Raw genomic sequence first — 72,089 nt, forward strand, 5'->3', positions numbered from 1 at the left:
AACACAAGCTATGTATTTCAATGTAATCATTTTCTTTATTCATGACTAACAAATTATTGATAAAAGAGGGTAAGTGTTGTAATCAAAAGAACGCACTTTACTTACGATATAATTGATAATTGAGCGCATATTATTTCTAAATCTAAAAGGATTTAGTGTCATTTACGCTTTTAACAGGAGTTAAGAATTGCATGCACCTCCTTCACTTGTGTACTTCCCTACCAACATGAACAACCTAAAAATCACATTAGTCCAAACCGACAATAATCAGCCTATCCTTGAAGAACCTAACTGCTACTCATTGGCAACAAAAAAAATAAAAATAAATAAAAGGTTCAAATAAGAAGAAATTATTATTATTCATGGTTTTAGAGCAATACTAGAAACTATGGACAGACATTTGACTACTTGTTGGCCAAAATATAGCAAAAAATATTAAGTGATACAAGTTTCAACCAAAACGAACACAATTCAGCCAATAGCAACGTCGTGAAGTTAATATTAAATTTCCTCAATAGTAGGTGACAAGAATTAAATATAGAAATAGAAACACCTTATAATAATATAACATAGAGAATGAAAGCAAGCCCACCATAAGAAATTCCACAATCCAATCTACTAGTCTACACCATTATAGTTGTCAAACATACACCATTACAATTGTCAAACATTGATCACTATTCAAAAAGCACCTTCATTGAGACTGGCACAATTGCTTAAACAAATCAAAAGATGTTGACAAATACATTAATACATAAACTTTGTAAAAAATCATGCAAATTCAATCAGATATTAGTCCTTCACAACCGTGACTTCAGTTCATAGTGATAGATGAACCTATTCTACAAGCTCGTAACCCAGTTCATATATGGATAGCACAGATAATTGGGGGTTAGGACCTATAGTGTCCAAACCAAGTTGTTGGTCCAATTAGGGGGCTTAGATAGTCCAGTCTGAATATGTAGAATAGGTAACAGTTAGAAGCTTATGTTGCTTGGGGTTCTTCTAATACTGAGGGCAGTCAAGTTGAAATACAATCTCAAACCGGGAATGTGAATGAGTCACCCGCTAATATGTGGAGTTCTAATAAAAAAAAGTGAGTCCAATGGTAGCAAGGAGTGGGATGTTCCCAAAAAATAGAATTTGGGAGATGACACGACGTCAAAGGAAATGGTTGGGTTTCCAGTAGAGGGAGATGGGGTCCTTCAACTGAAAAGAGCCAGAGTAAATGTAATAACCCTCACGCTATCCTAACCATCCTCATATGCATTCATGTGATTCTGTCTTGTAAGCTTGCATTTCAAGTCTTGTCCTTGTTCGTTTAAGTGTTTCAGCATGTTTTGTACCTTGCTTGGTGTGAGTTTAGCCGAGGTCGTCTTCATGTTTAGAATTATCGTGGAACTACTTTGTTTGACCTCCACCTTTGCCCCGACATATTGGCCGAGATGTCCTTATCTAGGTCGAGGTGTTCATCACCAAGGCCGAGATGTGAATCATCTAGGCCGAGATGTTACCTTTGCACCCAAGTGATCTTGTCCCGGAATGGTATGACCTAGACCGAGGTGTGGCACGTCTAGGCCAAGGTGTGGCACAGCTTAGTCAAGTGTTGTCCTTCCTAGCCGAGGTCATTATTTCCTACTTGCCGATGTCTTGTTATTAGCCGAGATCATTACTCACCAGAGTGCCCATGCCGTCTTGCTTGTTGAACACACTTTGTCATAGTTTCGTCTTGTCACTCAGCCACCTTTCTGTGTAGCACCAACCAGCCGCTGCCACGTGCCTCTGTAGAGGGTTAAGTCAGCCAGCAGACTTAGAAATGTATCATTTTGCTGTATGTCTTTGTTTGTGAGGAGAGAGAAACTCTAGAAGAAGAAGAAGAAGTTTAGAGTGAAAGAGTGGGTTTTCGAGCTTGATTCCTAGAGATCAAACCATTAGATTCGCGTATTGAGGTTAGATTCTTGATTTACTCATGTCATTCTTATTGATCATCTAGCTGCATTGCACGATCGAACCTGTTTTGCATGTCATGCATCGATTTAAAATTTGGTTTTGGAAAGAGAAAATAGTGTTCATGTGTTTTTGAAGGAAAAGTCGTGTTTGATCTGAAAGTTTACATTAAGATTCACATTTTTGTGTTTGTTCTCACGAGATCCTTGAATATGGGTACCCAGGTCCATGTTTTTGAACTCATAGCATGAAATCTCAGATTTTGTAATGGCAAATCACGATCTTTGCATTCATCTTCCCATGTTCTTGTTCTTCATGTCCATCATGTTCTTCAGAAAAGGAAAACCCAGATTTTTTCCCGACTTCATTCCTTTGAATGTGGCCATCGAGGTCACACCTCGGCCAGGGGATGTGGAACCTCGGCCTAGACCTGGTAGTTGCCCAGCATGTTTTCCCGAGATCATCTGCATGCATGTGAAACTTGTTTGAAAGCACATTCAACAGACTTTGCCATGTGTTTGTAGGATTTGGACTTGCCTTGACCCCAACGTTTGAAGAACTAAGTGAGTGGTATTTTAAATAAAGCTATGTTATAATGCTTTGATAAAGTCTTGTTTTGTTTCGTTTTGGAAAGTATTTGTAAGCATGAATGGTTATTCCTAATCGGAAAATATATATATATATATATATATCTTGTTTTGATGACATTCTTGGAAAGTCCATACGTGCTAAGGGACTATAAGCAATTGTAGCACAAAGTTTGAAAGTCCGTACGTGCTAAGGGACTATAAGCAATTGTAGCACAAAGTTTGAAAGTCCGTACGTGCTAAGGGACTATAAGCATTTTTAGCACAAAGTTTGGAAGTCCGTACGTGCTAGGGGACTCTAAGCATTAGTAGCACAAGTCCTTAGTGTCCGGGGACTATAATGCAACGACACCATTGAATTGAGATATCTCCCTTGTCTTGCCTTGTCTTGTCTTGGTTGCCACTGACGGTTTACCGCGTGGGTTTTGTTTGCCGAGATGTCATCACTTGTATTATAATGATGTTAGTAAGCATCCTTCAAAACTTGACAGATTCGGAAGATGGACTTGGTTCATCCCTTGACTTGTACTAATTATGTTATGTATTGTTTGATAAAGATCTTGAATACCAGTCATGCAAACTCCTTTATTTCTTATACCATTCACTGAGTATCCAAGCTCACCCTCTCTATATATATGTAGGTGATGAGCAGGAAGGCGGTGACGCCTACGTGTGACTCGCAAGCTTGTTTTGGGTTTTTGTTATGTCGGCCTAACTTGTATTCACGTCGGCAGTCTTGAAAATCATGCTTCTCGGCTTATAATGCTTGTAATTTACACACGTCGGCTGGAGAAGCCTTTTGATCAAGATGTAAAATGTATTTTGTACTCTATTGTATTTGTATTCAAGTTGTAATATTATGTAAAGTTGTGTGCCATTCCATGTAACTTACGCATTGCTCTTATGGACCACTTGTATTTTTAAATTATTGCTTCCGCATTTATGAGCCCTATATATATATATACTCTGTCTGTGTGTGAATTTAGAAAGTTGGCCTTTGGTAATCTCGGATTACTGGCCGTCACGGCACCAAACTACTAGGGGCTGTTTGGGGTCGTGACAGTAAAGTTGAATTACAGTAACAGATAGGATGGCAGGAATATTCACCAGGCGATTCCTAGAAGAAGTTGAGTGTGAATGATGACCACACTGATGGAAAGGAATGGGTGGTTGGCATAAAACATAATTTGGGAGCTGATGAGACAATCTCAAAGCCAAGTGGTTGGTCCAATTAGAGGGGTAATGCAGTTTAGACAGATGATGTGCCCTCTTTAATGGCATAGAAAACAAAACAGGTAGCCCAATCAAGAGCTTTCCTTAACTAGGCTTCTTCAAATAGTGATGGTCTGGGTGAAGAATTTCAATCTCTGAAACTCAAGAAGATAAAGTCACCATTCAATTCTGGGAAGTCCAATGAAGATGAGGACTTTGGTATGGAATGGGGGGGTTGACATAAACCTAAACTTGGGGGCTAGAGAAACAAGCTCAAAGGCAAGTGGTTGGTCCAGTTAGGGGGACTAATAAAGTTCAGATAGACGAAGTGCCTAGCATAAAGGCACAATAAACAGAATGGGCAGCTCCGTCAAAAACTTCCCTTCACTAAGCCTCTCCACCAGGATAGCAATAAGAGTCACCATTCAATTCCTGGAAGTCCAGTCAAAATGAGGACCACACTGATGGGAAGGCAAGCAATGGGGGGTTCACAAGAAACAACATTTGGGGGTTGAAAAAACAATCTTAAAGGCAAGTGGATGTTTCGTTGACACCGCAGTTCTGGGAAGGAATGGGTGCTTCACAAAAATCAAAATTTGGAGGCTAAAATAAAAAGGAAAGTCAGTCATTCGGTAGAGGGGCCAATACAGCACATACACAGGATAAACTCTCTACTCGACCATAACAAGCATAACACCTATCTCAGTCCAAAACAACCGTTGCTTGGGGTTCAAGGGATGAGGGCTAGGGTACAGTACAACTACAATCTCAGACATGACAACATAAAGAATTTGTTGTCAATGTCTGGAGTCCCAAACAAACCTAATTTTGAACTTCAAAATCCCCAATCAAAAATCAAAACCCTAATCTATCCAAAACAAACCTCGGTGTGGATGATGGAAGGGAGAGGTGAGAGGATGTTTTCAGGTTTTCGTCTTCTTCGTTCTTGCTACAGCTCTCGAAGTGGCCTTTGTCTTCTTCGCCTCCTCTGCAGTGCTCTTCGCATCTCTCTCTTCGTCGTTGTTTGTTGAACTGCAGAGTGTGTGTGTGTGTGTTTCGGACTGTTGAAGCAGATCACTTTTAACCTCCCAAAAAAAAATAAATAAATAAAAAATAGTTAATGAAAACGGTTTTCGTAAAGCTATATTAGAAAATGGCTTTTCTAAAACTGCTTTATGTATTAAAAATATTTTTGGCAAACAATATTTATGTTGAAAATACAAATTGGAAAAAAAAATACTAAAAAATGGTTTTACCAAAACCGTTTTTAATTAACTCAGAATTAATTACACGTTAAGTAAAAATGGCTTTTGAAAAGCCGATTTTGTGTAGGGCAATTTTATTATTTTTTTATTCACAAAAAACAGCATTGGTAAAGCTGTTTTCTAGAAACCGGCATTGGTAAAGCCGTTTTACCCTATAATGGGAATAAAGAAAAAAAACCCACCCTAGAGTGGAAATAAAGTTGTGAGAATGGCATAGTCAGGGAAATATGCTGGGGTGATCTGGAAATGGGGGTTGGAAATAAACGGAAGTCATGGTAGAATATATATATGTGGGTATTTTGGTCATTTTGTATAAGCATGCCCTTATGGCTACAGTATTTTAGCGGGAAATTCTATTTACACACACCTAATTATCTCAGTGTACACACTTAATGAAATATTATTTTAGTTGCAATTATACCCTAAATTAAAATGACCATAATGGATATCCATTAGCACCCATAATATTATATAAAAATATTCTCTATACACATCTTTTAAAAATTAAAAAAAAAATCTTAATGTACACCTTTTGAGTAAAAAATAAATAAATTAAACCTTACTTTTTCCATTGTTGTCATTTTGCTTGCTACACACTTTATACTCCTCTATTGCTTGCAAAGCAATACTCTCATAACAACTCTCATATTGTTTTAATCTCAAAATTTATACTCTATTAGTGATGAAAATGTTAGCTTTTTCGTGCAGATTTTATTTTTTTATTTTTTTTCCTTTTGCGGTTTTCAGTCGGATAACCAGTGCTGGATTATTTTATTATATTTAGACATCAACTGCCGAATTATTTTATTATATTCGGACATCAATTGTTGAATTATTTCATTATGTTCGAATATCAATTGCTAAAAGTTTTTTTTTTTTTTGGAACAAATTTGTTGAACTAATCACTTTTATTAGAAAGTTAAGTTTCGAATTAAATGTATAATTTCAAAAAACCAGTGCCGAAATCCCCAAACCGAAAAACATAAAATAAAATAAAAAATGAGGGTTTTATAGCAATGGAGTGCACAGAGATCTAAAAATGGTAAATGCAATAACAAAATAAAAAGATGCCTCATCTTCAACAATATTTTGGAGGGTTTTTAATGGAGGTTCAATAGAGTTTTCAATGAAATAATTTGTCTTCACTTTACTTCATTTCACACTGTGGTCTTGAATGGTTTTCACGCAGATTCACAATGAGTCTATAAATTTGAAAGCAAGGTCACTAAACAAGTGTGTGGAAAGAGAGTTGAGTAATATGTGTATAATGATTATGAGTGAAGGGTATAATTGTAATATTTAGTGTGTGGATTGACAAAATTAATTAATAATCAAATTAATAAATATGCGTACTGAGAGAAGATGTGTACGGAGGTAATTAAATGTGTGGAAATAGAATTTTCCTATTTTAGCTAGTAGATTTTTGGCCAAAGAAAATTTAAAATTGAATTTATAGATTGAGTGCCGTTAAAAAGAATATTATATATTGCACATATATTAAAATAATATAATATATATATATATATATAACATAATAAAAACTTAATAATACATTGTATAGATATTATATACAAAAAATTAATAATATATTATACACATTATATATGTAATATTATTATTTATTTATTATTACAATTGTGGGTCAGGTAGAGTTCGGATGAAAAATACTCTCCCTTAACTCAATTGGGTTTTTAATTTTTTTTTTCATAAAATCAATTCTACCCTATTTAATCATTCCAGAACCCATCTTATTACTAGTGAGAGGGCCGCGTGCAAGGCACGCTAACTAATGCCCAACAGTGCCCCTTACGTTTTTGTTTTGAACTGAAATTTATAAACATATCTAGTCTAGAGTAGAAAATTATATGGAGAGAAAAACGTTATGTAGATATAAACCAACTTTGAAATGAGCCATTTGATTAGTGGAAAACAATTGCAAGAGAATTTGTCGCAAGAGATAAACATAATCGGTAATACTCAAAAATAATCTCCCTCTTGTAGCAAAGAACTACAGCAGCAGAAAATATATGGTAACCACATGACAAGTAGTACCCTGCTTCAAACAAGCAACATTAGTATATCAATCAGTATATTAACATATGTTATGAAATTATTACTTTAAAATTATAACTCCATCCATTATACAAATTATAAATACCCAAAATCTCTATAATTATGTCATATCATCTATTAGTACACTAATTAATATATCAATTGGTGCATATAGAATTATTCAACAAATAAACATAACAAACATGTACCTTGCCTAGCCTTTTCATGGGTAGCTACCTCGCAAACATAAAATAAACTCCCAAAAAAGTTGAAGTAAGACTTCAGATACAATTATGATTTATTGGCTAATGTGAGGTTCTAAATTTAAAGAAATCAATCAAATACAAATTGGAAAAACAAAAGAAAACTGTAACAAAAACTGGAAAATAGCTTTGAAAGCTGCTGTATACAAAGCAGCTAAGGCTCTTTATTTTATTTTATTTTTGGATAAATAAAACCTAAGGCACTTTATTTTCCAAGTGCAAAGAATACAAATGAAGGATATAGAGTAAGATTTTGTAAAGAGAGTAAAACATATCACTCTAGTCTCTGAAATGTAAATCATGTGTAAATATATCAGTCACGAGAGCTAAATTGTATTTAAGGGGAAATCGTAAGAAATAGTTAGAAGTATATTTTATTACTCTAAAGACAACACACATATTACACGGACTACCTAAAACTTGGATCTCTTTTTGAAGCAATTAATTTAGTCAGAGGCAGGGAAAATCTATTGATAAACTTCACAACCAATAACCACTCCACTTCAAGTAAACACATGAAAGGTAAAGCACCCAAATCAGTTAGCAAAATACCAATCTTTGCAAAGAAAGGAATGAAACCTCCTTTTTTTTCCTTTTCATAGACCTCAAACAGGTAAAAGCTTAGCGAAAAACATGTTATTAACCCTCAAACTCAGCACTAAAACCATTAGTGAAATTAGAAGCCAATAGTTGTCAAATCCATGCAAACATAGGCTTAAAGCAAAGGAATACAAATCCATGAAAGTAGAAGATACCAAAATAGCAAATGAAACAGACAAATAGACAACATGGTAAAGGTCAACCATAAGTGGGGGAAAAAAGACAAAAAAATGGAATTTTTAAATAACATAGATAGGAATTCATGGAAGTAAACACCCAAAAAGAACAAAGACTACAAACTTTCTGACAGCTAGTTCATGCTCAAAAGCAGAGATAAACTGCTAGTTCTAAAATGCGAGCTCCTAAATTCAAGAACCACTTTTCAAACACACAACTTGTTATCATTGAATGAAATTTGGAAGACATATTCTATAAGGACAAGCAAAAAGTAGCAGCAGTTTTTTTAATTTAACATCTGAATTGAAAAAGAAGAATGTGAAGAAAAATGAGTACCACCACTGACACCAAACAAAGAAGAAATACCAAGGGTTTTGATGCATTATAAAACATACAGATATATATAGAACCAGCATCTTTCAGTTCCTTTATTGCAGATATGTACAAATTACAAATAAAGAATAAGTCTAATTTTAAATATATTAAAAACATAAAAGCAAGGAAAATTCAAGAACAAGAATGAGAAAGAAATGTGCAATTAAAAGGTAAAAGAACTTAAAATAACAGGTTCATGAATGATTTGCAACATTGTCCTAATCTATACCCTCATATTGCTTTTTATTTTGATGAGTAGCTTCTAGTTTCTAACTATAATATTCTTTTCTTTCAAATACCTTAACAAAAAATGACTGAAATCTAGTTATGCTTCCTTCTGTTTTATAGTATGATTTTTTTTTTTTTGGGATAAATTCCTTCTGTTTTATAGTATGATTACCTAGCATAATAATGCGCGGACTTTGTTAATTTCAATTCGGAAATAATATTCACCTTCTTTAGGTTGGTACCATTTGAAGAATTGTTTTCAAAATGAATTTAAGCAGGCCCATAACTCACAGGATCATTCCTTTTAGTATCATAACACATCATGAATTGCCATTGAAGAGGTTTATTCTACTGCCACTCAAGTAGAATTCATACCATTCAAATTATACACCCATCGTAATAGCATAACCCTCCTTTTGTGCTCCAACCATACCACAATCTGACCCCAATATCAGATGATTAGAAGTTGATAGCAATCTCAAACTACATATAACAATTCAGATACCATAGCTCATTGTCAATTGTATTATATATACTGCTAGGAGACTTCACAATTGTTAACAAAAAGAAAAGAAAAGAAAATTAATCGCACGAAGAATTGGGATAACCAAACATGCTTACGATGTTCTAATGTAAGGAATTTGTGTTGGTCAATCATGTAGGGAAATAGCTATGTCTACAAAACTTTCTTGCGGCCATATGTAGCAAAGCACAAGCTGGACATTGACAGGAATTTGCAGCAACTGAGGACCAGGGCATGGGACTTGGTGTTTTACTATTAGTGAAAGTGCACAAAGCTGGGGCAAACAACATTCTTCCAAATTATTTAGTACTTGGTTGCTTAGTCTAGAAATATCACAAAAACTAAGAATGAGGTATGGTTTTCCCATGTTAGCTCTCTCTCTATCATTTTTAGCTTGCAAGTAACTCAAGTGTGCTGGTCCATAGTGGCATGACATGCAGTCACATACTTGTAAATGACAAATTTGAATTTTAGAAATACTTTTGGTATATATGAATTTGATGGCTTGAAAATCTAGGCCATATAAGTATTTTTTTACGACATTATTAAACTGAGCCTTGTTTTTTGGTTGTAATTTTTGTCAATCCTTTCAAAAAGTACCACTTGGTTAAACAAATTTCAATTGCAGAGTTTTGTTACTAAATGTTTATGGGAAGATAATTTGTGATACCTAAACATAAATCACTTGTGTGAAGGTGGTCTTGTTTTTGTTCTTCATGATTTCAAAGGCAAATATAATGAAAATTTTGAAACACCTATCATTTTCATTTTTATGCAAAAAAAAAAAAAAAAAAAAACAGTTTTAAAATGTCAAAAACAACTTTTTGATATTTCCTAAAAGTGAGTTGTTTTCAGAAATTTTTTCCCAAAACAATTTTTACTTGTGTTTTTGCACCAAAAAAAAATGAAATATGAAACAAAAAATCAAAACACAACCAAACAGACAACCATATTGCTTGAGCCCAATGTTAAGAAAATAAGTACATACCATAACTTAATGTTAAGAAAACAAGCACATACCGTTAGCTTATGTAATGACTGTCCTCATTAACACATTGAACAACCCACCTTAATGTAGCTAACAATTCATAATGTTTTTGACTTCAAGGTAGTTGCAACAGTGTTGTGGCAATATCTTCAATCCACAAGGCAGATTGAAGGACTACATTATCTTGATGTTTTTGTTCTGCTTTGTTTCTAATTGATATTTTGAAGTCATATTAGATTTAACTATTAATGAATCTTTGTGTGGTTTCTCTGAAGTGTTTCAAAAAGAGCGTTTTCTTCACTTGGCTTTGATTTTTTTTTTTTTTTTTTGATTGGCCACTTGACTTTCATGTTAAAGGCAGGAATCCTCCATAAGGTGATGTTGTAATGTGCTGTTGTAAATCTTTATATAAGTGAATGATTGACGAGATAATGTGTATCTTTTGTTGTTGCTACATTTTTTAGCTAGAGTATTTGGATCTTTGTATAAAGGGAACACAGGCAAATATTGTCCCCTTTTTTTTACCTATTATGATTATTATTGTTATTTTTCTATTTTCTTTCATTTCATAATTCTCATGAATGATTTGGTTTTGAATAAGATTGAGGCTAATTGGAATCATGTTATTGAACTTGCTAATGTAACGCCCTCAAAATAATAACATTAAACACATCAAATAAGACATGCGTTGACGTATAAACAAATCCACCTTCTATTATTCAATAGCGTCGCATTACATAAGTATTACATGTTAACATCATAACAAAATGCCCTACGGGCTTACAGCTTTCCAAGTTAACACTTGGTTACAACAAAGAGTACTAATTCGATACACATTAAGCCCTTGGCTTGAAGTTACATGTAATACATCAAAAGTAAAACAACAAAACATGTCCGCCTCTAGCCTCCCAGCTATGTCCTTGGAGGTGGCATGCTTCCTGTACCTGAAAATGATATTCCCATATAGGGTGAGCCACAGCCCAGTAGAAATACACTAAACCAACCATGGACAATGACTAAAACATTAGCAATTGACAGTTGGTCAACACTGATACAATCACATAAATTACATATTTATGTCAACGACTTACCAGTCCCATTTACTTCTCATTTTCCCTTTTCAACAGATAAGCATGCTAGCTCTATCATCATTTCCACAGATATGTATAAAAACTATATCTCACATTCAGATAAGCATAAAAGCTATATCCACATTCTCAACAGATATGTATATCAACAATATCCACAGATAAGCATACAAGCTGTATCCACATTCTACAACAGATATGTATATCAACAATATCCACAGATAAGCATACAAGCTGTATCCACACTTCACAAAGATAAGCATATGAGCTCTATCTTCACTTCTCTAGACAAGCATATGAGCTCTGTCTACGGAGTTCATCCCCTATCTCCTCCCAATACCTATCCGGTTTAGAGGTACATCCCCTATCTTCCCCTAAACCGCGGAGTACATCCCCTATCTCCTCCTCTACACGTAACGTATACAAACACAAAGGTTCTATATACAATCACACAATACATATAATTAATGTATTCTATCAACCGCCAAGTTCCATGACACATTTCATTGATTAGTTTCAGTTTACTTAATCATCAAGCATTGTCTACAACAATCACGACTATCCTCCACCGATAGCCCAAAGCAGTTATTTCTAAACAGAAAATAAATGCACAAATGGATATTCAATCAACATTTCATTCCCCATTTCTCACAATTAATTATCTCAATTAATTAAACAATGTAATTAGGCCATTTTCCATAATTACCATTTCAACCCTTAGGTCCCATTTTCATCAATGATTCAACATCAATTCCATTCTTCTATGCCAAACATGCATCTAGATTTGTTATGAATAAAACCCCAACTTTTGTAAAATTACACAAAAGCCCCAAACTTTCACAAAATTACCAAACCAAGCCCAACATCTCAAAATACCAAAATTTAAAGACAAAACCCATAGAGAGGAGTAGGATATCCCTACCTCAAATTCGGAGTCCCAAAGGAGAAGACGACAAAACCCAACGTGCTCCAAAACCCGAGATTTTCAGATTAAAATGAAGCCCTCGACGATCAACAACCTTTTTGTAAAGGCCAAAGGTGAGCAAATCACTCCTACTAGATCAAAACCTAGAGAGAAGGTAGAGTCTAGAGTGAGAGGCTCAACAATGGTGATTTTGGAAAAGTAAGAGAGAGAAGAGAAAGTGAAAAAGTGGTTTGAAAAGTCACAATTTCGGGACTTTAACCCAGGTCTATGCTCGAGCGTAAAACACCCCGCTCGAGCGTCCACTCACAGACTTCCGCTCGAGCGGCCACCCTCCCGCTCGAGCGCAGAATGCACTCGCCCAGCACTTTCGCAGAACCAGGCCTCCGCTCGAGCTCCCAACTCCCCGCTCGAGCGGCACTCACACAACCCCGCTCGAGCGGACAATCCCACGCTCGAGCGTACAACACTGCACAGGAAATACTGGATGGATGTGTTCCCCGCTCGAGCGCCAACACCTCCGCTCGAGCGGACAGGCCAAAAATCTGGGCAACTAGTTTTGGTCTCTAAACTCAACCAACCTGAAACAAATCCGCCCAACACATCCTATAACTCAAATATGAAGAAAAGGAATGCAAACACAATAATAACCAACTACCAACATCCACGGATACATGTCCGGATCACGGTATAACAAGGGTAAACCCGGGATCGTTATAACCTCCCCCCCTTAAAGAATTTCGTCCCCGAAATTAAGCACAAGTTTTCAAAACAAGTTTTTTTCTCCATTTAAACAATGTTACACTTGAACATTCAACAATTCGACCCATTACCAGTCATCCCATCCCTTTAACAAGAGATATATCACAATGTGTAAACAACATATGTATTTTCAACATGCATTAACATTATGCACTATCTTTCCAATTTCAACAATATATTCAACACATATAGTGTCACATTCAACTTCCATATGAGGCAAGTTCCAAACATACTTCCAATAATCAAAACATTCTCAATGTTTCACAACTTAAGACATATATAAAAGCTCTTAAGTTCAACAACATGCAAACTTTAAATACAAGATCACATATCAACAAACAAGTCCGGATATTTCTCTCGGACTTCCAACTCACGTTCCCAAGTGGCTTCCTCCACTCCGTGATGTTTCCACAAGACTTTCACCAAAGGAATGGTCTTGCCACGCAGGACCTGATCCCGCCTATCCAAGACCCGAACCGGTCTCTCCTCATACGAGGCATCCTCATCTACCTCTAAATCGCTCCAATCCAGCACATGTGATGGATCTGGCTCATACTTCCGAAGCATACTCACATGAAACACGTCATGTACTCCGGACAACTGCGGCGGTAAGGCTAAGCGATAAGCAACCTCACCAATCCTCTCAAGGATCTCAAAAGGACCAATAAACCGAGGGGATAACTTCCCACTCTTCCCAAACCTCATCAGACCTCGTCTAGGTGATATCTTCAGAAAGACATGATCACCTACCTCAAACGCCAAAGGTCTCCTCCTACGGTCAGCATAAGATTTCTGCCGACTCTGGGCTGTAACAAGCCTCCTACGGATAAGCTCAACTTTCTCCGTCGTCTCCCTAACCAACTCCGGACCCAACAAAGGTGCATCACCCACCTCGGCCCAACAAACTGGAGACCTACACGGTCGACCATACAAGGCCTCAAACGGTGCCATACCGATGCTAGACTGAAAACTGTTGTTGTAGGCAAACTCTACCAAGGGCAAGTGCCTCTCCCACGTCCCACTGAAATCAAGGACACAACCCCGAAGCATATCCTCGAGGATCTGAATAGTACGCTCGGACTGCCCGTCAGTCTGAGGATGATAAGCCGTACTAAAGGTCAACTTAGTGCCCAAGGCACTCTGCAAACTCTGCCACAACCTAGCAGTAAAACGAGGATCTCTATCTGAGATGATCGTCACTGGGACCCCGTGCAATCTCACTACGTCCCGAATATACAAATCGGCAAGATGATCTGCCGAATCTCTCACGCGCATAGGAATAAAGTGCGCCGACTTAGTCAACCGGTCTACAACCACCCAAATAGCATCACTACCCCGCTGAGTCCTCGGAAGACCTACAACGAAGTCCATAGTGACATGCTCCCACTTCCACTCGGCAATAGGCAAGGGTTGCAACAAACCCGCTGGCCTCTGATGCTCGGCCTTCACTTGCTGGCAAGTAAGGCACTTCGATACGAAAACAGCCACATCTCTCTTCATACCCCGCCACCAAAACTGGCGACCCAAATCCTGATACATCTTAGTACCTCCCGGATGCACCGCAAGGCGCGAATGGTGAAACTCTCGGAGTACTTCCTCACGGCAAGACTCCGGTACAAACAAACGGTCTCGGTATCTCACACTCAGGTCGGGATACACCGTCAAACCCTTCTCAACTGTCCCACTGGAGATCTTCTCTCGGAGGGATTCTACCTCAAGGTCACCTCTCTGTGCCTCTAACACTCTAGTCACAAGTGTAGGCTGCGCAACAACAGAAAACAAGGCCGCAGCCTCAACAGATTCGCCCAGTAGCAAATCAAACTCGCCAAGTGCTCCCAACATCTCCCATTCCCGGATGGCTATACAAGCTACATCACTAATGGTTTTCCTACTAAGGGCATCGGCCACAACATTGGCCTTTCCCGGATGATAATGCAACTCAAAATCATAATCCTCGATGAACTCCATCCATCTCCTCTGCCTCAGATTCAAGTCTCTCTGTGTAAACAGATACTTCAAACTCTTATGATCCGAGAATACCTCGAACCTCTCACCATAAAGGTAGTGCCTCCAGATTTTCAAGGCAAAGATCACTGCTGCTAGTTCTAGGTCGTGTGTGGGGTAATTCTTCTCGTGTATTTTCAACTGACGTGAGCTATAAGCTACCACTTTTCCCTCTTGCATCAACACACAACCTAAACCCTCTCGTGAAGCATCACAATAAACCGCATAACCCAACCCTCTCTCCGGAATAATCAACACCGGAGCGGTGGTCAATCTAACCTTCAACTCTTGGAACGACTTTTCACAAGTCTCACTCCACACAAACTTGACTCCCTTCCGAGTCAGTCTAGTCAACGGTGACGCTAACCTGGAGAAATCTTTCACAAACCGACGGTAATACCCAGCTAATCCCAGAAAACTGCGGATCTCAAACACACTCTTAGGCTGTGCCCAATCTTGCACTGCCTCAACCTTGGATGTATCAACAGACACCCCTTCCCCGGATACCACGTGGCCTAAGAATTTGACTTCCCTCAGCCAGAACTCACACTTCCCAAACTTGGCATACAGCCTATGGGCTCTAAGTAACTCAAGCACCACTCTCAAGTGTGCCTCATGCTCCTCCTCAGTAGGCGAATAGATAAGAATGTCGTCCACGAAGACAACCACAAATCGGTCTAAGAACTCCCGGAAAATCCGGTTCATCAAGTCCATAAAGACTGCCGGTGCATTGGTAAGCCCAAATGGCATCACCAGAAACTCATAATGGCCATACCGCGTACGGAATGCCGTTTTCGGAATATCCTCATCCCTGACCCTCAACTGGTGGTAACCCGATCTCAAGTCTATCTTAGAGAAACAACGGGAACCCTTCAACTGGTCAAACAAATCATCTATACGGGGCATAGGGTACTTATTCTTAACCGTAGCCCGATTCAACTTCCGATAGTCAATACACAATCTCAAGGCACCATCTTTCTTTTTAACAAAGAGTGCCGGTGCTCCCCACGGCGAAACACTAGGGCGAACAAAACCCTTCTCTAGCAATTCCTGGAGCTGAACTTTCAACTCAACCAACTCTGCTGGAGCAAAACGGTAAGGTGCCATAGAAATCGGCGCCGTACCCGACACTAAATCAATAGAGAATTCTATCTCTCGGTGAGGTGGCAAACTAACAAGATCTTCGGGAAAGACATCCGAATACTCACAAACCACCCTCGGCAACACAATCCGAGTCTCAACACACTCGCCACTCTCAAAGCTAGCAAGTAAACCACTAAGCTCACTTCGCCCTCGCGAATCATACCCCGGTGGCAAAACACTACCAACCCGGTCTCCCAAGAAATGGAACCACTCCCCGCTCAAGGTACATAACGTGACCCTCTGGCGGTAGCAATCAATAACAGCCCGGTATGACGATAGCCAGTCCATACCCAAAATAACATCAAAACCCTTCATGGGCATGACAACAAACGGAAAAGGAAGCCTATAGTCGGCGACCTCTATATCACATCCTCTAACACCCTGTTTCAGGATCAACTCACCACCGATGGAGCTGGTACTAAATCCTGCGCGGTAACAGCATACACGCGCCCCGTAGGCCCCTGGTCTACCTGCTCACCTCTCGGAGCATAAGACTGCTGCACAGACTGGGATGACGAAGCTCCCGGATTGGCCCTCGAGGCCTGCACAGACTGAGCTAGCTGATAACCCTGCGTCTGCCTAGAACCAGACGCTCCCGAAGTGGCACACAACTGTGGGCAAAACCTCTTCATGTGCCCAGGTTGTCCACACTGATAACAAGTCAAGAGCTGCCCCCTGCCCAAACTCTGACTCTGCGGTCTAGCTGAAGAAGAAGCAGCTTTCTGACCTCCACCCTTCTGCGGGCAAACAGAAACCTTGTGACCCAACTGGCCACACTTGTAACAAGTGAAATCCCCCTGACCACCTCTCCCTGAGCCCACACTCGGCACTGGGAAGGTCGATCTAGCGACACCACCCTGCGACTGCTGAGGGTTAGAACCCCTCTGCCTCCTGCCATCACTCTGACTATCTTGACTCCTCTTGGAGCCTCTCTGCCCCTCATCCTCCTCCTACATCATGAGCTCCATATGAGTTGCAGCATCTACCAGGTGTCTATACTCTCGGATGTAAGACCCACCAACCCTCAACTTGAGGCCCCGCCTCAACTTCCGCTCAAACTCATAGCAACGGCGTTCCTCAGACGCCACCAGTTCAGGTGCAAACCTGGACAAACTGGTAAAAGTAGCCTCAAACTCGGCCACTGACAAGCCCTGCTGATTAAGCCGGCTAAACTGATCCCTCAGCTTCTCTCTAGCTACTGCAGACAAAAACCTCTCCTGAAAAGCATTCACAAATGCCTCCCAAGTCCCACCAACACGAGCCTTCTCGTATTTCCACCATTGACCCGCATCTCCCTTCAGCTGGAAGGATGCCAAGGTCACTTTCAGTGCTCCGTCCTCGATGCCAAGCATCTCAAACGTCTTCGTTGTCTGTTCGAGCCATTCATCTGCCTTAAGCGGCTCTTTAGGATCCCCGATAAACTCGTCTGGATTACACCGAAAGAACTCCCTCTTCAAGAAGGAAGGCCCTGCCTCAACTGTCTGATTCTCAGCCCTAAGAATACCCAAAGCTCCTGCTAACTCTCTGGCCAAGGCACCCATAGCCTGCTGACCCACTGGCTCGGCCACATTGGCCTGACCAACTCCCTCCTGCACTGCCGGAATCTCACCCGGTAACGGTACTTCCTGCCTCGCAGGTCTACCACGCCTAGCACCTCTTCCTCGTCCTGACATCCTAATAAAGGCAACACAGAACGTTAGCACATTCACAAATGTGCCGAAACTAGACACTCACGTCCTAATACATGGACAATTGTAATTCACTCCACATAAGCACATAAACACATAAGCACTTACGAATTTCATTTCCGGATAATGATAGTCCCGAGACGTTACTAGAGTTCCGGCTAGAAATAGCATTGATCAAGTGCTTTTCCAACAAGACTCCCAGAAACTCAAGGATCCACTCAACATCCTAGAAATTAAATCCCATACCCACATAGTCACATAAGCATGTTATCAAATAAACACATAGCATATGGTACTACATCTACGTCTCTATCAAGCGAGACAAACCCAATGTGATCCTAATCACTTCCCACGTACCCAAAGTATTCGAACCCGGTACGCTCTGATACCAAGTTGTAACGCCCTCAAAATAATAACATTAAACACATCAAATAAGACATGCGTTGACGTATAAACAAATCCACCTTCTATTATTCAATAGCGTCGCATTACATAAGTATTACACGTTAACATCATAACAAAATGCCCTACGGGCTTACAGCTTTCCAAGTTAACACTTGGTTACAACAAAGAGTACTAACTCGATACACATTAAGCCCTTGGCTTGAAGTTACATGTAATACATCAAAAGTAAAACAACAAAACATGTCCGCCTCTAGCCTCCCAGCTATGTCCTTGGAGGTGGCATGCTTCCTGTACCTGAAAATGATATTCCCATATAGGGTGAGCCACAGCCCAGTAGAAATACACTAAACCAACCATGGACAATGACTAAAACATTAGCAATTGACAGTTGGTCAACACTGATACAATCACATAAATTACATATTTATGTCAACGACTTACCAGTCCCATTTACTTCTCATTTTCCCTTTTCAACAGATAAGCATGCTAGCTCTATCATCATTTCCACAGATATGTATAAAAACTATATCTCACATTCAGATAAGCATAAAAGCTATATCCACATTCTCAACAGATATGTATATCAACAATATCCACAGATAAGCATACAAGCTGTATCCACATTCTACAACAGATATGTATATCAACAATATCCACAGATAAGCATACAAGCTGTATCCACACTTCACAAAGATAAGCATATGAGCTCTATCTTCACTTCTCTAGACAAGCATATGAGCTCTGTGTACGGAGTTCATCCCCTATCTCCTCCCAATACCTATCCGGTTTAGAGGTACATCCCCTATCTTCCCCTAAACCGCGGAGTACATCCCCTATCTCCTCCTCTACACATAACGTATACAAACACAAAGGTTCTATATACAATCACACAATACATATAATTAATGTATTCTATCAACCGCCAAGTTCCATGACACATTTCATTGATTAGTTTCAGTTTACTTAATCATCAAGCATTGTCTACAACAATCACGACTATCCTCCACCGATAGCCCAAAGCAGTTATTTCTAAACAGAAAATAAATGCACAAATGGATATTCAATCAACATTTCATTCCCCATTTCTCACAATTAATTATCTCAATTAATTAAACAATGTAATTAGGCCATTTTCCATAATTACCATTTCAACCCTTAGGTCCCATTTTCATCAATGATTCAACATCAATTCCATTCTTCTATGCCAAACATGCATCTAGATTTGTTATGAATAAAACCCCAACTTTTGTAAAATTACACAAAAGCCCCAAACTTTCACAAAATTACCAAACCAAGCCCAACATCTCAAAATACCAAAATTTAAAGACAAAACCCATAGAGAGGAGTAGGATATCCCTACCTCAAATTCGGAGTCCCAAAGGAGAAGACGACAAAACCCAACGTGCTCCAAAACTCGAGATTTTCAAATTAAAATGAAGCCCTCGACGATCAACAACCTTTTTGTAAAGGCCAAAGGTGAGCAAATCACTCCTAGTAGATCAAAACCTAGAGAGAAGGTAGAGTCTAGAGTGAGAGGCTCAACAATGGTGATTTTGGAAAAGTAAGAGAGAGAAGAGAAAGTGAAAAAGTGGTTTGAAAAGTCACAATTTCGGGACTTTAACCCAGGTCTACGCTCAAGCGTAAAACACCCCGCTCGAGCGTCCACTCACAGACTTCCGCTCGAGCGGCCACCCTCCCGCTCGAGCGCAAAATGCACTCGCCCAGCACTTTCGCAGAACCAGGCCTCCGCTCGAGCTCCCAACTCCCCGCTCGAGCGGCACTCACACAACCCCGCTCGAGCGGACAATCCCACGCTCGAGCGTACAACACTGCACAGGAAATACTGGATGGGTGTATTCCCCGCTCGAGCGCCAACACCTCCGCTCGAGCGGACAGGCCAAAAATCTGGGCAACTAGTTTTGGTCTCTAAACTCAACCAACCTGAAACAAATCCGCCCAACACATCCTATAACTCAAATATGAAGAAAAGGAATGTAAACACAATAATAACCAACTACCAACATCCACGGATACATGTCCGGATCACGGTATAACAAGGGTAAACCCGGGATCGCTATAGCTAAAGTTCGAATTGCTTTTTGAGTTTAGGCAAGTAAGGAAGATATTCCTTTTCAATATTCATAGGATGATATCGTGGAAAGTTTTGAAGTAGAATTAGTGCTCCAAACTGTTGAGTTTTAGAAGTGCTGAATGTTTTTATAGGCTTTTGTATTTCCTAGCTGGTCTGTGGATCACCTATGTACTATGTTGATCATTTTACTTCTATTTTTTGACAATTGTTCCGTGATAATTACTTCTGCTGGTAGTGTTCTTTAGCAAAACATGCTTGCTTGCTTTGCCTATGTGGCTTTTGTACTGTTACTTTAATAAAATATTTATGATTGATGAATGTTTAATGATATGATCAGTGGTTGATGTTGAATCGATTTTCAAATCATTTATATAATAGTTACCCTTGCATTTTTTTTTTTTAAAAAAGGGAAAAAAAAATCAGACCTGTTCATAATAATAATTACGAATGAAGAATAATGTATTCCTCTGTTATATGAACACCTAACATGCAAAAGGTAGTAATATTATAGCTGAAGTTGAACTGAACAAACAACAAAGCAGATTGAAGGACTACATTATCAATGGTTGTTGTTGAACAAAAAACTTGTAGTTTAAGAGGCATTATTTTTAAATTGGTGAAGTTATCTAGAATGAGTTTCTAAGTAATCAAATCTCTATGAGCGAGTTTCTAATGTGTCTGCAAAGGGGCTAAGTACATAAAAAAGATTCTTAGATATTTATATATCACATATGGAACATTTCTTTTTTTTTCAAAGCAAACAATAAACTTCAGCAAAAAATCAATTTCGCATAATTATTGTACAACATATAAGAAGAATTTAAGAAACCCTAACTCTATATAGTGAGAGCCCAACAAACTTCTATAGAAAATACCAAAATTAATTTCCATGAGACTAACTTGTAAGTTAGATTAAAAAAATGTACTGGACAAAAAACAAAGAACAGAAGAGGAGTGTATATCTGGCTAGAAAAAGGGGGGAAAATTATGGGAAATGAGAAGTAGGCTCCAAGGTACAATCCAACAATATATGCATGTAGACACAATGAAAATTTTAAAAACTGTCCCATAACAACTTAAAATTTAAAATTAACTAACTAAGAACAAAATAGGACTAATAATGCTAAACTACCAAATATAATAACATAACAACTAAAATCTTCTTTACTTGCAGAGAACAAGGTGGTTACATAGTGCTATAAGATTCTACAAGCAGATAAGATAAAACACATCAAAAGGGAAAAAGCAGAAAAATGAGAACGCAAAAAAAAGGCCAAAAAAACCAAAAAAAAAAAAAATCAAAAAACAATTAAAAATGACCAACAAACATAGTGAAACAATTTAATACCATTTCCCCCCTAAACAAACAGTAACAAAATAACAATACAAGAAAATAGTGCACTACCTCAAAATAAACAAGACAAAAAAAACTCCTAACATTAAGTACAGAATCCCAAAGACCTCAACACAGAATAGGATCAACCAAGTTAGTTTTTAGCTCAAATTGTAAGCCAAATTGCAAAATAAAAATGAAAAAAAAAAAATTAACTAATGAGAAAGAAATACCAAGAAACAAATATAATCTACCAAAAATACATAACAAACCTCAAAACACCATTGTGTAAGACCCCTCAAGAACTTGGAGTTCCCTTAAGGGTTCTCTAATTTTAGATTCAAGAAATTTTTTTTTTTTTTATATACAATCAGAACTAAGTTAAGGATCCTAATTTTCGTAACCGAACACCAATTGTTTTAGACTAACAAATTTTTTTTAAAAAAAGTTAGTGTTCAACCTATTAAAGAACCCAATTTCACAATAAGCAATTGACATTGAAGATATTTTTCCCATCACAAAGAAATATGAAACCACTAAATATGAAGCAAACCATTGGCGAAGACTCCAATGGCTATGTGTAGTTTTCCTCACATTTCTATTTGACCCTCCATAGTAGCCCAAGGCATTGACCCCCAATCAAATTAAAACATGATTCATACTAATGTGGTATAATTCTCTTTTATGAATGAAACTCAAACAAAAGTCATTTCCAAACCAAAAAAAAAGCAATGAAGAGAAAAGATAGGGCCTTTAACCATTCAACTCGACGTTTAAAAGTGATCTTAAGAAATTGTTGAGGTTTATTGAACTTTTCACACAGATGATATATTTTTCAATTTAATCAAAGGAATAAAATTAGTAATAAATTTTTTAAAAAAAAGTATGGCAACTTTTTGCAAACCCATTTCACAAAAGACACCTAATGAGGCAAAGAAAACCATGGGCCAAGACTACAAGTTGCACAGTGTTTCCATACCCAAAACTCAACATCATTTAACCTAAGAGTGGAATAAATAAAAAATTATTTAAAAAAAAAAAACCAATAAAGGAGAATACTTAACAGAATAACAATTAAAGACAAATTTTGTTGCCCAAAACAAATCCCAACATAGGTTAGGAATTTCAACAAAGCACAATCAAATATGTATAATATCGTATTAAAAAAAAAAAAAAACATAAAGTTTATCTACTACATATTATTTCAGTAGGTTAGGGATTTCACTAAAGCCTAATCAAATCAACATTTCATAATATTTTAGGCCTTTAAAAATCCACAACAATGAAAAACAAATCAATGAAACCCTCTTTTACCCAAAATGAATAAGCCACAAAATATACACACAATAAACATCATGCAAACAATAATAAAAAGAACAAATCCCTAACAAATTAACAGAACCGAAGAAAATTAAAACACTTTACAAACCCTAACTGGATCAAAAGGAACCTAAAATTGAAATACCTAACATTCTTCATCTATGTCTTTACCTTAATAAAAGCTTGTGTCGTATTCTTCCATCCTTGAGCTCAATTTCCGTTTGATTCGCTGGTGAACACTATGAATACCCACAAAAAATAAAACAAATCGGCACCACAGAGGAGACGTCATCGGCGGTCGCAAGAGGATAAAGGAGGGTGGAGATCGGTGAGAGGAGAGAAGAGGGAGGAGATCGGTGAGAGGAGGGAGGAGGTGGTCGAATATTGTGGTCGGTGCAGGGAGATCATCGTTGAAAAGAAGAGAAGGGAGGGTTCTCTGAGACAGATTATAGAGAGAGTGGGTATATGTAAGCAATTTGAGGTTAGTTTCCAATCAATACCCTTGCATCCAAAGAGAAAAGTTATAAAGCACAAGGTCAAAATTGACTTTTCAACTTTTAAAAATACTGTTCATATTTGGCTGAAACTACTATTCACCTTGCATCCGTGCTTTATATATATTGTATAGAAAATTAAAGAGTGTCGAGAACCGATGAATGGAAATATTTTGTCATATCTACCTGAGTGCCACGTAAAAATGGAATTTTTTCTTGTGTTAGGTAATAAGCTAACGAAAATAAATAGAAGGTTAAAACTGAAATCAAATCAAAAAATTAAGATTTGAATCGTAGAATTAAAATCTCACATCTAATTTGTTATACAACAATGATTTATACTACTAAAAAATACACTACTAATAGCACTAATACATTGGGAATGGCAAAAGAAATAATAAAAAAATAAAAGAATGGTGATTCATCCCACTAATTTTTGGACCACTAATAGCTCTAATGAGTTAAAAAAAAAAAAAAAAAAAAACAAACTCAAGCCAAAACATCACATCACTTTGATAGGTCACTGTGCCACATCATTAGTGATGCTCTAGAGCTCCCAATTTAGTGCTCTAAAACATTATTAAAAAATAAAAACAAGGCATAGAAAGTGGGCAGAGCTCACTGCCACATCATTAGTGCTCCCTTTAGTGATCCTCTTTTAGTGCTCCCGGCATTTTTCTTTGTTATAACTATAGTTTTTTTTTTTTTTTGGTAATAAAAAAAAAAAAAGAAAATGGACGAAAACAAAAGAGAGGGACACAACTCAACAGCTCCATTTGCGCCCCTCACTCGGTTTGTGTTTCCTTCTTCTCTCTCTACAATGGAATTTTTGCAGCGGAGGGTGGGATCCGCGTATTTCGATTTCTGCAACTAATCATCAATCATACATACATGATACATACATACATACATACTCACTCTCTCCTCCTCCTCCTGCTGCGCCAACGAACGCTATTTCTGTAAGTTTTTTCTTTTCCTCCATCTTCCTCCTTCTTTCTCAATCATTCTCGCCTCCTATTCATCGCATTTAAACGAAAGCATATTATCTACAAACAAACAATGTGACTTGCATTGCACTTTCGTAAATTAAGTTGTAAATTCTTGTATCCTGAGTTATTTATATATGCTTCTTGGTCATGAAATTGCTTGTTTCCATTCTTCGTGCAGTTATTTCTTTTGACGATCTGGATAATTTTGTTCGAGTCTTTCTAATCAGATTTTTATTATTTTGTATGTATTTTGGTTAAAAAGCTTCGAATGATGTGTTCTTTGTTGTTTGGGTTAGGATTTTTGTGTGGATTTGATTGGAACAAGAGCGCATGGAGGATTAACTGAACAATGTCCTCTAAGGGTCAACATCTGACGGTCCCGCTTTCTGTGTTGCTCAATCGCGAATTGGCCAATGAGAAGATTGAGAGGCCAGAGATTTCTCATGGTCAGGCTTGTCAAAGTAAGAAAGGGGAGGATTTCACATTTCTCAAGACGGAATGCCAACGTGTCGTTGCAGGAGATGATGTTTCTACATATTCTGTTTTCGCGGTATGTTTTCATGTCATTTATATTTACGGAAATCTTTCGTGTTTCTAAACCAATGCGGTTATGCTGTATCTATGGTCATGAATCAGTACTAACTGAATTGTCCTTTGTTGCATTGAAGAGCTATGTTACCTGGAACGTGATTTGTTCTGGTACGTAGAACAAGAATGGGAACGTGGCACACCACAGGCTCTAAATTGTGGTACTATTGTACACTTTTATTAGAATTTAAGATACTAAAGTCTAGAGAATTTTTTAACAATTAGACATCCAATAAAATGTAGGTTTTTTCCAAATTAATCATATGACAACACATTTTTATGAACATTATGATAAAAAATATGTTTTGTCATGTTAAAATTACACTCACCTTAGATTTTAATTCATTAAATTTGATATTTTTTTACTCCTAATGAAACCTAAAGGAAATATATTGGAACAAACTTTTGGGATTGCTTTAGATTGCCAAATTTACTGTTTTGAAACAAAAGTGTACCATGTTTCGGAACGTGCGTTCCAAAATGTAATTTGCTAGAGTGTCGACATTTTCTGTAACACTGTTGAAGAGTGCGGTAGCAAACCTAGGAAGAAGGCTTATGGTATCAATATTAGAGGTTTAGCCAATATAGACCGAGGAGTCATTCAAGATATATTGCTTGGATTTTTGATGTTATGACAAAGTTCATCCGCAATTGTTTACATTAACTGTGGAGAGAGAGAGAGAGAGAGAGAGAGAGAGAGAGATTAATGTTATTAAAGCATTAGTTTGGGGATTGGTTGTTTTTAGCGGATGGATAGGAAGTTGGTTTTAATTTGTGGTATGCATATTTAAGTTGAGCTGATTGTTGAACTTTGAAAGAAAATTTAATTTTCAAAGAAGAGGGAGTAAGGAGGAATTTTGAACTCTTTAGTAATTTTGAAAAAAATTATTCAACTTGTTTTATGTAAATTAAATTAATATTGTCAAAAATTTTCATTAATTTAATAAAAAAGAGTTATTTTTGAATATGAGAATGGTACTTTTGTTTTATTTTTCAACCATTTTGACAAATATCTATTATATGTTATTAGAGTATTTCATGTTTATTGATTTATGCCTACTTATTATGGACAAGCTATTTGAGTAAAGTATGTATTGATGCATGCATATCTTTAATTAAGGAACTATACTTCTAGAATTTAAAAATTATACATTGTTTTATTCTCGTAAGATATTTTTTTTATAACTACATTTATTTTTCTACTTATTTTTAAAGGTGGTTGTGTGTTAGATAGCCGACAGCCAACACGTAAAAAAGTCGCTCGAATTCCTTATGAAAATGAATCTTACTTTGAATCGTTTGATGGGACTTAAGGCTTGGTTTGGTTTGGTTTGATTTGGTTTTGGTTTTAAAGGTGCTAAATTATCTTATGGTACACGATACAATGTGTGATTCAAAAAAAAAAAAAAAGGATACACGATTTGTATCCTGATTTGACAACTATGGGTGTAAATATATTTCTAGAGAGATGTTTTGAAAGCTTAAGTAGCTCAAAGTTTGTATAGTGTAATGCAGTTAGTTAAATATTGTATGCTTATTTATCAAGGCTATCAATACATCTTATGCATTTATCATAGGTTTATATTGAACCACTAATATCATAAACATGGTTCATTTTATGCTTTTGTTGAGTGTGCCAATGTTATATATACTACTCCTGAGGAACTTAGAATTGCATCTCAGTTAATGTGCCAAATTTATTCTTTTTCCAATCTGCAAATCTAGAATAATATATTCTGACATTTGGGGCAAAATGAGTAGAACGATAACTAGAAAGTAGAAACACATGCAAACTCTTGACTTCTATGTTGAATAGGATTAAGTCGATTGCTTTCATTTGGGCTTCAATTTCTTATGATCTCCAAGCCATAAGAACTATTGCATATTGTAGAGAGTCATGCCTTCTAGCCTTCTTGGGTTCGTTTATCCCAATGGTTTTTCATTTGGTAATTCCTAAATTTGAAGTGTGATGGTTGCTCTCTTTAGTGCTAGTCAATTGGGAACTGGTGGTATGTGAAATCTACTTAGCAATCCATTGTGTTTCTTTTGTTTCCTCTAGCAGTTTGGGATCATATTATGTTGCAAAGCTTGTGTTCCTTTGCAGTCTTAGAGAAGCTGAAAATCAAGGCTATTTTTAGGACCTTTTTGAGACATTCATCTAAAAGCATGAATTTTTGGTCTTTGACATTTGTAGTTCTTCACTCGAGACTTTTTTCTCTCGTGGTATGTTTGGTATGGCAGAAAGAAGGCAAGAAAAAAGTGGAAGGGGAACAGAAGTGGAGGGTTCCACCGTTTGGGAGGAAGGAGGGGAGGGAAGGGAGAGGAGGATGTCCTTTCCTCTCCAACCCACCAAAACTCATACAACCAAGGTGGGTACGTGAGGATGGGAAAGAGAGGGGAGAAGAGAGGAAAAAGGTTGAGTGGATTTTTGAAGGTATGGAATTGCTTTTTTGACCTCAATTTTACACAACAAACTTTCATTCATAAACGATAGTCAATCATTTTAGAAAAAAATATCTTCTTTTGTCCCTTTCTTCTCCTCAATCAAACACATAACAAAGAAGACTCCCAATCCCTTCCTTTTTTTTTTTTTTTTTTTTTGAACGGCGAAAAAGAAGATCTGTATTGATGAAACATACAAAGTATGACAAAACATCAATAAAGAGGAGCTTGAAGCTAGCACAAGCAACAAGCTCCAGTTTCCTTCTTTCCATTCTCCTTACTAACATGGCATTAGTTTCTAGGTTTCGGTCTTGTATGTTTTCTTCTTTTCAAACTTTGTCCCAGAGAAGAAATAGGCTAGTCCTCGCCAGCAAGCAAACTCATTTGTTGAACTAGGAGCACACTTACTTAAGGTATCCTGCTTACTAACGAAGAGCACCGGAGGAGCAGCACTGTTTTATTTGTGTTTTTCTTTCCTTTCTATTCTTTGAGAACTGAGAGGAACTGATTCTAGTAAAGTACTTTTCACCAATAATTATTTGTTTTAATAGAATTAACTTCCTTACATGTATATTTATGTATACAATCTGTTATACTTCTGTATATTTTATTTGAAACTGTAAGATATAGTTCAGCTTTATAGTTCATTTACTATCTGCCATCAACCTGATCATTAGTCTTTATCTTTGCTTGCACATTTCATTTAATGGATGCCAATCATTGTAGATTACCCACTTTGCAATCTTTGGAGACTGGCGTGCCATCTTTCATCACTAATTCTAGTTACCTTATTTATTTCATTATTTTTTGTAGTTTTGTTTAAAATTTCCATGGTTTGCTCTACTATCTTATTTTGCAGATATTTGATGGACACAATGGGTCTGCTGCTGCTATATACTCCGAGGAGAATCTCTTGAATAATGTTTTGGCTGCTATTCCATCAGATCTCAACAGAGATGAGTGGGTTGCAGCATTGCCAAGGGCTTTGGTTGCAGGGTTTGTAAAAACTGATAAGGATTTTCAAGAGAAAGGTATGGGTTGTTTCTGTGTTTGTTCTTCTCAACATGCATTCCTGATCTGGTCATATCATGGTCAAGAGAAACAGTCATGTGGGTTAAGTAACTGTTCCAAAAAAAAATATATATATATTAGTGCTAGCATAAGTTTGACAAGGTAGTTACGACAGTGAAGTGGTCCAGGGTTTGTCCACTGTAGAATATCATGATCATGCTCATTCACTGGCAGAAATTCACACTCCTGTCAAGAGTCAAGACTTATAGGTTTAGGAATGCAGATTCATCTATGCATGTCCTCTGAAAAGCACAGTACACATGGCATGAGTAGTGCAGAGCAGAGACCCTCATGGTTGAGAAGGACTGGTGTGTAACTCAATTAGAAAGTAACTAAATTCAAACTGATGAAATAGAAATATAAATGCTCACGAAGCTTTGACATGAATGCTTTCTGCTTGATGCTTCAGTGAAATGGCAGAGTCTACTCACTGAAGAATATCTTGAGCATGCACCATGCACACTGCTGGAACACCCCTTCAAGTCTAGACATGTATATATATCGGATCATAATATATAAATCGTGCAAAGACATAATTTGCAGATGCATTTATAAATCTACTTTGTGAACCATAACTCATTGCTTAACTGAGCATTGTTGATTTAGGCATTGATATTCTCCGTTTACATTTTTTATACTTCATTTCACTGGTGAACTTTCAGATCAATAAAACTATATATATGGTTGCGAACTTTTAACATCCTTACCCATATTATACCACTACTAGAAGACTGATAATGTTGAAGAGATAAAGGGTTTGAAAGAGAGAATAGAGGCGAAGGTTCTGCAAGAAAGATGCATCGGTTTTAACATCTATGAAAATCAACTTATAACTATTTTATTGTAGGCCAAATGGTAGGTTAAAGTTTCATATAAAAAAAAAAGGTTGAAATATCTACAAGAAAGAGAGGTTAAAAAGTTTGTGAAAAAATAAAAGAAAAGAATATCAAATAGCTAAGAACTATACTGCATTCGTGTTCCGTTCATCTCTCTAGCACTTTAAAAAGAAGAAAAGAAAAAAGGCAGAAAGAAATAATGTAGAAAATCTTATATAGCTGTGTGGAGACATATCTATTTCAGTAAACAATACTGCAGGAGAACTTTTTGAAGACGAGATTCATTAATTTTTTGGAAACAGAATTATGGAGTCATGTTCTCTGGAAAACAGTTTCATCATTGGATTTTTAGATGGTTATCTACATAAATGAATTTTTATATTGGTCGTGCTGTATAGTCTTTTGTGTTTGTAATAATATTGCATACAACATATTTTTGATAAGTGGATTGCTTGGAGTACCTTCATTCTAATGCTTATTATTTGCTTTTTAAATTTAAAGCTTTATTATATAATTGGTAAAAATAACGTATTTGGCCAGGAATGTTGATCAATCTGTTCTAAATTCTAATGTGTTTGATGGGGAAACAATAACCCTAGTCCTATGGAAATGTGTAAATTGTGCACTTTCACAACTTATAATTACATGGATTCGGGTACGAGTGTTGGGTGTGGTGCGTATTTAGAGGTCGGACTCATCAAATATGAAATTTACGGGTGCAGATTCATATTTTTATATTTTCAATTTATTATGTGAGATAAAATGGTATTATATGTAGCATATAGCGTCAAAAAGGTGTTTTATAGCCACACACAACAAATGATACATATAAGAAGTTTTAAATACAAGTATATGCAAAGTGTCCCATGGAAAGTATCCGACACATATCCCACACTCTTGTCCGAGGGTCAAGAGTCCGACATGGATATTTGATTTATTTTGGATAGTCCATGTAACATAATGTGTAGGTGTCATATAAATCTTTGATTTGGCCATACACTTGTGTCATACATTTGAGTGTTAGAACAGTAGAACTAGTATATCTAAGTTTTACTTGTGGCACAAATATATGTTCTAGTTGCAAGCAGTGGCGTAGTCTGAAAGTTAATTTGGTGGTGTCATTTAGTTGTTGATATCATTATTTCATATTGATTGAGTAAAGATTGTGATTTTTAATCGATTGAACAAAGGGAGTGAGGAAAAAAAAAATGTAAACATTTAAGAATTCATTGCTCAAATGAAGGATAATTTTAACTTTTTTTTTATTTCTTATCAATCAATAGGAGATTACTTACAAATATGACTAACGGATGGCACACGCGATACATATGCAATTCAAATAAGTAAAAATAAAAGAAAATAATATTATAATATGTACTTAGCTTAAGTGGTATGAGTCCTACATTAAACCTATGGTCATGGGTTCAAGCCTTACCCATCTCTTTGTGTATGTTTTTTTTCTTTTTCTTTTTTAAATAAAAAATAATGCCACATGGCATGAGGAGAGCAAAGGTTTCACTACACCAACTGAGGCCTTCACTTAATAATAGTATAGATATAGAAGATATATAGATAGATGATAACTATTACATCAAACTAGAAAATTAAAGTCCAACAATATACCAAGCTCAATAACCATAACCCTGTCTAACAATAAAACAAAGCCCAAAGTTGATAAGAAATAATCTACGTACAATTCCTAGGGGTATAACACGACAAATGATATCAAATTTCTCTCCATAAGAGTTGGAATCCGTAACTTTACTCCATAAAGTGGTGCTACATAACCATTAAGCCAAAGGCTGTGATTAGGATAAACTCTTAGCTAAGTTTTACTTTTTATAAAAAGATAATGATTTATAAACAAAGTGTTTTGCAACAAGTGACCTAAGACATGCATTAAATACTATTAATCACCTCCACTATCATAGAAAAGAGGAAAGATTATAAATATATTTTGATAGAGACTAAACTACCCTTCTTACCAACTCCTATTTTAACATTATATACTTTTCATAATGGAGCTTCTTTTTTTTCTTTTCTTTTTTTAAACATTTTTTTATGATAAAATTACACGCCTTTATTTTTAAATAGCATTTTGTGGTTTTTTTTTTTTTAAAAAAAAAATTAAATGCCCTCTATTTTCAATCATAATTAAATTATTTGGTGCAAGAAAAATGAATCCAAAAATTGAAAAAAAATAAAGGGCATATAATTTTTTGTATTTGTTATAAAATAAAGGACATATGAAAATTAAAAAAAATCATGAAAATTATGTCCTTTACTTTCCTTACAGCATTCACTTTTTTTAAATTTTTTTGAAGGCATTTACTCCTCTATTTTCAATCATAATTAAATTATATGGTGTAAGAAAAATGAATCTAAAAATTGAAAAAAATAAAATAAAGGGTATATAATATTTTTGTTATTTGTTATAAAAATAAAGGACATATAAAAACTACAAAAAAAAAAAATCATGAAAATTATGTCATTTATTTTCCTTGCACCTTATAATTTTTATTTTTTAAATTTTAGAAGGCGTTTACTTTTATGATCAAAAAAAATGTTAAAAAAACAAACATACTCTATTATGAAAAGTATATAATGTTAAAATAGAAGGAATTGGAGAAAAGGATAGTTTAGTCTCTAACAAATATATTTAGGCTTTCATATTTTCTATGATAGTGGAGATAGTTAAGAGTATTTAATGTATCCTTGACAAAATTAATAAACAAAATATTTATGGGTTTGGCTTCTCTCAAGTTGACAACTTGAGAGAGTGTGTGGGCTTGGTAGGCCCATTTTGGGACCGATTTCGGTGATCTGAACTGTTTACTTTTTAGCACTCATTGAGTAAAATATTCATGCAAAAAATCAAAATGATTGGACATCGGAGGCTATATATTTGAATTATATTTGTTTTAAAAAATGGACGATAAATATAATTTTAAGAATAACCATCCATTTTTTTTGTAATACCTATGTAATTCAAACATATAGTTACTAATGTCTAATCATCTTGATATTTTGCATGAATATTCTACTCATTAAAGGTGCCCCAAAATTGGCCTAACAAATCCAAACAGTCTCTCAAGTTGAGATGGCTAACTTGAGAGAAGCCAAATCCAATATTTATATAGAATGATATAACTGTGTTTCCTTTTTTTCTTTTTCTTTTTTTTGTCATTTTTTATAAAACAGTCACCATTACCTCATGATTTTAAAATATCATTGGCATATCATTTTGAATGGATTTTTGTATAAACTTTATGTTTGTAAATTATTTTGACACCATCATATTTATTTTTTAACAATTTTAGTGGTATTAATTTACAAAAACCTTAAAAAATTTTAATTAAAATTTTATATAATTCTAAAAAAAATTCAAAGTTGAGTGGGTTCAATTGAACCCACTACTCACTATGTAGCTCCACCCCTGGTTGCAAGTTGGTAATAAAAATTGATGAGAATTCTCATTTCATTTGTCAAACAATAGGCATTTATTTAACTTGTTCCCCACAAAGAAATAAATAAATAGTTCTTTAAAGTGCTGCATGTTTTTTGCTTTAGTTTTCTTTGTAATTATAACCGCATATTGAAAATCGATAGGAGCTCTCTCTCTCTCTCTCTCTCTCTCAAATGTAGACATGGTACTTACACACTGTCTTGATTGCATATCAGCACAAACTTCAGGGACAACTGTCACCTTTATGATTATTGAAGGATGGGTATTAACTGTAGCATCAGTTGGTGATTCCCGTTGCATACTTGAATCAGCTGAAGGTGAAATATATTATCTGTCAGCAGATCATAGGCTTGAATGCAGTGTGGAAGAGTAAGTTTTATATTTTTTATTTTTGTGCCTCGTGTTAGAGACTCCTTCTACGAAGGCTTTACTTTTTAATGTTTCATCAGGAGAGAGCGTATTACTGCAAGTGGAGGAGAGGTTGGTAGGCTTAATACTGGTGGTGGTACAGAGGTATAACTTTTGGTTCATTTTAGCTATGCATTTTATATTTTATCAATCCAAAAATTAAACACCCATATTGATGTACTTCTAAATATTGAATATCGATCAGTATAACCACAGAATATTAAAATGAATTATTTGTGCATATCTACACAGTGGACCAAAGTTTTGTGATCTAAACAAGTGGAAGTGTTGTTCCTTGAGTGAAGATATCTTAATGTTACAAAGTTAAAAATGGATTATGCTCTTCAATTATTTATACTAATAATTCTTTTTACTGATCCAGAAAAAAAGAAGGGTACATTACAGACACCCCCTCCGTTTAGTTGAAATAATGCCGTGTCACTCCCTTAATAGTCAAAATACCACTGCCACCCCTTGCTTTAAAAAATTGTGTAACAAAATAGCTCTTCCGTCATTCAACCATTAGTTGACTGAATAAAAAAACCTGACATCAATTAAAAGATGGCTTCAAATGGCAACATTGCCGTTATATAGTTGGTATTTGGTACAAAATGAAATCCAAATGAGTTTGCGCTAAATTTCATTTGAAATGTTTCAATTATATATATAACCAGTGGTGGGATATGTTATAGATGCGTATACTTGCAACTAGACGAGGAAGAGGGGAATTCAAAATCTGCAGTCCAAATCTACGACAAAACACAAACGATAACTTGTTAACTCTTCTCATAAGGTCAAAATATAACATACCTTCCTTCACCAAACCAGCATTGCCACAAGCATTTAAGTCTCCAATCAATGTGATATCATTTGGTTCGTCATCATTATAAACAATTTAAAACCCAGTTCACCCCACCCATGAATAGCAAACCCACAAATCATAGCATTGCAATGGTCAATACGTTTTTCTTATGCTTCTTCAATATCCACATGCTCTATGTTGCTGCAATTTGAATACATTTCTCTGAGGGGCAACACCCAGTTTTCTACCCAAAATAAACTCATTTTCCTTAATGTGGCAATGCATTGATACCCCTTCATCAATGCATTCTAATTTCCCAATTGCATAAAAAGCAATTGATGAAGTGGTGTTGTCTGGAGACAAATTATCCCCACTTTGCAAATCACAAAAAAAGTTTCAATGCTTCCTTCCTTGCAATATCTATTTTGAATATTCCCACCCATCAAAGCAATGCAAGATATTACTTCCTTTTCAACCATTTTATCAAACAAAGCCCTAGCAATGTCAATCCTGCCTAATTCAGCATAACCATGGACCATATTGGCCCAACTAAAGAAATCTCTTTCAGGCATCTCATTAAATGAAGCATGAGTAATTACCACCCTCCCTTGTTTTCATACAACCAAGGATTATCAAATTCCAAGAAATTAAGTCTTTTTCACATATTTGCAAACAAACTTCGAAGCAATCTTAAAGCCATATTCTGATTGTGCATGCATGACTCATAGAATTATAAGAGTTCGAATTCTTCATCTCCATGGGCATAAAATTAAAACAACTTGCATGCCAAATAAATCACCCCACACTTTAAATACCCTTCAATCCATGAAGCACCGATACTACAAAATAGGTGTCGTAACTGTGTCGGACAAGTAAGGGACATGCCACGTGGCGTGTCCATTTAATTATTGGCGTGGCCATTTAATTAATTAATTTATTTATTTTTCTTCAGAGGACACAACAGGGACATGTAGGGATACACTTTGAGGGTCATATTATAATATTTGGTAACATAAGGGTTGAATTCTAAAAAAATATAGAACTCATCAAACTATCGACAACACCACACTACACAAATTTAGACACAGTTTTGAAGTTAAGAGACCGATTTCTAACTATCCTTAGATCCTAATGCAACATGGACCTCTAGACTCTGGCTGATTTAAATTTGGTTTTAGTTTTAGTTTTAGTTTTTTATTTTTATTAAGTTGGTTGTTTATGATTATAATATTTAGATACATGGAAAATAAAAATATATAAAAATATTTCTTTTACCATATCCTCACTATGTCCCGTGTCCATAACTGTGCTTCCTAACCATCAATCATTGTGTTAAGCATAATAGAGTGTCAATTTGGCATTCTATAAAACACTTGATGAGCAGATTCAAGGCTCCTACATCGCAAATACAAACAAATAAACAATTTTACAAAAACACATCAAACCCAATTTTGAATTTTTTCATTAACCCATGAATGTAAGTTCTTTTTGTGAGCAAACCCATTTGTTAACACACTTTCAAAACCAAAAGAAAATGAAAATTTCTCCGCAGAAACCCCACTGCCAATTTCAACGGTCTTGGATCCTAACCTTCTGGTTTATCGCAATGATGAATAGACAGAGAATTTTGCAATAGTATAAGAAGAGAGATAGCGAAGTTAGAGGGAGAAGAAAAGTGGAGAACGATGAATAGTGAGAGAGAAACATCTTTGTGAGACGCCTCTAATGGAGGGAGATGAGAAGTGTGGTGGAGAGCTTTGGTTGATTTATATAGGTAGATACAAATAAGGGTGTAATGGTCATTTTCCATTCTAGTTACTTCATTCTTTTAATATCATTAAAATAACATGGGTATTTTATTAAATTAACCATTCTGATATAGAGTTTGGGGTAGGTAATAGTATTTTAGATAATATGTGGTGTGAAAGTGCTATTTCAACTAAATAGAGGGGGTATCAGTGTAATTTATCCAAAAATCATTCGTGCTAATTTTGTGCGAAATTCGTTGTTCAATGACAAATGGTGGTATCTTCTCATGTAGTAATGATCCTCAGTGTAGAGACAAAACATATTCCTTTAATTGTCTGTTTGACTTCAATTAATGAGGAACACTGTTTTTCCATGCGCATAGTCATAAATTATTTTTGATATGTACTAATTACTATTTTTCCAATGGACTTCTCTTTCTTCATTCTTTGTCCTTGTTTAAAGAAAATTTTATATGAAGTATCTGTGGACTTAATTAGGTTATCTTACTAGTATACTAATTACATTGTAGATTGGTCCTTTAAGATGTTGGCCTGGTGGCTTGTGTCTTTCACGTTCTATTGGAGATTTGGATGTTGGCGAGTTCATTGTCCCTATTCCTTATGTAAAGCAAGTGAAGGTTTGTTTCTCATCTTGTTCTACACTTTATTTATTTATTTATTTATTGGTGATTTAGCAATGCAATCTCTTGCTCACTTCTGTTTCAAATCATCACAAATTGGAGTCCTAGATTACATTTGAAATCAAAAGCTAACACAAGGAATTGGTTATATTTCACTTTTTCCTCAAATGATGATGTGTAACATATGTGCACCGTGGATATTTAAGATTTGTTGTCTAATTTATCTTAATATTTTTATTTTAATTATAGCATAACTAGGAGTTTTAGTATGGTTATGATTTTAATAATATTTGTTTTCCTAACCTATTAGGATTTAGTTTCCTAGTTCGTTTAGGTTTCTTGACTTTTATAAATGTTAGGGTTTACATTGTATTATTTAGCTTTGAATAATGAGAATTTGATTGCTTTAGGCTGTGACCATTGTGTTGGGGCTGTGGCCCTCTTCTTCCTCCCCTCCTTTTCTTCTCTCTTCTCTTTCTTAAGGCATTCTACATCACATGATCACTGTGATAGAGATTTCTTGCGTAACAATTGATTTTCTTGCAATTATATAGATGGAATGCTTGGTATTCTGGCAAAGAGAATGAGGGTATATTATTCTATAGTGATAGCATGTATGTCTTTAACTTAATAATTTCATCAAGCATCTGTATGGACTGTCCTTATCACTGAATTCCATTTGTTGTGCGCTGACACAAATCTTGGTTGGATCTTTATCAAATGTTTCAACGAAGTCCTCTAGGCACAATATTAAAATGGATATTACTAGTATTTTTTTTTATTGGATTTTAATTTCATAGGTAAAAGGGAACCTTGTGAAACATTCTAGTTACCAATTAAATAGTTGGATCTCGAACCTGATAAACCAAGTTGATGTCCTATTAGTTTACATGAGCATGAGTGTCACTAATTTCGCACAAAAGGCTTGTGTTGGATGATGATTAGCCTTTGCTGAGTGAAGTTTTGTTTGTTAGATTTTGTTACATAGCTTGATATACATTGTTGGGCCCATTTCCTAACAGGTTAAGCCCTCTTTGAAAGAGGTCTTGGGTTCAAGTCTTTCTATTGACATTTGGTATTTAGTCCCCGTTTGATTTATTCTCCTTCTGTTTGGTTCTCTGTTTGTCTCTTTGCGTGCAAGATGGGGTTACACATGAGGGAGGGTGTTAAACAGCTTGATATTTATTGTTGGGCTCATTTCCTAACAGCTTAGGCTTTTGGGAAAATTGGTAACTTTATAGGTTCAAATTCAAGTTCTATTTTGTTTCAATATATAAATAATGTTTTTAACAATGCAAGACTTTTTACGGATATCTGGTGAGCAATTGGGCTGATAGAAAAAAATATTAAAAAATTATACGGGATGATGATCAAGCTCCAAAGGATACTTACCGTGCAAAGGCTTCTTGTTTTGAACACCGTTCTTTACTTTTTCAAGTCATCACATGAGGAATATTTTGTGATTTATATTATTATTTTCAAAATTTCAACCATGATTTGAGGTAAAAAGAAAAAGAAAAAAAGGAATAGAGTATTTGACAGTTGCTAAATGTCATCCTAACTTTTGGACAAGAATTGCAATATTATGAGCAACCTCTTATTCGTAGGACCATGCAGTCGGATTGATTTGAATAGGATTAAGATTTTAAATTCAAGTTATAGATTAGAGTCCATGAGCATATGAGTAACACTTTAATAGTTGACACAGTCTCTCAAAATAAGTGAGGAAATTGTTTTAAAATTTGTCAAATGTAAGGCTATCAATTTTGTACTTATTGAATCTAACGTGAGTAGATGGAGACACAAGGAGAAACCAAGAAAGGAGCCCAATGAGGGAAATTCTATTTCCACACACCAAATTACCTCAGTCCACACGCTTAATGAATCTTTTTTTATATTACATTTTAGTCGTAAAATAAAAAATACCAAAATACCCTCATCTTTCCAATGAAAATCCCAAGTCATCGCCATTGCCATCGCCATCGCCGTCGCCGCCCCTCCCTAGCCCTTCGCCTCTAGTGGCTGCCCCTCCACAGCTTCCTGTCCTTGTCGCCTCCATCAACCACTACATCCACCGCCAACATCAACCTAGACGTTGTCGTCCTAACCCTAACATCACCGCACACTACTGTTGCCGCCGCTGCCGTTAAACCGCCCTTCTCTCCAGTCTTCCTTCTCCTTTGGTGACCTTCTCTAGCCCTCTTCCCCAACTCCTGCTGCTTATCATCATTAGGATCGTGCCGCCACCGGCACCCCTCACGTCACCTTTCCCACACCATCTCAATTTCAGCAACCACCGCAACTGCCATAGCCAGCCTCCTCTTTCCTCTTTTCTTCTTCTTCTCTTCAAACCCTAGATCTGGATTTTCTATATGTCCCTCTCTATTAGTAATGGCGGTAAGGATTGTTATCAATTGTCGGCGGTAGAGATCAGGCTGCGATGCTAGAGGGGGATGAGAGTCGAAGGTGGCGATTGTGGACGGCCAGAGGTGGCAGAGATTGAGGGGGGGGTAACGGTGGTGTGAACAGTGTTGTGAAAGCCGCGCCTTAGTGCAAGGCACAGCGAGGCACAAGTGCAATGCCTTAGGTCACTCAAGACGAGGCGAGTTGAAGAAGGCGTAGCAAGGCTCAGCGACTTGGCCAGGCGAAGAGAGGTGCAAGTGGCATGACTTTCGGGCCCTTTTTCTTCTTTCTCTCTTTTTTTTTTTTTGATCGAAATTTGATCGAAATCTAACGGTTCATATTAGTGTTTTTAAAGGCTCCAACTACATAGGATTACAATTCTAAGGTATATAGCTCAATACTCAGCCCCAAATATGACTGAAAATCCCTAATCGATTCAAAGAAGAAATCTTACGGTGTCTGAGTGTCTCTTCCCTTTGGCTCGGCTTGGCTCATCTTGTCTCGTCTAGACCAGGTGAGTTCTTCTTCTCCTTCTTTTCCTTCTTCTCCTTCGGTGCCTCTGTTTTTTTCCCCTTCTGTCTCTGTCTTTTTTTTTTTTTTTTTGCTTCTTCTTCGCTACGAAATGTTTTTTTTTTTTGCTTATTCGATGTGCTGGACTGGGTTCTTCTACTTATAATCAAATAGAGATGACTGATTTTTTTTTTATAGTTGAGAATGTCATTAGGTGTGACATCATCTTGCGCTTGGAATTTTTAATTTGACGATATGACGCCACTTTGTTTGCCACTTAACTTTCAATTTGGAAACACTGATCAGCTACAAGCTTCAAATGAACATCAACTTACAAAAAAAAAAAAAAAAAAACTATTTCCTTTAAGTATTATTTGTTTTAATATTAATTCATTTCCAATTTATTTTTTTTAGTTATGGTTTCTCTTGCAAAAAGCTTCATATTTTTATTTTTATTTTTATTTTTATTTTTATTTTTATTTTTTTTGTTGAATGTGGATTATTTTATCTTTGAAAATTGGAATGCTATGTAATATGCACTTTTATGGCTTTGACAATTATTCTATAATTTGCTTTAGTTACTCTTTTTTTTTTTAGGAAAAAAAAAAAAAAAGTCTTGGTACTTACATGCTATGAATCATTAGTCCATGTTAATTTATTTATTTTAAATTGAAACTGAGCGCCTTCAATTAAGCCCGCGCCTAAGCCCGAAGAGACCTTTGGCGCCTTGCTACTCCTTGAGCCTTTAAAAACACTGGGTGTGAAGAAGGAATGAGATGAGGGAATATTTGGTAAAATAAGTTGTGTATTGAGTAAAAAATGAGATTTCAAATTCATTAAGTGTGTGCTTTGAGAAATGATGTACACAGAAGATTTGATGTGTGGAAATAGAATTTCCTGAAAATGAGGAATAAACACAAATAACTACTCTAGTTCACAGTTTCTATTGTCCCTTAGGGTGCATTTGGTGGTCAAGAAGAATGGAAGTTCATATATCAGCATCTTGTACCTGAGTATGAGATATCTGGGAATGCTAGGGAATCAAAATATTCCCATTTTATTGTTTGGATATGCATGGGAATGTGTATTGGAAAGGAGACGTTATCATTTTTATATTTTGTGTAATCATATATGAAATTACAGATATTAGTTTAATTCACTTGATTAGAATTTTGAAGACTTTCTGGAGGTGCAAATTTTGACTATGATAAATAAGTTGAAAACTTAATGGCCATTACTCTTTCAGTTGGAAATCGGTGCATGTTGCTGATCTCTACTTCCAGAGAGAACTATCTACTGTATTTGTAAAACTTCTCCTGTTTCTATTTGACGTATATTCAATGCAAAATATGGTGTGGAGGTGGATGGAAAGTTCATCTTTATTTATTATGCTTTTGTTTAATAATTCGTCCTTGATAGAGTGCAAAACTCTCCTAAATGGAATTAGGAGACTTGGCCATGTTTGGTTTGTATTTGTGAATAATTTTGAAAAATAATTTTCTGGAAAGAGTTTACAAAATTTGAAAATTTGTTTGATTGTATGTTTTGAAAATAGTTTTGGAGTTTGGGATGATTTATTTATTATAGTTGAATATAGATGGGTGTAAGAGAAAAAGTGATTGATTGATGTGTAGGATGTGAGAGAGAGGAGAGAGGAGAGAGAAAAAGTAATTGATTGATGTGTAGTAGAGAAAAAGTGATTTTGATTTTTTTTTTTTTTTTTTTTCAAAAATTTTCAACCAAACAAATTTGTGAAATTTTTTTCTCAAGAGACAAACGAAACAAGGCTAATACTTCTTTTGTTTCTTGGATTCTATAATTTTGAAGTGTTGGGTTTTAAGGCCAACCCACCTGAACTATTAAAAATCAAATACACAATAATGAACACAAGATTTACGTAGTTCAGTCTCAATGCCTACATCCACGGAGAGAACCAGAGATTCCACTAAAACAAATAGAGATTACAATAGGGGAGACTTTCTCACTCAACTCACACACTCTGTACTAGCTTACACTCTCTGGTTTTCCTCTCTCACTCTCACACAGATATATGCTCGCTTGTATATCACTTACGTTCTTTTCCTCTCTTGTTATTTGCCTCTTGCAAGTTAACTCAATATATAGAGAGAGTTGGAGACAACAACCCATACCTCTCCCCATGTGAAGGTATAACTTGCCACCTCCCTACGACGGCTTGTCTTCCTAGCTCCTCTCTCACCATTGTCAACAATCAATGGCTTCTATACATTCATGCCAACCTATGAAGCACGGACACCTCTCCGAGGCCTCTGTACCAGTGTTGGACACGTGTCGGACACGCGTTGAACACGCGGTGGACACATGTCCGTACGCAACTAAGAGTGTTTAAATTTTTTTAAATTTTTTTTGCAGCCGGACACGTTCCAGACACGTTCGGACACCTTTGGGGACACGTTCAAGGTCAATTTCACAGTTTATGGAACTTCTGTGGGTCAATTTGTAAAAAAATAAATACAAAACAATATGTGCCCTAAATGGAGGTAAAACAGAGCAGAAAGAGAGAGAAGAGAACAGAAGAATAGAAGAGAAAGAGATAGCAAACCTGATCGTTCGTCATCGTCACTCGTCAGCTATTATCTAAGGTACACATTCGCTTCTTCTTCTTCTTCGTTCTTCGATCTTCGACTTTGATCTTCTTCTTCTCCGATGCTGTCTCTCTCTCTCGCAATCACTCACTCTCTCTCTCTCTCTCTCTCGCAATGGTTGTCTCTCTCTCTCTCTCTCGCAGCCACTCTCTCTCTCTCTCGTTCTCTGATCTTCTTCAATCTATTTTTTTTTCTTTTTTTCTTTTTCTTTTTCTTTTATATGGTCAGTGAGTGGGAGTCTCTCTCTCTTCTATTTTTTTTTCTAATTTCATTTTATATTTTCTTTTCTCTATGTGCCTCCATTATAATTTTTTTTTTGTGATAAGTAAAAAAAAATGCCTTTGTTATAATCTTAATAGTATTATTTTGTATTTTTTATTATCTTTGAATAATTTTTTTTTATAATTTTATGACATATAATAAATAAAATTAATTATATATATTAAACGTGTCCCAAGCGTGTCGTGTCCCTTATTTTTTGAAAATTTGCGTGTCCACGTGTCCGTGTCGTATCACATGTCCGTGTCCGTGCTTCATAGGTGCCAACCAATATCAACAATGGTAGCTTACCTCTATCCACATGGGTGAACTCAACAAATCACCCCCTTCATCCATGTAGGGTGATTCATAGAGCACCCCCTAATTGGATGCCCTCACCCCCTACCTAGAGTGCCCTGCACCCCCTCATTGGGGTGCCATGCAAAGCTTACTTTGCAACCCGTTGTGATTGCATCTCTCCTTTCCATGCACTCTTGGAGAGATCGCAATATGTCTCTAATTCAGGAGCAAAAGAAATTCTTTTCTTCATTGGGACGTGCTCTACCGTCTTGGTCTCTTTGCTCTGAGCTTTCTTCAGAATTGGCTGCAATGGCTCTGTTTTGTGTACCTTCAAATTGCCTCTATGCGTTCCTGTACACTTTGAATGCCATGTTTGTTGAGCCCCATGTCTTTTTGGCGCGTGTCTTGTACTTCTTGCCGGTGAGTAACAGCAACTCCTCTTGTTACGACCTTCTTTACAAGTCTGTACAAATTCTCCTCTAGTCATCCATGGAGCATCACCGTATCTCCATGGATAGCTTTGAGATTTCCATTACTAGATAAGAAGCTGTAACCCTTCAAATCTAGCATACTTAGGGAAATTAGATTCTTTCTAAATCTTGGCACATGTTGGACTCCATCCAACGTAAAAATTGTTGCATCTCCCATTTGGAGCTGCACTGTTCCCATGCCAACAATCTTACTCACAGTGTTGTTAGCCACCCAAACAATGCCTTTGTCCTTCGCTTGGTAGGTGGAAAAAAGTCTCCTGTTCATACATATATGGTATGTACTTCCAGAATCTAAAATCCAATTAGGTTTCCTCATACTCGACAAAACTGTAAATGCATACTCATCCTTAGCATTCACTGCAGCTACGACATTTGATGAGCTTGCCTATTCTTTACTTGCCTTATCCTCTTTGAGCTTTGTACAATTTTTAATGAGGTGATCCTCTTGATCACAATAGTAGCACTTTCTTCTGTAGTCTGGCCTTGATTGTGAACGCCCCCTTGATTTGGATCTACTCTGCCTATCATTGGACCTGCCTCTGCCCCGATCATCTTTTGATGCAACTAGGGCATTTCCCTCTGGGTGCTTGCCGCTTTCCTTTTTCTTCATCACCTCATGAGAACTAAGCGTAGCAACCACCTCATTTAGTCCAAGAGTATCCTTCCCGTACATAAGAGTAGTCCTGAGATACTGATATGATGAAGGTAAGGAGACCAGTAAGATAATAGCCTTATCTTCCTCCTCGATCTTCACCCCGATAGACTCCAACTCCATTGTGAGCCTGTTGAACTCGTTCAAATGTTTTGTAAGGTTTGATCATTCTGTCATTTGAAGTGCATACAACTGCTTCTTCAAAGACAATCGATTTCTCAAGGACTTTGACTTGTACCTTATTTCCAACATGTCCATAGCTCTGCCGGATCTTCTTCATTGATGACTTCTCGGAGTGTGTTGTTCTCAAGATATAATTGGATCGTGTTGTTTGCTAGTTCTTTCAACTCCTCCCACTTGTCATCCTTTATGTTTGTCGGTTTGTTGGACCTCTTATTGAGAGCTTTTACCAGGCCCTCCCCTGTTCGAATATTTTTCACCCTTTGCTGCCACAGGGTAAAATCATTATTTCCATTAAAAGGTTCTATCGTGAAACTTGAACCTTTCCCTGCTATTTTGATCTCAAAAACCGTCTAGAATTTGACTATTTTGACCTCGTGATTGGTCCCGGAACGGCGTGTTTGGCTAGGAACACACTTCCTTCCTCTTCAGGGGCCAAATTGAAAATAACCCCAAAAACCAGGAGCTAAATTGCAAATTCCCCAAACCCTTGGGGCCCAACTGTAATTTCACAAACTACAAAGGCCAAAATGAAAATTTCTAGAAATTTCGAGACCAAGTTGTAATTTCTAAAAACTTCGGGGACCAAATTGCAATTTCCAGAACTTCAAGGAATATTCCATTAATATGTGATTATGTCAGCCTTGCGTTAGCAATTGTCAAAAAGTAAATTTTCAGACGCTGATTGGAGGATTTGAACTCTTGACCAAGCCCTCACCACCATAAGCCTTAACCACCCAACCAAACTCACTCTTGTGATTTAATTTTCTCCAATGAATATTTAAATCACAAGTTTTGGCAGTAAATGATCGTCTTCAACCTCTGGCCGAGCGTGTGGGTCGTGTCTGCGCGTAGGCCTAACTTGCTTTTTTCAGGCAATGCGTGAGAGCATGTCCAAGCTCCTCTCGGGCTCTTCTTTTTGGGTCTGAACTCCTCACGTCTAGAACTTGATCAAAACTTGATTTTGCGCAACTTGATTTTTGGCAGTTTTGAAAAAATAGAGTAACCAAGCCTTTGTTTTGCCTGCTTGCTCAACTTGAGTTTTGATATCAATTGTTGGGTTTTAAGGCCAATCCACCTGAACTACCAGAAATCAAATACACAATATGAACACAAGATTTATATGGTTCGGCCTCAATGCCTATGTCAACGGAGAGAATTGGAGATTCCACTAAAACAAATAGAGATTACAACAGAAGAGGAGACTCTCTCACTCAACTCACACACTCTCTGCTGCCTTACACTCTTTGGTTTTCCTCGCTCACTCTCACTCTCACAAAGATATACACTCACTTGTATATCACTTGTGTTCTTTTCTTTCTTGTTATTTGCCTCTTGCAAATTAACTCAATATATAGAGGGAGTTAGAGACAACAGCCCATACCTCCCCCCATGTGAAGGTACGACTTGCCACCTCCCTACGACAGCTTGTCTCCCTAGCTCCTCTCTCATCATTGTCAACAATCAGTGGCTTCTCTACGTTCGTGCCAACCAATGTCAACAATGGTGTCTTACCTCTATCTACATGGGTGAACTCAACATGAGGCACTTGATGAACCACTGATTGCATTCTGATCAACTTTGCACCTTGGTTGGCATTTGTCAGTTTTCTTTTTGACAACTATGACTTGTGGTTATTAATGTTTGGGCTTGAATTTTCATTCACATCTGTAGCAAATCATGTAAAATTTCATTCTAGAAATGCTTATTTATGCAGCTATCCACTGCTGGCGGCAGGCTTATAATCTCAAGTGATGGTGTTTGGGATGCTTTATCTGCGGAGAAGGCATTTGATTGTTGTCGTGGGATGGCAGCAGATGCTGCAGCTTCACAAATTGTTAAAGTATGCTAACAACTTGAGTTTTATTTACTTTTTTACTTCTAAATCAAAGTCTTTTAATGGCATTTAATGATTTATTGCTTATTCGAATATGTAGTTATACCCATGTGCTCCTTTTGCAGGAAGCAGTACAGGTGAAAGGACTTCGAGATGATACAACTTGCATTGTGATTGATGTACAACCTCCAGAGAAGCCAACCCCCCCTTTGCCACCTCCAAAGAAGCAGGTTAAAAGAGTTCTTAAGTCAATGTTTCGCAAGAAGCCTTCTGAATCGTCTTCTCAAATTGATAAAGAATATTGTGAGCCAGATGTGGTGGAGGAAATATTTGAGGAAGGATCTGCTATGCTTTCAGAAAGGTTTGTAAAGAGAGTTATTGTTTGGTGACTTTGAAACTTGAAAACCCGTTATGAAGCTGGTCATCCTACTGTTGCTCTTCTTGGACCACCTTTAGGAAAATTTGACTTCTGTCACCTATGGACAAAATCAACCAAAGTCTAAAGTTTTTTCCACCAGTTCATGCAAGCCTTCACCTCAACCCACCAATGCATCTGTTTCTCCACCTCTTCTTGAGTGTTTTATGTTTTCTCCTTTCTCACCCCGGAGGAATTAAAGAGTGCCATGGCCAGAACCATGCTAGGAGAAGGTTCATCCTAAAGAGAGAATACGGACTGAACATCCTCATTAGAAAAATTGTCTATTTGGGACAAGGTTTTCATCATTTTGTCTCATCTGTTTATGGGGACACTGGCATTTTGTCTCGTGTTTTCCTCTGAATGGTTGCGTTTTTACATACTGTTTCTGTTTGCGAGAGGAGAAATGTTTCCTGGAAAAGGTTTTAGGGCCATAATTTCTTTGATACCTGCTCTTGTGAAGACTGTTTAGCTGACAAATATGATATTACTAGAAAACGGAAAATGTGGCCAATGCATATCACACCCTTATTCTGGTTGCTCTCTTGTATTTTTATATAACACCATTTTTTTTTTTTGGGATTCTAATGTTTCCTCACTGCTGATATATATATATATATATATATAAAATTAAACGAAAAGATCATGTAGAGTTTGATGTTTTGACATACAATGTGCTTGTTTGATGCAGGTTGGATACAAAATACCCAATCTGCAACATGTTTAAGTTGTTCATGTGTGCAGTTTGTCTAGTGGAGATGAAACCTGGAGATGGCATTTCAATACATGCTGGTGGTTCAAATTCAGGAAAATTGCGGCCTTGGGATGGCCCTTTCCTTTGCTCAAATTGCCAAGAGAAGAAAGACGCTATGGAAGGGAAAAGACCTTCCGGAGGTTTGTCAGTTCATTCATGTATTCTGTAAAATGAAAGCATTATTTATTAGTAGTTATTTATTTATTTTCTATGTTTTGTTATTTTCAGATGGTACGTATAGTAGTGGAAGTGAATAGTCAAGCTTTAACAACTATATCTGCTTCTTGCAAGCACTAACTAGTGTTCCTGAGCTAAGGCAGAACTTCCTTTCTGTATAAATCTCCTTGTGTCTCTTTCAAGGGGTTTGGGAGTTTCAATCCATTTTTTACATTCTTGTTGGGACCCCATCAGGATCTTCTTTGTATATTTCCATGCTTTCCAGTCAGAAGATCAGGAGTTTGACATCTGTTTCCAACTTAAAGGAGATTCTCCTTGTCTGATGCCACCATTGTAAGCGACATAAAGATGTCGGTAAATTCAATGACCCCATTATTGCACAAGAATCTTCTCCTTGTGAGTATGTTCAAATTCTATAAAATCATACCCTTTCGTAGAGCTAACAGCAAGTGAAAGCAGTCTTCACTCTTCGGTATAATATAGGAAGTTGGATGATTAGTCTTAGGCTTCATGCATAGAAGAAAATTTTTTGATTTTTCATGCATTCAATTTGTTCATGTAACATTAATTTGTTTCTTCTTTCTAGATGAAAGGTGAAATTTCAAAATAGAAAATTAGTAGTATTTTTCTTTCTTTGAAGTCTGAGGTTTCTGTATTTCCCACTATTGTAATTCAAAATTATTAAATGAAAAAACAGCAGTTTCGACTATTGGACCTATTTTCTAAGCAATCAATCGTAAAGACCGCGAAAGAGTTATGGTGCACTAGACATCCTTTTTACATTCTTAGAAACTGCCTTTTGTGTGGACAGCAACTAAGCAACTGCAACTCTATTCACTCAGGGCTGGTAGAATTTTTAGTTATTCAGGAGTCAGTTTGGTTTTGTCTTTTTAAGTTTTGAGTAACTTAAACCACTAGTCCTTATAGTTCAAGTGTCATTTTAATCCTTGTAATTTTAATTTAAACAATTTGTTCTCTACACTTTTAATTTTATTGCAATGTGATTTTTGCATCACTTACCGCTAGAATTTAGAACGGAAAAAGACCATGTGTAAAATTAGAATGACCAAAGTGAAAATTCAAAAAAATTACAAGGACCACTAGTGTAATAAATTCATTACACCGGTAGTCCCTCCCTATAGTTTATTTTGAATTCTACTTTAGTTTCTCTAATTTTGCATGTGATTTTTTTCAGTTCAAAATGTAAACAACGCATGACGAAGGGATTATATTGTAACAAAATTAAAATTGTAAGAACTAAATTATTTAAATTGAAACTATTAGGACCAAAGTAAAATTTGGCTCAAACTACAAGAACCAAACGTATAATTTACCCTTAAGTTTTTGAATGTAGCTGAAACGGGTTTTTGATCCATCAACTTTTGAGGTGGCCCGAGATGATGCTGTATGGTCACATACAATCAATAAGATCTTTTCCTCCACGAAATTTGAGAATGAAGTTGATCTTTTTGATGAATTCGTCTAGATCCTCACTTACAAAACCAAGGTTAGCATTGACCCGAGAGGGCACTTTGATGGTAAAATCAATAATGATCTCAACAACCCTAAAGCATTGTAAACTCAGTACACAAAATCTCTCGTAGCCCTACACATGGGGCTTGATCTCTTTGTATAGAGTGCCCTGCCTATGCCTAAAAATTCCTTCATCATGGACTCTAGGACTTCTTCTTATTCAGGATTACCTCTCCTAGATCAATCGGAATAAACCTCTCTGAAGAATTTAATCCTTAATTGATCTAGGAGTCATAGTTCACTAGGACTCAGTTGCCTAGTCCAAATATCTCGGCTAAGGTGTGGACCATAACTACAATTCGGCCAATCACTTCCTGCCACGTAGCTTATTAGCCCGAGGCCATGTTATGTGGCCTAACTCAAAAAATATGTTCCCACTGCCTATTCTTAAATCTCTTTGTTCTCCTACCTTAAATATCACCACTTTGTTAGGGAAAATAGATTATTTTCCACACAAGTGTAAATAAATTAAAGGAAATAAAGATTTCAACGTGAGATCTTGCAAACCCAGTGGGTGCAATTTGTCCACGGTTGATAAAGCTATCAATTCCCATACGAAATGTTGGAATAAAGATGTGCTGCAAAATGTGCTCTCCCCCATGGAGGTTGAAGAAATTTGTGTAACTCCCATTGTGATTGAAGAATGAGAAGATCGTTTGATTTGGCACCATGATCCGAAAGGAATTTATTCGGTCAAATTCGGGTACCGATCTGTATTTGAACACCAACACCATCATGCAGGAGATCAGCCGTCTTCTTCGTTTCAGGTTCCTGATTTTGTTTGGAAGTTTGTTTGGGCACTCCCACTCCCCCATAAACTTCGTCATTTCTGGTGGCGTGCATGCAACAATCTCTTGGCCTCTAAAGTCAATCTTGCCCGTCATCAATGTTCTAAAGATGAGGTCTGTCCCATTTGTCAACAAGCTTCTGAAACGGATGAGCATCTGTTATGTGGTTGTGAATGGACGCAGGCAGTATGGTTTGGGAGTAGTTTAAATATCAATCTCAGCTTTGGGACCACTGGATCGATCCAACGATGTACTTGCGAGATGTTTCAAGCTATTGTCAACAAGAGTGATTGTGTGGATTATTTCTGTAGAGTGGTATGATTGGCTTGGCATATTTGGAAAAATAGGAGTGATTGTCTTTAATCATCACCCCATTGACCCCTGCTCTATTATTTTCCGAGCTGGCCAAGATTACAGTGAATCTGCAAATGGGTTGCCAATTAGTCCTCAGAGCTCTGGCCTTTCAAGCTCTCGTACAGAAGTGTCAAGGACGTGGATTCCTCCTCGGCATGGGACTCTCAAAGCCAATTGCGATGTAGTGTTACAGCCTGGCACTTCAAAAGCATCAATTGCAATGCTTATTCGAGACTAGGAATGGCAACGGGTCGGGACGGGGCCGGGGATGACACTCCCTGTCCCTGATCCCCGAAGGTTAAAAAATCCCCGTCCCCGACCCCGATTCCCGACGGGGAAGGCATCTCCTCCCCCGCCCCCGTCCCCTAACGGGGGTCGAGTTTCCCCGACCCCGAAAAATCCCCGACAGACCTATTCACAACACACACACTGATCTGTTCAACACACACATACACACACACACACACACACACACACACACACACAGAGATCTGTTCAACAAAAAAAAAATCTATATATGGACAACAATCTACAACAGATCTAGAACACACACACCCATACAACAATAGATCTAAAAAAAATTAATCTGTATATATATGGACAACAGATCTAGAACACACACAGATCTATATATAGATTATTATTTCCAGAACCAAATACGGGGAACAATGGCAAGGAAGACCACTGTCACACACACACACACACGCACACATATATATACAGAGAGAGAGAGGAAAAGAGATGTTCAGATCAGTGGCTTGGCTTGACGGTTCACGGACCACGATCTGTTAGATCGGTGGCTTCACGTCGGTGGCTTCACGGTGGTGGATCTGGATGATGATGATGATGATAACGAGGAGTGAGAGAATGAGAGAGAAATCATCGTGGATCTGGACGATAATGATGATAACAAGAAATAAGAGAATGAGAGAGAAATCAAAGTGAGTGAGTGAGGGAGAGGGAAAGTAAGAGGGAGAGGGACACGGAGAGTAAGAAGGAGGGAGATGAGAGACGCTGTGGTGAGTGAGAGGGAAAAGGACACAGAGAATGAGAGGGAGGGAGATGAGAGACGTGGTGGTGAGTGTGAGTGTAAGTGTGAGAGGGTTTGGTTTATATATATATATAGGGGTAAAATGGTAAATTCATTTCGGGGACCAACAGGGACGGGGACGAGGACGGGCCGGGTACTGGGCTGGGACATATATCCCCGTCCCCGGCCCGAAACTGATCGGGGATTGAATTTTAAATACCATCCCCGTCCCGTTGAGGATATTTTTCGGGGAAAAACCGCTCAAATCGGGATCGGGGGGTGGGGTCCCCGTCGGGCCGGGTTCAAATTGTCATCCCTATTCGAGACTGTTATGGCTCTGTTGTGAATGGAGCTATGCAAATGAAGGCAGTGGGGGTCAGTCATGCAAGGAGAAGCCATGGCGATTCGATGGGCATGTCTTTTAGCTCGTTCCCTTAATCTCTCTTAGGTGGAAATTGTTGGTGATAACAAACCAGTGATCTGCTTATGTGTATCGGAGGATAATCCGCCTTGGAGTTGTGCTACTATCATTGAGGACATTAGATGCTTGGCCAACCACTGTAATTTTTCCTTTTTGTGGACTCCTCATGAGGCCGACAAAGTTGCTCATTGGACAGCCAAAGCCTTTCTTAATGGGTCTCTACCTGCTAACTGTCTTTGTAATCCTCCTGAAAGACTGTGTAAAGCTTTAGCTTTGGTTTCGTAATCTAATGTCAGACATTCATTCAAAAAAAAAAAAAAAAGAATCGAAGAAAATAAAAATAATGCGAAAAAATTAAATTAATAACGGCGTGAGAATTTTACATTGTTATCTCAATGTTATGCACGTCCATGGGACCATAGTCCAATTTCACTATCAACCAAGAGTTTACAAACAAGACACTAAGGTCATGTTTGATTCACAAGACTAAGAGTGAAGTATTAATAATCCTATTAAATTAGTGTAGTATTCATTATCTAATTAGATTAATATCCATTGGATTAATAATCCCACCCCTACCCCATTACTAATAAGAGAGCTTTTTTGATAAATCCACTTTCTAAGAGTTTTATTCCATCCAACCCATATTCTTTTTGACTATTCCATTAGGTCTTATTTGAGATAAGAAGACCAAAATACCCTTTTCATCTACTTATGTTCACATTATTTTCTTATGTTTCAATAAGTCCTATGGGTGACATAATTATCAAAATACCCCTAATATGAATGTTCACACTGTCAATGTGAATGTTCATATTGGCAATGTGTAGGGGCCCGGCCCATGTCGATCCTCGTGGGTGCCCGGAAAAATTCGAGTCGGGCCGGGGCGGGCCCGGCCCATTGACAATGTGAATATTCACATTGACATGTTAACATTTACATTAATAGAAATGTAAAATTGGCCCGCGTCCCGTGGCGGCACGAAACTCGCCCGCGGCCCATGGGCGGCCCGGGGCAGGCCCGGTCCGGTCCGAGCCGTTGACAATGTGAATATTCACATTAACATGTTAACATTCACATTGATAAGAGTATAAAATTGGCCCGCGGCCCATGGCGGCCAAAAGCCCGCCCCCGGCCCGGCCCGGCCCATTGACAATGTGAATATTCACATTGACATGTTAACATTCACATTGATAGAAGTGTAAAATTAGCCCGCGCCCGTGGTTGCCCGAAACCCGCCTACGGCCCGTGAACGGCCCGGGGCGGGCCCAGCCCGGCCTGTTGACAATGTGAATATTCACATTGACATGTTAACATTCATATTGATAAGAGTATAAAATTGACCAGTGGCTCAGGGCAGGCCCGACCCGGCCCGTTGACAATGTAAATATTCACATTGACATGTTAACATTCACATTGATAGGAGTATAAAATTAGCTCGTGCCTCGTGGCTGCCCGAAACCCGCCCACGGCCTGTGGGTGGCCCGGGACGGGCCTGGCCATTTTTTTTTATTTCTTTTTAATTTTTTCTACCAAAATTTTATTATTTTCCACAAAAAAAGACACTAGGCCTCGGCGCGGGCCGGGCCTCGGACCGAGCCTTGAATGAGCCTTAACCAGGCCGATGGACCGGGCCGGGCCAGGCCGGGCTTCAAAGTGATGGCCCAAGCCTTAGCCTAGGGTCTCAGACTAGGCTCAAGCCTAGGTCCAAACGAGCCTTTCCCGGGCCGGGTCGGGCCAGCCCACGAGCCAAAAAATTAGGCCCTGGCACAAGGGTATTCGGGCTTTGGACGGGCCGATGGATCGAGCCTTGGGTCGGGCCGGTGGGCCTGGGCCTAGCCTCGAGCTTAAGTCGGGCTTGGGCAGGCTTGGCCATTTTTTTTTAATTCTTTTTAATTTTTTCTACCAAAATTTTATTATTTTTCACAAAAAAATACATAGCGCCTCGGATAGGCTAGGCCTCGAATCGAGCCTTGAATGGGCCTTAAGCGGGCCGATGGGCCGGACCGGGCTTCAAAGTGATGACCGAGGCCTTAACCTAGGGTCTCGGACATGCTCGGGCTCGGACCGAAACAAGCCTTCCCCGGGCCGTGGGCGGGCTTCGGGCTGCCCACGGGCCGCGGGCCAATTCTACATTCCTATCAATGTGTATTTTAACATGTCAATGTGAATATTCACATTGTCAACGGGCGGGGCCGGGCCTACCCCGGGCCGCAGGCAAGCTTCGGGCAGCGGGCAAATTTTACACTCCTATCAATGTTAATGTTAACATGTCAATGTGAATATTCACATTGTCACGGGTCGAGCCAAGCCTGCCTCGGGCTGCGGTCGGGCTTCGGGCCGCCCACGGGCTACGGGCCAATTTTACACTCTTATCAATGTGAATGTTAACATGTTAATGTGAATATTCACATTGTCAACGGGCCGGGTCAGGCCCGCCCTAGGCCGCTGGCCAATTTTATACACGTATCAATGTGAATGTTAACATGTCAATGTGAATATTCACATTGTCAACAGGCCAGGCCGGGCGCGCCCCGGACCGTGGGCGGGTTTCGGGCAGCCACAAGCGCGGGCTAATTTTACACTCCTATCAATGTGAATGTTAACATGTCAATGTGAATATTCACATTGTCGCCGGGCCAGGCTCACCGCCGGCCGCGGGCCAATTTTATATTCTTATCAATGTGAATGTTAACATGTCAATGTGAATATTCACATTGTCAACGGGCCGGACCGAGCCTGCCCTAGGCCGCCCATGGGCCGCGGGCAGGTTTCGCGCCGCCACGGGACGCGAGCCAATTTTATACTCCTATTAATGTGAATGTTAACATGTCAATGTGAATATTCATATTGTCAACGGGCCGGTCCGGCCCAGCTCGCGGGCAGGTTTCGGGCCGCCCACGTGCCAAATTTACATTCGTACCAATGTGAATTTTAAAATATGAATGTTCACATCATAAAATTGTTAACCGTTCAAAAAATATTTATAAGGGTATCAAAATTAAATATAAGGGCATAAGTGTCCAAGAAAATAGTGTAAATCAAGAAAAAGGATTATATGGAATAAAACTATACATACATGGGACTAAATGGGATAAAAAAATTCCTTCATGGACTTCTTGGGTTAAAACACTTCTAAATGGGATTTATCAATAAAAATCCCTACTAATAATCCTACAAATTTGTTGGATTAATTATCCATTGGATTAATAATTCTAAACCAAAATGTTAAAACAAACATAGGATAACTGGGCCCACGGATTAATAATCCCAATCCCATGCTCTAATCCACCCAATCAAACATGCCATAAGGGTATGTTTGATTGATAGGATTAGAGCATGGGATTAGGACTATTAATCTGTGAGTCCAATAATCCTGTGTTTGTTTTGAAATTTTGTTTCAGGATTATTAATCTAATGGATAATAAATCCAACAAATTTGTAGGATAATTAGTAATAGGGTAGGGGTGGGATTATATATCCTGAGTGGGGAAATAAAATAAAAAGACTCTTTTACCTACTAATCCAATGCAAATCAAACAATGGACAAGGGGATAATTCATCCTACTAATCCAATTGGATAGTGAATACCACACTAATTTGATAGGATTATTAATACTTTCACTATTAGTCTTGTGAATCAAACATGACCTAAGGTCTCACAATCACCCTTAGATGAATTCCAAATAATCACAAATAAATAAAGAAAAGACCTCATCAAATAAATGTTGTCGAAAATCCAAAATAATAGACCCAAACCAACCTTCACATAGATTGCAGAAATATTGCCAAACTATTCTTCGAAGCAGAACCCAAACAGAACCAAAAGCTTCCAAACAGAGCATCAACGAAAGGTATGAAGTCTTGGACATGACTTGACCAAGCCAAATAAACACAACACTAAGTCTTGTTCACTCAACACATTAGCTGTTACTGGAACAAACCAACCGAAATGCACCGAATGCACATAGACATAATCATTTCATTTTTTCTCTCATAAACATCACATTTAACTATAAAAAAATCTAGAGAAAATTAGTCTAAGGTCCCTCTCCCATTTTTAGTAATGGAAGAGATCCATAATATTATTTTTTGATGTCTAAGATCCCTAAATCTCATGCCCATCTATCACAGAGAAATTTGATATATCTCACCCTCTCTATCTCTCTCTCTCCCGCAGCTAAAATTATACACAAGTAACAGAACAAACAAAAACAATTTTAAAGCACTTAGAGAGAGAGAGAGAGAGAGAGAGAGAGAGAGAGAGTATAGGAAGAGAGATGAGTTCAAAGACGGTGTCAAAATAGTCCGAAATTAGGGCATCAACAACAATCTTCATTCCATGACAAGCATCGATGCGAAGCTACTTCTTGACGGAGGCCACCGTAACGTCAACGCCGCCGCGCCACAATATATCGATCATTATCACCACTTCCATGCTGCCAGAAAACTCATCAGATCCAAATTGGTCTGGATTTGCATTATAATTCTTTGACTGGAGAGATACCCAAAGAGATAGTGAATCTCACTAAACTCAATGATCTCTATCTTGATGTGAATATTCTTAATGGGACTATACCTCCTGAGATTGGAGACACTGCTAGTCTTCAAGGTTGATATATTAGTTTTGTAAAATTTGTATTAGAAATTGGTTTTTATACACTTTTCTAGCTTAGGATTGATGTGAAAGATCCTCTGGATTTGGTAGAAAGAAGCTTGAATTTTTCTTGCAGATTTATTGGCATTCTTTGATTTGAACAAATGGATTTGATTTGACTGAATAGCTTAATGAAATAGAAAATGGCTTTTATCTTGATCTTACATTTGTGGGTTTACTCTATTTCTGGGAAAATTTTACTCTCTTTTGTGTATCTCTACCTCAACAAAGTTCTTGAATGGTATTTTTGCTGACAAATCTGGAGGAGAATAGATGTCCTTAGAATTGAAATTTTATCTGGTTGTTCAATTTTCTTTGAGATTGAAATTTTCTCTGATTGTTCAATTTTTTCTAGATTGAAATTTTCTCTGGTTGTTTAATTTTCTCTGGATTGAACTTTTCTCTAGTTGTTTAATTTTCTTTGGATTGAAATGTTCAATTTTCTTTAGATTGAAATTTTCTCTATGATGTTCCATTTTCTCTAGGTTTCTCTAATTTGAACTTAGAGAAATTTCAATTTTCTCTGGGTTTGGGAAGTCTAGAATTTCTCAATTTTCTCTGGTTTGAAACCACCACTCAGACCACCACTGCATTCATCAAAGGCAGTGGTAGAGATATCAAAGATGAATTGTGGGAAAAGAGTACTAAAAGCTTGAAGGGATTTGCAAACCAAAAAAATTTGTGCAAACCAGAGAAATAAAAGATGTGAACCTTGAAACCATGATGATGATGAAGGCTATCAAAAAATCAGTTGATTACTGATTTTTCTCTGAATTTCTGGTTTGGTATTACAGTTTTGCTGTGTGCCATTGTTGGATTTAATGTGGATTTTAAAGGTATTTTCTCTGGTTTGGTCAAAAATTTTGATCCAGTGAAAATTCTCTCAACCACATTAACAAATAACGTTGAACCCAATACTAAAACATCAGAGAAATTCTCTAGTCTTTCCAGAATTTCTCTAGATCGAAATTTTCTCTAGATGTGGAATTTGTGTGAATTTTCTCTAGATTTTTGGTTTTGTATTACAATTTTGTTGTGTGCCATTGTTGCTATTGAAAGAGCTTGAATTGAATTGCAGTGGTTGTATTGAAATGGATTTAATGTTCGTTTTAAAGGGCTTTCATGGTGTTGCTACAACTGCTTATTTGATGTAAAAAAAGATGATGATGATGATGATGACGACGAAGGCTATCAAACAATTTCTCTGAAGTGGTTTAAATTTTCTCTAGATTAGGTAAGAATAAAGCAGAGAAATTTTGATTTTCGCTGGAATGGTTTGAATTTTCTCTGGATCAGGTAAGAATAAAGTAGAGAAATTTTGAAGCTTTGGGAATACACCCTGCAATAAATTACAGATTTGTAGTCCAGAGAAATTCTCAATAATAATGAAGCCTTGTGAACCAGAATTTCTCTAATTCATCCAGAGAAATTCTCTAGATCGAATTTTCTCTGGATTGATGTTGAGGGACCTTAGACATTATGAACATATTGAATGTCCTTTATGCTATAAAATCTTAATACTGGGGACCTTAAAACAAAATCCCCAAAAATCTAACTATTTTTTCAAATACAAAAATTTTAGCCTATTAAAATAGTTAAGAACTAAAATAACTTACTAAAATAGCTTACTTTCCAAACGAGGCCAATATATCAAATATTATATCTACAACACATACACAAGAATTATTGAATTGCAAGTCTCTTAGATTTCTTAAGCAAACAAATCAATAATTGCTAACTGCCACCAACTTGATCAAATACATCTTGAGACTTCTTCCCCTACCGACCTAGGTGGAGATATCAACCACACCTGCTAAAATTCGACACTTCAAATATTTGTCCACCGACAAAGCCTTAGTCAACATATCTGAAATATTATCATCCGTATGAACTTTTTTGAGTTGTAACAATTTCAAATCTAACACATCAATAATCCAATCACTTTGTTTGGCTTGGGTTTTCCAAAAACACTTTTCAAAAAATTCTACTTTCTTGTTTTCCGTATTTTTTTGTTTTTATTGAATTGTTTTAATATTTTAAGCAATTTTTTTTTTAAATTTTTAGACACGGCTAACATAAATACACTTAAAAAGTATATTATTTGTGAAAAAAATCTTTAAAAAATTCACTAAATACCAAAAATACAAGAAAAAAGCACAAAAATTAAGTATATTTTTTGTATTTTTGTGTATTTATTAATTTTTAAAAATATTTTTTCACAAATATTTTACTTTTTAGATACATCTACGTAAAATGCATCTAAAAAAGTTTTAAAAAAATGTTTAAAATTTTAAAAATATTTACTAAAAACAAAAAACTCAATTTATAAAAAACTTAATTCAAAAAACTCAAATCAAACACACTGATGGCATCTCACATTAATGTGTTTCGATCTCGAATGAAAAGTACAATTACTCAAATGAATAGCACTTTGACTATCACAATAAAGCACATACCTTTCATACTTTAAACTAAACTCTTACAAAAATTTCTTCAGGATAAATTCAGCTTCGATAGTGTAGGCGCCATGCCTTTTTTGAGTCTAAGACCTGTTTTCCACACAAACATTGGACTAACTTGATTTAACAATAAAGAGTCGCCACTTAATTTTTAAAGAGGAATTAAGAAACCTTTAACGATGAAAACTAAGTTAAGGACCAGTCCGTCATAACCAAAAGATTTCTAGGTTCAGGAGATTAGGTATAAAATGGGAAGGTCATTAAATGAAAGCAACCCCTTTTTGCCCAATCCGAAGATTGGCCTCTACTTATTTTCTATTTTATGATTTTAGTGGTTAATTATTCACAAATTTCATTTTAAGCCTAAAACCTTTAACTAACCTAGAACTAGATGATTTGAACAAAACAAGTGTCATTCATTTTAGTTTCAAGAATAAAGCTATAACTTCCTTTAAAATAAAGATTTTTCATCAAAAATGGATTTTAAATAAAACATGGCCATAAACTTGAACTAAAATAAACAACACTTATAAAAACATGCAAAACGAACAATTTTGCAAAGAAAACATTTAACTTGCATCATTGAAATGATGATGCAAGAAGCACACACATGACAAGAAAGACAAGGAGACTTACCCGTATGCCCACTACCAGCATCTTTCATGCAAAAACATAAATATGCAACTAACATACAAAACATGAACCTAGGTCTGGTTTGAGGCTACTAATGATGTTTATGCACAAAAAACAAATAATATAAAGAGTAAAAATACAAACTAACTACATGATGATTCAAACCGGGTCTAACACATAGATTCTACATGATTACATGACCCTAAACATGCTGTTCTAATGAAAAATAAATGAAAGCATGTGAGAAGAGGCAAGCAAATGAATAAAATGAATAAAATATATGAATTACATGATGATCACGCTATCCTAACAACCCTAGATGACTACATATTTGAAAAGAAGAAAGAAAAAGGGACTGAAATAACCAAGCCTCCCTCAAGTAAGGGTTGTTGATTATAGGTCAAGTCTCCAAGTCGTTAGGATGTTTTTTAAGTGTTTAAGGTTTCTGTGAGGTGGGATTTTCGAGTTAGAGGGGAGGGGGAGCGTTTCTTTCTCTAAACTTTCAAATGCTCTAAAAAATGCTTCAATTTGTCACCAAAGTCTCACACCCTCTAAAGAATGGGAGGAGGGGGGGAAAGGTTACAAGTACTTCTAGCTTGGGGAGGAAGCCAGATGACGCTACTTGCTTTCTCTCTAGTGCCTCTCTTCAATTATGCATTGCCATCCTTGTAAAGTTTCCATTTCTATTCTGTCGAGGGAAAGTGTGGCCACATAGATGAAGTGCAACTGCACAAGAGAAGTACAGCCTCACAATCCAGTTGCAGTCGCACTATGTACGTGTGGATGCACGTGCGACTAGGGGTACATGTGTCAACTTTGCAGGTTAGGTGTGGGTTTGTATGGCCAGGTGCGGTTTTGCATGGCTTTTGCTTACTTAGGGTCCAAGCAAGCTCAAATTGTCCTTAGATCAATGTTTTTGATAAAACTGGTTAGTAATTTTGGAAAATACCATCAATCCAAGTGTAATCGGGCTTCCTTTATCTCTCAGGGTTGAAATATTGATTTTTGGCTGAAAAACAAGTTCAGGGGTATTTTGGTCATTTTTGTAAAAGTTAGTTTTTGGCCAAAATAGGATATGATAGCAACTTTAAGCAATTTTCATCATTCTTAGGATGGAGGTATTGCCATTTCATCATCAAAAGGCCTACAAGCGCCTGAAGTCTTAGGGTCAGTTACAATAAAGTGTCTACAGGTAGTTGAGAGAGTAATACATTTTTGCAATTTTGATTGCCATGTCACAGCTCTCCCTAGAAAAGTCATCAAATAACCCAAAGTAGATTTCTTAGAATCAACATTACCGGTCATGTTGGAATCCGTGAACCCATCAAGCAATGGTTTACCATTCCCAAAACATAAACACACATTTGAAGTGCCTCAAAGGTACCTTAGAATCCATTTCACTGCTGCCTAATGTTCTTTACCTGGAATAGAGAGATATCGACTCATCACACCAACAGCATGAGCAATATGTGGCCTTGTACAAACCATGGTGTACATCAAAGAACCAACCGTTGAAGCATAAAAATTTTTTAGCATCTCTTCTAAGTCTTTCTCACTTATGGGACATTATTTTGAACTAAGCTTAAAGTGGCCGACAAGTGAACAACCAACCGACTTTACTTTATTCATGTTGAACTTCTCAAGATCCTTCTCAATATAGCTTTCTTAAGACAACCAAATTAGTCTCTTCTTTCAATCACGAACAATTTTCATATCAAGTATTTGCTTTGTCGTTCCTAATTCTTTCATAGCAAATGACTTTCTCAACTCCAACTTCAATTTATTAATCATGGTGGCATCTTGATCCGCAATTAACATGTCATCAACATAAAGTAAAAGAATAATAAATTTACTATAGGATCTCCCAGGGGTACCTGAGTGCGTCCGACTATTCAGACTCCCAATGGGTCTCTGTTTTTCACTAGTGCAATGTGAAATAGAAAATGAGGGTCCAGATCTAACAAATCTATAGAAATCCACTAATCGCAAAATATACCAGAAATGGACTGCATTACCAGATTTCAGAGTCACCACATAATCTTTTGGGAAAACTAGGAAATCCATGGCTTGTACCGAAGGCCACTGTCCGTCACAATCAAAGTGTCTCGGTTTAAGAACTTAGATATGATGGGGAAAGGTCATGAATTGAGCATCCCCACTCATCCGATCAAAAGATCAACCTCTACTAAATCATGATATGAGATTTATAAAACAATATATGCTCATGTTACATTTGTTATTAATATTAATGCTAAAATTACTATGTGAAATGAGCAACTATAGACTGTCATTTACTTCGGAATGCATTGATCTCACGCATTTTGAAAGACATGCAACTCAAAGAAAACAAAAATGAACTCACATGCATAGAAATCAATGTCATTCCAATTTAAGTGAAACAACCTCTATTCACTGGCAATCATAAAGATAGATCAATTAAGCAAGTAGCCGCATGGTAGGATACTAAGCATAATAAGAAAATTATGTACAAGCGGGATGCTAAAAATATAAATGCTCATCTAGTATTTACTCACACCACGTAAAAAGATGACTTAACAAAATATTCTATATGCAAAATACTAATGCAATACATACACGAGAATATAACTATAGATTCGGCCACTAATATATGACATGTGAGTCATTTCAAAGCATGAGATAGCGCACAAAATTACATAGGAAATGATAGAGTCCATAAATGCAAATGAGCCGAATCCAAATGCATGAAAAATGGATGTAAGCATGAGGATAATGATAAAGAAAACATAATGCTATAAACAGGTATGTAAAGCGTGGAAATAAAAGGGGTAGAAAGAAATGGGGATTGGAAGACATACAAGGAAATGGATAGAAAGAAATGGAGGTTGGAAGTTATTACATCAAGCCCTTACAATGAAAGGAATAGAAATAAATGGAGGCTAGAAGACATACATCAAACCTTTACAAAACGGAACTTCTCTACAATAGTGTTCGAATAAACTATCTAACGAATAAAGCTCTATATGAATTATTACATTGTTGAATCTAACAAATCATAAGAATATGAGAATTTGATCTAAAATAACCAAGAAAGGAGATGATAGAAATTGCACATACGCAGGAGACCATCCTTTATAAACTACTTTGCTTGCTGCCAAAGCCTGCTCTGTTTTGCTGACAAAAACCATCTGTCCATACAAATAAATTGTTTGATTGTACAAAATACTGCTGGCCATACACTTCATTTATCTGGCTGTACAAAAAAAGCTGGAAGTACTTGCTTTGTGTAGCAAGACCAAAACAATGCAAACAAAGTGCTTTCAAAGGATGCTCATCCTTTCTATTCCTTGCTATCATGAAGATTTTCAAGGTAGATGTAGATAGGCTCACTAGTCACCCCACAACACAAGGTGCTACATGATATTTACAAAAGCTATCAAATGAAAAATCTAACATACATAGAAATTGAAGCTAGAAAATGTCAAGGCAAAGAAATAAATGGAAACCTACATTCATCTATTTGTGAATAAGAGTAAATGAATACCCAAATCCATGCTATTAATTGGAGAGAGTAGATTGCCATCATTTCTAAGTGGAAGCCTTATAGGGCTCCAAGAAAATGGAAAGAAAGCAACGGAAAATGAAAGCTAGAAATTCAATCAAAGAAATAGATGGAAACCTACATTTATCTCTTTGTGAATAAAGATAAATTAATATCCAAATCCATGTTATTAATTGGAGAGAGTAGATTACCACCATTTCTAGGTGGAATCCTTATAGGGCCTCCAAGAAAATAGAAAGAAAGTGAAGGAAAATTTGTATAACTCATCAAAAGTAATTGGAGATGCATCTTCTTACTTATGGAATATGGATGTAACATCCATTACCATGTTCAAAACTGTATTAAAAAGAGAGTTTTCAACACTTTTGATGAGGAAGCTCTTACTTAGCATAGAGGAAATAGGGAATCTAGCAACTCATCTATGAAAGTAGGGCCCTCTACATAAGCCTATATTTAATCTAAATGATTGAAAAATAGTGCTGAAATTACAGTTTAAAAGATGAGAAAGCAAGAAAGAAAGTGTAAGAGAGCAAGAAACTACATCATCTAACAATTCTACGGAAGGATGGCTAACCTCTTCCTCTCTTCACAAGCACAATAAAACTCTAAAAATATAGTGTTTGGTAAGAGAGAGAAATAAAGAAAGTAGATGAGAAAGTTTCAAAAGTTCACCTTTCGAAGAAAGGAAAAACTTCTTGATTACCAAACTCTATTCCAAACACCCTCAAAGTTATGGAGTATGATTTGAATTTTCAACTAAAAGCTTCAGATTCAAGCTTCAATGGTGTTTGTATAGCGATCCCGGTTTTCCTTTTCGTGCTTAACTGTAATCCGGATTCGATTTCGTAAGGGTGCTGTTGTCTTATCCTCTTTCTATCCCTTTCTCTTTGTGTTCGAGCTTGGAGTTGTGTTGGGCAAGTTGGGAATAAGTTGGTTGTGTTTTAAAACGTAAAGCCTTTGCCCAGTTTTTGGTCTTTCCGCTCGAGCGACAATTTTTACGCTCGAGCGGGACTCTGTTGTTGCTTGTCCGTTCGAGCGGGGGTGTTGGCGCTCGAGCGGGGAAATCACCCATCCAGTACTTCGTCTGCAGTGGTATACGCTCGAGCAGGGGATTAGACGCTCGAGCGGGAGTATGTGTCTGACGCTCGAGCGGGGAGTTTGACGCTCGAGCGGGCATCATGTCTGTAAAAGTTCTGGGAGCGTGCATCCGCCGCTCGAGCGGGGGATTGGACGATCGAGCGGGGATCTGTGAGTGACGCTCGAACGGGGCGACTTTTATATATAGCCGAGATCCGACCTTTTGTTCACTTTTCAACATCTTTTCTCTCTCTTACTTTTCCAAAATGGTATTTTGAGAGCTCATCTCACTAAAATCCTAACTTCTCTCTTAGGATTGATCTAGTATGAGTTATTTTCTCACCTTGGGCCTTTACAAAAGTTGTATTGATCGTCGAGGGCTATCTTCTAATCTGAAAATTTCGGGATTTGGAGCATTTTCGTTTCTTCGTCTCCTTCATTGAGCCCCATCATTCGAAGTAGGGATAACCTACTCCAACTTATGAGCTTTGTCTTTAAATTTTAGCATTTTGTTATGTTGGTGGTTGTTGGATAATTTTTGAGAAAGTTTGGGCCTTGTGTAATTTTACAAAAGTTGGGGTTTTAAATATATAAACCTATATGCATGTTAGGCATAGAGAAATGAGATTAATGTTGGGACATTGATGGAAATGGAACCTTAGGGTTGTTTTGTAAATTATGGTAATTTGCCCTAATTGGTTTAATTAATTAATGCATATAATTAATTGGAGAAAACGAGGAATTGAATTGAGAATGTTGAAATTGGGAATGTATGGGATTAAAGAGTGTAGACAAATCATTTGTTGCTCACCTAATTGGAATGTTGATATATTATCCATTTGTGCATTTATTTCCTGTTTAGAAATAATTGCCTTGGGCTACCGGTGGAGGGTAATGCATGATGATTAGGCAAACTAAAACTAATCAATCGGATGTGTCATAGAGTATGACGGTTGATAGAATACATTAACGTTATGTATTGATCGATTGTGTATATGATTCTGTGTTTATATGCATTGTTTGTGTAGAGGAGGAAATGGGGGATGTACTCCGCGGTTTAGGGGAAGATGGGGGATGTACCTCTAAACCGGATAGGATTGGGAGGAGATGGGGGATGAACTCCGTAGATACAGCTCATATGCTTGTCTAGAGAAGTGAAGATACAGCTCATATGCTTATCTTTGTGAAGTGTAGATACAGCTCATATGCTTGTCTAGTGAAGTGTGGATACAGCTAATATGCTTATCTGTTGATGTGTAATATGCTTATCTGTTGTGGTGTTGATATAGCTCATATGCTTATCTATTGGAATGTTGATATAGCTCATATGCTTATCTGTTGTAGTAGTGATATAGCTCATATGCTTATCTGTTGTAGTAGTGATATAGCTCATATGCTTATTTATTGAAAGGTTTGTTTGATTTGATATAACACTAAAATGTATATCATCATCGTTTGTGAAGTATGGAAGTAGTTTATGTGTTATTAATACAACACCAAAATGTGTATCCACCGTGAATTTTGAAAATGTTCTAGTGATGAACTATAATCTCATCAAAACGTTTTGGCCAGAGTACTGAGCCCTGTTTTCAAACCCAAAGTTGAACAAGAAATGAAAAGTGAATTGTAACGTAGGCTTGGTTGTCATGGAATTGAGATAAGATGTAAATGGAAGTGTAAGTATCGACCATCTATCAGTTGCTAATCTTTTAATCATTGTTCATAGTTGGTTTAGTATATCTCTGCTGGGCTGTAGCTCACCCTATATGGGAAAATCATTTTCAGGTACAGGTAACATGCCACCTCTGAGGACATAGCTTGGGAGGCTAGGGGCAAACATACTTTTGTTGCCTTATTTTCCTTTTGATGTATTACATAAAAAATTCAAGCCAAGGGCTTAATGTGTAACCGAGTCAATACTCTCTTTTGTAACCAAGTGTTAACTTGGAAAGCTGTAAGCCCGTAGGGCATTTACTTTTGTTGTTAACGTGTAATACTTTTGTAATGAAGTACTCTGATGAATTGAGGAAATGTGGATCTTTTGTATATAAATGTATGTTTATATTGATGGGTTTAATGTTATTATTTTGAGGGCATTACAGTTTGTATGGAGAGAGGGTTGGAAAGTTTTAAAAGCTTTGAGGTTCAAAGATGGTTCTATGCTCTCATAAATGCCTAAGGCTCTTAGAACCAATCTCTAACCTTCAAGAATGAAGTCGGGAGGGTGCATTTATAGATTTCGAGGTAAATATCTTCGAAATTCACCTCAAAATTGCGTAGGTGGCAATCCCATGTGTGTGGAAGCCAATTTTCCCGCATCTGCTCTACTTCTCAGACAATTCATCAGGCCAGACAAAAATCATCCAACCAACAGATTATTCATCTAACTAGCACATATTTGTACAACCGATCAATTTTTAAGGGGAAAACATGTTTTTTTATTTTTTTCCCCTGAGAATTCTCCCATCTTCCACTCATCTCCACTTTGTCCTTACTCGATATACTGAAAAAAGCGTAACACTTGGTGTTTGAAATGCGAGCCTCAGAACATTGTAGAAATGTTTGGATCTACATTACCAAAACATTTTGAAAAAGGGTTTCGAAGAGGTCAAAAATGGTTTGGCCAAAAAAGGTATAAGGTTTGGATTAAAGCTTGAACTCGTTTTTACTAAGGAACTTGAAGGATTGCGCTCCACAATTTTCTTCACCGGGTGTTTGGAATAAAGTGACCAATTCTTAAGGCCGGTCAAAATGAGGTGTCTACATTTACCATCCAAAAAATTATTAACAAGCACATAATGGTCCAAAGTGGTTTTAGAGACCATTATCCATCATGAAAGAGTCATTTTTCGCAATGCTTATTTGAGGCCATACAAACTTTTCTTCAATTTGCAAACAAGATTCTCTTTTCCTTTGCCTACAAAACCCTCTGGTTGCTCTATGTAAATTTCTTTTTCAAGGTCACCATGAAGAAACGTGGTCTTCATGTCAAGTTGTTCAACTTCAAGGTTCATACTTACGGCCTTTCCAAGTATATCCCGAATTGAAGATGTCTTCACAACCGGCGAGAAAATCTCATCAAAGTCAGCACATTTCTTTTGCTGAAAGCCTTTCACAACAAGGTGTGCCTTGTACCTTGGATTTTTAACATCATTCTTCAATTCAAAAACCCACTTGTTTTTCAGAATTTGCCTCATCACCAAATCATAAGTGTGATTTTCAAGCAAAGACTTCATTCCGTATTCCATGGACTTTTTTCAATCACCTTTCATCTCATGTTCAATGGCTTCTTGGTAGCTCTTTAGCTCCCCTTAATTGAAAATCAACACAAATTCATTGGGAGGATATTTTTTTGAAGGTTATCGGTCCTTTGTAGATTTTCTCAACTCATATTGTGGTGGCGACTCTTGTGTTGAATGCTCTTTCTCAATTTCGAGCTTAACTTCATTTGGATCATCCTCAACATCTTCAAGAGGTGGCTGCACATTTTTCCCATTTTCATCATCCACCGAAAATGAAGGAAATGGATCGATGTCAATGAGATCACTAGCTTTTGGTTTCGCCTGATCACTTTTGCCAAAGTCTTCAATAGTTTGGTCTTCAAGAAATACAACATCCCAACTTCAAATGACTTTCTTGTTGACCGAATCCCACAATCTATAACCAAATTCATCATGCCCATAGCCAAGAAAAATGCATTATCTTGACTTGCTATCAAGCTTGGACCTTTCATCCTTTGGAATGTGAACAAAAGCTCGGCAACTGAACACTCTCAAGTGATCATAAGACACATCTTTTTCTATCTAAACTCTTTCGAGAACATCACCATTCAAAGGATACGAAGGAGACAAATTAATCAAATCAACCATTGTTCTCATTGCCTCACCCCAAAAGGGTCTTGGCGATCTAGTATGTGAAAGAAAACACCTTGTTCTTTCCACTATGGAATGGTTCATCCTCTCGACAATGCCATTTTGTTGAGAGATCTTCTTAACTGTCTTTTGATGCCGAATACCTTGTCTACGACAATACCTATCAAATGCCCAATATAGTCACTACCATTTTCCGTTTGGATACACTTCAATTTCTATCTAGTTTTTCTTTCAACCATGGCCTGAAAATGCTTAAACACATCTAGAACTTGATCTTTAGATTTTAGTGCAAAAACCCAAACTTTCCTTGAATAATCATCAATGAAAGTAACAAACTAAAGTGCACCACTATGTGTCCTAACTTTCAAAGGACCACACACATCTGAATGTACCAAGTCCAAAAAAATTGCTCTTCTAGAAAAAATACTTTTATGAAAAGAAACTTTATGTTGTTTACCCGCTAAGCAATGTACACAAGTCTTAAGATATGTACCTTTCAAATTGGGTAGAAACTCTTTCTTGAATAAAACTTGCAGCCCTTTTTCACTCATGTGCCTAAGCCGCTTGTGCCTTATTTCAGTAAAAGCATCATCCTCAAGGGAATTGACAACACCCTTGCAAATTTTCCTTGCATCGAATAAAGAGCTCGTTTGGGATGTGGGTTGGTTTTTTGGCTATTTTAGCCTGAGGCTAAAAAGCCTTGTTTGGGATAGGCTTTTTGGCTTTTTTGACTTTTGTGAGAGAAATGAAATGATTATAGGTTGGATGTGACATTTTGTCTTATTTGGCTAAAATAGCCTATTTTGTCTTATATGTCTATTTTAGCCCAAATGTTCTTCCCAAGCAAGCTCAAGTCTTCTTGCCTTTGGCCTTCACTAGAGAACCCTCTACGAGCTTCCATTTTCTATCACCAAAATGATTGTTGTATCCTTCATCATCTAGTTTCCTGGTAAAGATCAAATTAAGGTGAATGTTGGGTACATGCCTTACATCCTTAAGCAAAAACTTGCAACCTATTTCCACGCAAATGTCATCCATGCAACAATCTTGGACAAACCTTCATTTCTCATTCGAACACAACCATAATCTCCTTTGTTGTAGGAAGTGAAGAAATCAACTCAAGAAGTCACATGAAAGAAACATTGAAATCAATCACCTAAGTGCTCTCTTGGCCCACAAAATTGACTCAACCATCTTCACAACCAATCAAGAGATCACCATTGGTAGTAACCGCCATTGTGTTTTCTTCCTTTTGTTCTACACTTTTATTAATCATTTTCTCCTTGTTTTTGAACTTTCGACACTCTCATTTCATGTACCCTTTTTCATGACAATAACTTAATGTCCTTATTCAAAAAGGAACCATCTTTTTGATTTATCACGACTTTGATCATAAACACGGGAAGTCTTACTCCTCCCCCTTGTTTTAGTTCAACCTCTCACAACAAATGCCTCTGAGTGAGAAGAACCTGCTGATTTTCTTCTTGTCTCTTCATTCAATAAGCTACTAGTGACTTGGCTCATTGTGACAACTCCATCAAGTGTCGAATTACTAACTGTCACAACCAAAGTCTCCCAACTTTCGGGTAAGGAACTAAGGCCATGTTTGTTTGGGCGGACTAGATTAGGTTAGATTAGCATTCTCATGACTAATGGTCCTAGGACTACGAATCCTTTTGGATTGTGTATCCTATCCTATGTTTGGATTGAGTTTGGATTATAAGGAGGGACTAATAGTCCAAACTTAATCCAAACTTAATCCAAACTCTGACTTAGTCCTCCAATTTATATCACACCCCCCTCTATGGGATTGAATAGTCCATCATGTGTGGGATACCATATCCGAATGGATTGTTAGTCCATACTTCAATTGTTTAACCAAACATCGGATTAATAATTTTATTGGACTACTAGTCCAATCCCAAGCTCATGTCCACCCAAACAAACATGGCCTAAGTAACATCAAAGCCTGCAACTCATCATCAAAAACAATTTTCATAAAAGCAAGTTAATTAACAACTCTTCATTTCATTCAAATGTTTGGAATTGGGCTGCCCTCTTTATATTTCAAATTAACCAACTTTCCAACAAGAATGCTTTGTTTGTGGCTGATTTTCTATCATAGAGATCTTTCAATTTTTTCCATATTCATGTGCCGAATCGCAATAGAAACATGATAAAAGACACTATTATCAATCTATTGACAGATAACACCAATGACTTTTCGATTAAACCTATTCCATTCATCATCTTTCATACCCTCGAGTTTGCCACTATCACCCTCAATGGGTCCGTACAAATCTTTACAAAATAATAAGTCCTTCATTTTAGTTTTCTAAGTTACCCGATTACTTCCATCGAAGCTAGTCATGCAACCTACATTCCCCTCCATTGATTTACACAAATAAACGAACCTAAATGAACCTTATGCTCTAATACCAGTATTTAGGAAAAATCTATGATTTCCTGCAAGTGTAAATCAAACCAAACCAAGCCTTAAATCCCATCAAATGGGGTCGACTACATAAATTTTTTTTCTCCACTTGACTCTATCCAAGGCCATTTCGTTAGTCAAATTAAGGAGGTTCATATCTCTATTTATTACACTAGCCCACATCAATCTAGGTCTACCTCTTTCCCTAACACTTTCATCTACCGTCACTATATCGCATCTTTTCACCGCTGCCTCTGTTGGTCTCTGTTGTATATGACCAAACCATCTCAATCTATTCTCTCTTAACTTATCTTCTATTGATACTACTCATACCCTTTCTCAAATATACTCATCCCTAACTCTACCTGTTTTAGTCTTGCCACGCATCCACCTTAGTGTCCTTATCTCAGCAACACTCATCTTATCTATATGTTGTTTCTTAGTTGCCCAACATTTCAACCCATACAACATCGTTGGTCTAATAGTCATTCTACAGAACTTCCGTTTTAGTCTAGTGGGTACTCATTTATCGTACTGTACCCCAGATACACTCCTGCACTTAAGTCATCCTGCCTTAATCCTATGGACCACATCCGCTCCAATCTCCCCAACTGTTGTGATAATTGACACAAGTGTAAATCAATTGAAGGAAATAAAAGTAATGCAGAAAAATCAAATCGATAACAATACAAGAATTTTTACATAATTCCCTCAATATAAAGTACGTCCACGGGACCGTAGTCTAATTCCACTATCAACCATAATTCCCTCAATTTCTAGAATTGACTTTTAAGTTCAAAACACAAATTCCAAAACTTCAACTTGCATGGTTGAGCCATAACATTGAAAAACTCGTAGAACTTCATCCAAAACATGAACACAAAGCCAAAAGTGCAAAATCAAAGCTCAAAATCATGGTAATTCCTCAAAAGCAAATTTAAAACTTTATTTCTCAACCATGCATATAACAAGGTAGATTCTTTTCCTTTAAATCATGAACATATGAGGTGTTGAGTGGAGAATTATGTAAAATCCTTTAGGATAACAAGTAAAACCCTCATGCATGTGTGAATTCTTTGAAAATCAAGCTTGAAAATGATGAATTGTACATGCATGTTCCAATTCAACCCGTATTGACTGCATTCATGGTGATCCTAACTCATTCTTCTCAATCCATGTAAAAGGCCTCATAACTTCATGAATTTAACTTTTACATGGTGAATTCTACAAAAATTTAGAGTGATGATCTTACCTAGAGCTTGGATTTAGAGTTTATTAGCTAGATCTTCTCAAATCTCCTTTAATTCCTTGACAATTCTTCATTTCCTCTACTCTAGATGATAATCTCTCTCAAAGTGTAGTCTATCTCTTTCTTTAAGGCTCTCTAGATAGGTTTTGAGCTCAACAAAATGAGCTAAGCTCATTACATCACATTGATATAGTTTTAATTAACTTAAGATAATTAATTTATTCTAATTATTTGGATCCAAATCAAAAATCTAATTAAACTTGCCATAAAATTCTAAAATTTCCAAATAACTTATTGACCTAGTCAATTTCGTGTTCTAACGCCATTAAAGCCTTCAATTTCCGTAACAAAGCAGAATTCTCAACAGATAATCCTACAACTAACATACAGTTTCAAATATGACATAAATCACACAATAAACACATAATTTCATCTTAAACACTTAATTAGCATTCTTAATTACTGATTAATAGCAGATTACGGAATGTGGTTATTACACCTCTAGTTGTAATTTAATTTTACTAAAAAACTAATATCCTACAATCTTTAAAAAAAAAAGAAGAAGATTTGGTTACGATAATTTAACCCAAAATTGGATATTCCAATGTTCAAATCAATCCTATTGGAGAGGAGAAATTACTAATCAATGGGAGGTGGTGGAAAAATAACAAAAATGTGAGAATCTTTTGGTGGTGTAACTTGCTGAGTTTTCTTTACTCACAAAAAAGCTGCACTTCCATTATTTTGTAATTATTTTAAGTTAAATAGGTTAAATTTAATTTTTCTTAAATCAAAGCATGTTTTAATATAGGTGTGTTTAATAAAGCTTTTCTTCTATCTAAGAAAGAGTGTCTAGAAGGTTCCAAATATATTTTTAAAAATATTTCTCTTCAATGTAAATAAACTATTATTTTTATTATATTCATATTTTTTTAATGTCATGTGAGACTAACTAGTGTGTCCAAGGCCAGCCCTGGCCTA

General features: G+C 36.9%; 1 protein-coding gene across 2 annotated transcripts; it reads left to right on the forward strand.

Annotated features, from left to right (window-relative positions):
• The first annotated feature begins 24,213 nt into the window (after nucleotides 1–24,213).
• LOC114316363 (putative protein phosphatase 2C 12) lies at nucleotides 24,214–47,789 on the forward strand. 2 transcript variants are annotated; one of them, XM_082873887.1, is made up of 10 exons: nucleotides 24,214–24,427; nucleotides 24,754–25,007; nucleotides 28,347–28,518; nucleotides 33,076–33,229; nucleotides 33,310–33,373; nucleotides 36,349–36,456; nucleotides 45,595–45,720; nucleotides 45,840–46,075; nucleotides 46,821–47,023; nucleotides 47,112–47,789. In XM_082873887.1, exons 2-10 carry the CDS (start codon nucleotides 24,807–24,809, stop codon nucleotides 47,138–47,140), a joined length of 1,293 nt encoding a protein of 430 aa, XP_082730013.1. In that variant the 5' UTR covers nucleotides 24,214–24,427; nucleotides 24,754–24,806; the 3' UTR covers nucleotides 47,141–47,789. The 2 variants fall into 2 exon arrangements, with proteins under 2 accessions (XP_082730013.1, XP_082730014.1); XM_082873888.1 differs by lacking the exon at nucleotides 24,214–24,427 and adding an exon at nucleotides 24,463–24,561.
• The last annotated feature ends 24,300 nt before the right edge of the window (nucleotides 47,790–72,089 follow it).

This window comes from Camellia sinensis, chromosome 6, assembly GCF_055761805.1.
Source record: "Camellia sinensis isolate YWXY chromosome 6, ASM5576180v1, whole genome shotgun sequence".
Lineage (NCBI taxonomy): Eukaryota > Viridiplantae > Streptophyta > Magnoliopsida > Ericales > Theaceae > Camellia > Camellia sinensis.

Bases quoted from the DNA above. Each gene is read 5' to 3' on its own strand.
- LOC114316363 (XM_082873887.1), top strand. From the start codon at position 24,807: ATGTCCTCTAAGGGTCAACATCTGACGGTCCCGCTTTCTGTGTTGCTC. The intron at 45,721-45,839 runs GTATGCTAACAA...CTCCTTTTGCAG, and splicing joins CAGCTTCACAAATTGTTAAA to GAAGCAGTACAGGTGAAAGG. The intron at 46,076-46,820 runs GTTTGTAAAGAG...TGTTTGATGCAG, and splicing joins TCTGCTATGCTTTCAGAAAG to GTTGGATACAAAATACCCAA.